The sequence below is a fragment of the Apium graveolens genome, chromosome 1, assembly GCF_009905375.1.
Source record: "Apium graveolens cultivar Ventura chromosome 1, ASM990537v1, whole genome shotgun sequence".
In the NCBI taxonomy this organism is placed as follows: Eukaryota; Viridiplantae; Streptophyta; class Magnoliopsida; order Apiales; family Apiaceae; genus Apium; species Apium graveolens.
In genome coordinates, this window is record NC_133647.1 from 143082976 (window position 1) to 143155064 (window position 72089).

The window sequence follows — 72089 nt, forward strand, 5'->3', positions numbered from 1 at the left end:
TTAAAGAGGGGATAATTATCCTCTTGGTTACAGGTTCAAATCCCACGGGAGGAGAATTTATGATTATGCCTCCTGTACCAGAGCATGTCGCTTTAGTGCGGTTTATCTTGGTTCACGTGGTTTGCAGGCTATTGTGTGAGCTCGTGTGGTTTAATAGTGCACACCCGAAGGGTAGCGGCTGCGGGTTCTCTACGATAATTTTTTTTATTTATCGAGATGTTATAAAATTTGTCTCTATTACGAGTATTATTATGTTAACGAGTCAGTTGATCTAATATCTATCCGAAATGAATCTAACTACGAGCCAGGTTGTAAAATACTTATATTCAAGATGTTATAATATAGGTTCAACACAAGAATTACGTTACCGGTTTACCAGTTCATTAACTTTTTATTTTAACAAACACATAACTTTTTGTATCTTATTTTCGTTTAGGGTTCGATATCCCATTTTTGTGATTAAAAACATTTATTCTCTAATTTTTTATTTTATTTAATTATTATCGGATGGTGTAGAATATTTATAGATAATTGATAACTAAACTCCAAAACCTACTATTTAAACTCTAATTGTCTTGTAAATGATAAAATTACTATGATGAACACAAATTCAATAAATTCCACTATTAAAAATCATGGGCGAATGTGTAATAATAATGACCAAAATTTAAATTTGAGCTCAAATAGTAGAATGAGGAGTTCTTATTGTCAATTCCCTACTAGTACTACTTTTTCAACACATACACATTTCCGATAGGTTTACCGATTTATTATTGGTGTATAGAAACACCCATTTTATTTAATACATGTTCCATTATTTTGCATATCATTTTCCCTTAGAGTTGAAATTAGATAATATTTTCTTCATAATAATCATTTAGATCAATGATATTTTTACGGCCAAAGATCGGCACTTGTGTTTCTAGAGACTTTTGGATATTAATTGTTGTTTGTTGGGTTTTAAAATGTGAATTTGAAAAAATAATAGGGCGAATTTTGAGAATATGAAAATGGAAATTAAAAATTTTGAGAATGTAAAAATTGGTATGGAGATTAAAATTTTGAGAATTAAAGTTTAGATTTTATGGGTTTAAAAACTAGGAATTTGGACGTGGATATGAAAACTGATGGTTTATATTTTTAAATTTGAATTTTGATTTGAAGATGATGAACTATTTGAATTCATTTTTTTCTAAGATTTTTTTTTGAAAGTAAGGAGTGTAAATAATAAATGTATAGAAATTGGTATTTATAGAAATAAAAATATCACCGTTTATAATCGTTATTATTCAAAACGTTAATATTCTAGACGTTGTTTTAAAGGTTAAAAGTTATGGATACATGCTCACAAACTCGCATAGTCAAATGTATGTCCGGTCTTAACAAAAAAGTAATATTAAAAAAATTAATTTATGGTCAAATGACCCCGGCTCGGGACAGTGGCTCTAGCCACTTCAAAATGTCTCCTCCAATGCGGATTTTTCCATTTTTCTAGCCACTTGGACACTTTGAATATCCCGATGCATGAAGTATCCTCGTGTCAGGGGTAGAGGTGGCCAGACGATCGGGCAGGCCGTGCCGTGCCGAATTTCCGGTGAGCCGATTCAGTTACCAAGTAACTCGTGAACGGCACGTAGAAGTGAACGAGCCGAGCCGAGCCGTGTCGGTTTGATAAAACGATAACCCGAGATCGGCTCGTGAATTAGGCGAGTTATCCGAATTAGGCGAATTCAGCGAATACGAGCCGGTTCGTTCGTTCAGACGAGTTAGCTGGTTAACCTTAAATTATGTAATGCTTTCAGAGTTACAGGCTGGACAGATGATATAAATATTGTATAAACAAATTGCAACTTTGCAAGTGGCAAGCAAAACAATGCTTTTGGTCCACTACTCTCCCACATGTTGTTTTTTTTTGTTTTTTATTATGAATGTACATGTCTGTGACTGTGAGTGTGAATACCAACTTGGTAGAAATTGAATTGTCAAGTCTGTTGTGAATTGTGATTCAGTCAGAAATTGATAAATATATGTTTATATTCATGTAAACTTGTACACCTAGAATCAAAATTAAATATTTAGATAATATTTAAATGGCTGAATATTTTGTCAGTTATAATAAAATTCTGATTCATAATAAAATAATATTTTTATTATGTTCGATTATTAACATTTTCATTTTTAACACATTTTAACATTTCAACATTTTTATTTAATCAAATAATAAAAACAAATTTGTTATTTTTAAAAACAAAGTTTGTTTTGCAAATAAGTGACTATAGTACTGAAGGTGCAGAAAGAAAGAAACTATTTTTTTTGTAACTTCAATTTTTCTTTTCAAAATTGTGTTTTTTTTGCATTTATAAAACTAACATGTTTATAAGGAAAAGAGGACGGTACCTCTATAAATTTTATTAATTAAAAAAAATGTTACAATTGATTTGAGAGGACTCCTCTCTAAAAAAATGAAACAAACCGTGTTTACATTTTAAATAAGATACAAAATATAACAAATTTTAAAAATACAAGGCAAACAAATATTATCAACTATTCAAATTCTTCTTCTTCTTGTGGATCGTTCGCTGACATACCCGATTCCGATGAAGTGTCCATCGTCATCCAAGTATCCTCTTCGCCGTCCGAATCATCTTTTTTCATCCCTTGTTGTCTCTTTGCCGCTTGATCCCAATCCTTTTTGCAAACACATATCTTGACCACATCCGGTGCAAGACTTGATCTTTTCTCGTCCAATACTCTTCTACCGACACTAAAAGCAGACTCGGAAGCAATGGTAGAGACGAGAATTACTAAAATGTCCCTTGTAATTTTAGCTAATACCAGAAATTGGTTCTCGTGATTCTTCCACCATGTTAGTATTGAAAAATCCTCATCGAACTCATAGTTATATGAAAAAAACTCTCTAAGCATTCTAAATGAAGTTTGAGGTGTAGATGCATTTTCGGAAACTTTACACTTTTGTTTTTTAGTTAGGATACCAAGCAATGTGGGATTAAACCTACTAGACTGACTAGTCTTAGGTGGTATAATATTTTGAGTTCTAGGAGTATATAGATCTATAAGACGGTGTAACAAGTCTAAACAATTTTTCACAAAAAGCACGTGATTATATGAAACTCCTAATACCGAGTAATAATGTTCTAACATATTTTCTAAACCTTCTTTTCTAACACCGGGATCAATAAGACATGCAACACCATAAATAAAAGGAAATTCGGTAAAATATTCTATCCACTTTTTTTCATATCAACAATAATTGCACCAAAACAATTATCTTTTTCATATGCTTTTAAAGTAGTAATAATATTAACACACTCAATAATAACAAGATGTACATTTAGCTCGTAAACGTAAGAATATATCTTAATACCACGTACATAACAATCAAGCAAATCACGTACCCTATTTTCCAAGTCCCAATCATTTTCGGTAACAAGTCTATCCTCCACTTGATTTCTTGGATCGGAATTATATAACTTGGTGATAACTATCTTATATTAATTGCCTCGCATAGTAATTTATAAGTCGAACTCCATCTCGTGGGACAATCAATTCCCCACTTTTTGGGCATTAATCCATTTTCTCTACACAATTTTTTATATTTTCTCTTTAATGTGTGTGCGATACGTAAATACTTAATTATTTTTCTAATAGGTGCTAAAAATTCGGTTATTTGTTGAATACCCTTTTGAGCCGATAAATTGACAATGTGTGCACAACATCTAACATGCAAAAAAATACCGTCTAAAGTAGTAGGAATATCTTGTCTCGAAAAATAATTCCAAACGTGCGAGGAATGTCTCGAAGAAGTACCAGAACTCCCTGCAAATTTTTAATATAAATAGATTAGCAAAGTATTTGAATTTTTAATAAAAATAAAAAAATATAAAATTCTGAAAATTCGAACATATAATTCTATGTTCAACTAATCGATTTTAAAAATTCATGTCTAAGTTCGTATAATCGATTTCAAAAATTATATTTTAAAAAATCACAAAATACATAAAAATCATAAAAATAGATAAAATACATAAAATCACATTCACAGGATCAAAATAACACATTTAATCGATTTTAATATTTTAAATAAACACAAATTTATAAATTTACGAAAATAAAACATAATATATAAATTGTACCGGCTTCTATATTAGGTCAAGGGGGTCGCATGGAATGTGCTTGACTCGAGCCTTGGGATGACTGGGTGCCCCTCCCTTCTTCCATTTACTTGAAATTATTGCCTGAAAACTGTAATGTTGCCTGAAAACTCGCCGAAAAATTAAGAAACCTCGTCAGAAATTAAGAAACCTCGCCGAAAAATATGTGACTGAGTGTGTGTGAATGACTATGTGTGAATGTGGAACTGAAGTGAGGAAATTAAGAATGAATTGAGTGTGTAAATGTGGCCTGTTAAAATTGAAGTGAGAGATCGAGAGAGAGTTTAAGAGTGCTAAAATTAAAGTGAGAGATCGAGAGAGAATTTAAAAGTGAAGAGAGATTGAGAGTGAGGAGAGAATTTATAGAGCTTCAAAGTTAAGCGGACCGTTAATAATTTAGCCGTTGGAAGCAGGTTCTGTGACTGTGACTCTGTGAGCAGGTGACCGTTATAGGCCTGTAGCAGCCTGTGACCGTTGGAATGACAAAGCGCGGGGCCAGGACTCGCGGGCCGAGCCGGTTAACCGCGATCCGAGCCGTGCCGATTCGCGCCTTCGAGTTCGTTGGCGATTACAGCGTGCCCGGCCGGTCCAGTTCCGGGCCGGTTACGGTTTTCAGATTGCTAACTCGTGCTCGGTTCATTTTAATTACCGGTTTGATCCGAATAGTGAATCGGCACGTCACGAGGTGAACTATACGAATTTCTGGTGAGCCGAATAGCGAGCGGGCCGATCCAAACCGTTCGTTTGGCCGGCTCTAGTCAGGGGTGCTCTTAGTGTTTTTTCCATCAATACATGCACAATTTGTTTGCGACTCAATATGAGTCGTCATGAAACAAGCAACTCCAAGGCAACTGCACAATAATACACACACATAAATGTAGTATAAATTAAATAGAATAAATAGTAATAAACCATATAATATACTGATTGTACATATAGAATTGTAAATAAAAAAGATGAATAGCTTGTACGAATGTGTGTGTAATTGAATACTTTAAAATAAAGATAGTCATTTATTGTTGTTTAAGATTTACCTAAATATATAAATATTGAGTATACAACAACGAAAGCAAAACCCAAAGCGAATAAACAAGAACAAAAAAATAAACGACAATCACACAAGACAAAGATTTACGTGGTTCAGAAATTCCTACTCCAGAAGCCGCACTAATTTTGTATTGATCTCTCACAATTTGTTGTGTTATGATTTTACAATTACATGAGTATTTATAAGAGAAGAAACTAGGCCTAAAACAAAATTACAGTCCAAATCTGAAAAGTAGACTAATCCATAAACTAATCTGAATCTAAATAGTCTATTTTCATGGGCTTAATTAATAGACTCCACAAAACCCAACAATCTCCCACTTGGAGTCTGACCAATCTTCACTTCACTCTTGTAAGTCTAGTAAAATCAATTCTTCAATCAATAACTCTAACTAGTGCAGCGCCTTCTCATCAATCAATTCTGAAGGCCAGTTGAAGCTAGGCAAAGCTTCAATTTTTCATTCGTAACCACCTTAGTCAGCATATCTGCAGGATTCTTTGAACCAAGGATTTTCTTCAAGGACAAAGTACCATTGCTTATCAACTCTCTTGTAAAGTGATATCTCAGCTGAATATGCTTCGTCCTAGCATGAAACACGGGATTCTTCACAAGATGAATAGCACTCTGACTGTCGCTATACAAAGCACTGTCCGCCTGTTTCTTCCCCAACTCCTCAAGAAAATTTTTCAACCAAATCATCTCCTTGCTAGCTTCAGAGATAGCCATATATTCTGATTCTGTGGTTGAAAGAGGAACACTCTTTTAAAGTCGAGACATCCAACTAACTGCGGTGCCACCCAAAGTGAAAATATAACCCATTATACTTTTTCTTGTGTCCAAACATCCACCCAAATCTGCATCAGAGAACCCTTCCAAGATAACATCTTTCTTACTGAAACATAGTGCAACCTTGGATGTGCCTTTCAAGTAGCGTAACAACCACTTGACTGCTTCCCAATGCTCTCTTCCTGGATTAGACATAAATCTGCTAACAACTCCCACTGCATAAGCAATGTCTGGCCTTGTACACACCATAGCATATATTAAACTGCCAACTGTAGATGCATAAGGAACTTTAGCCATATCTTTCTTGCCTTCATCCATTTTAGGTGATTGCTTCTTCGTGAGATTAAAGTGGCTCGCCAACGGTGTACTTCTGGTCTTTGCATCCCGGACACTGAATTTCTGTAACAATTTCTCAACATACTTCTCTTGAGATAATTTTAAAGTACCTTCAGTTCTATCCCTTATGATGCTCATACCAAGTATTTGTTTTGCTGCACCCATATCCTTCATCTCAAACTCCTCAGACATCTGTCTCTTTAACCTGTTGATTTCCCTCATATTTGATCCTGCTATCAACATGTCATCAACATACAACAACAATATGATATAAGATGAATCAAACTGTTTAAAGTAACAATAATGATCCATAACACTCCTCGTGTACCCATTCTTCATCATAAAGCTGTCAAACTTCAAGTACCATTGTCTCGGTGCTTGCTTTAAACCATACAAGCTTTTTATAAGCTTGCAAACAAGGTTTTCTTTCCCAGCTACCTGAAATCCCTCTGGCTGAATCATGTAGATATCTTCCTCAAGATCACCATGTAAGAACGCAGTCTTAACATCTAGTTGCTCTAGATGTAACTCCTCTGCAGCCACAATACTTAGCACAATTCTAACTGTAGTCATCTTAACAACGGGAGAAAATATATCGGTATAGTCAATACCCTTTTTTTGTTGATAACCCTTGAATACTAACCTTGCCTTGTATCTCTTGCTGCCATAATGTTCTTCTTTGATCCTGAACACCCACTTATTATATAAAGCCTTCTTTCCTGCTTGTAACTCTGTTAAAGACCAAGTCTCATTCTTCTCAAGAGAACTCATCTCCTAATCCATGGCTGATTTCCACTAAACTGAATCATTCACTTGTACTGTCTCTGAATAACACTGAGGCTCCCCGTCCTCGGTCAATAACATATAATATGCTGAAGGAGAATATCTTTGTGGTGACCTCACACTTCTGCTAGATTTTCTTACCTCAGTCCGTGGAGTTACTGGAACCCTGTCATCAACATATTCCGAACTCCCACTATTTTCTGCAAGATCTGTTTCTGTAATATCTTCAAGCACTGCTTCCTCTTTCTCAGGTTGTTCCTTTGTAAACTCAGAATCAACTACAAGCTTATCCTTATACACTGCATTCTCATTAAAAGTAACATCTCTACTTCTAACGACCTTCTTAGTCAGTTCATCCCAAAAACGGTAACCCATATCATCTGAGTCATAACCAATGAAGATACACTTCTTTGCTTTCGGATCAAGCTTGTCCCTGTCGGAATCTTTAACACGCACATAAGAAACACAACCAAAAACTCGCAAGTGTGAAAGATTTACCTCTTTTTCCTGCCACTCTTCTTCAGGAATCTTGAACCCCAAAGGACTTGAAGGTCCTCTATTTATGAGATACGCAGCTGTGCTAACTGCATCAGTCCAAAACATCTTTGGCAACCCTGCATATAATCTCATACTCTTGGCCCTCTAATTCAAGGTTCTATTCATGCACTCTGCAACACCATTCTGTTGTGGCGTCTCTGGAATAGTTTTAATCATTCTAATCCCAAATTCCGCGCAATAACTTTTAAACTCATCACTACTGTATTCACCTCCATTATCTGACATCAAACTCTTCACTTTTAAACGGTCTGATTTTCAACTTCAGTATTCCACTTCTTGAAAGTAGCAAACACATCTGATTTATTCTTCAAAAAATAAACCCATACCTTTCTAGTGGAATCATCAATGAAAGTGACATAGTAGTGAGATCCACCCAACGACGCAACTGTTGTTGGACCATATACATCTGTATGAACTAGCTCTAACTTCTTAGCTTTGGGGGTCCTCCCTGATTTTGCAAAAGTAACACGTTTCTGCTTTCCAAGAACACATGGCTCACAGAATCCAACTTCCATATTCTTCAACTCTGGAATCTTCCCCTTCGAAGTTAACAGCTTCATACCTTTTTCACTCATATGACCAAGCCTTTTGTGCCACAAAGTTGAAGACTCAATCTCATCAGCAACTGCATTTGCTTCATAGTTAGATTGTTCAACAATGTATAAAGTCCCCTTTTTCTCTCCACGAGCAATGACTAGATTCCCCTTTATAACCTTCCACTGTCCGTCTCCGAAAGTAACTCGATACCCTTCCTTATCTAACTGACCCACATATAACAACATCTTCTTCAGTCCAGGAATGTACCTTACATCTTTCAACATCCAGCTAGTTCCAAAAGAGGTTCTAATATTAATATCTCCCATGCCCGCAATATCCAAAGTCTCATCATCAGAAAGACGAACTTTACCAAAATTTCCAACTCTGAAATTTAACATTAAATCCTTGCAAGGGGTAGCATGGAATGATGCACCAGAATCCATAACCCATGATTCAACCGAACATTCAACATAACAAATCAAAGCATTGTCATCCTCCACTTCTTCAACTACGTTAGCTGAATTATCCTCTTTACTCTTTCCTTTTGGAGCCGCGGGAGCCGTGCACTGATTCCTGAAGTGACCTTTCTTCTGACAATTCCAATAAACAATATCCTTGCGATCTTTGGATTATCCTCTCTTCTGTGACTTCGATCTGCTACGCCCCTTATTCTGCCCCTTTTCGAACTTTCTACCTCTACTCTCAGCACTCAACAAGGAACCTGACGACTCTCCTGAGTTTCTCCTACGAATATCTTCTCCAAGAATCGAATCTCAAACTCCATCAAAAGTCATCTTACCGCTTCCAGATGAATTACTTATAGCAGTGACAAATCCCGACCAACTGTCTGGTAATGAGGATACCAACAACAAGGCTTGTACTTCATCATCGAATTTAATATCCACCGATGCCAATCTTGCTAGGATGGAATTAAATTCGTTCACATGATCAGCAACACAATCGCCTTCATTCAATCTAGTGGCAACTAACAAGTGAATCAAATACACCTTATTTGAAGCAGACGGCTTCTTATACATGTTTGACAAAGCCTTGATCAAACCATAAGTTGTCGTTTCCTTGACGATATTGTAAGCAACGTTCTTCGCCAAAGTCAACCTGACAACCCCCAGAGCCTGCCTGTCCAAAAGCTTCCAGTCTTCATCCTTCATTGCAGTTGGTTTCTTCTCTTCCAGCGGTTCATGTAGTTTTTTCTGATACAAATAATCCTCAATTTGTATCTTCCAAAACCCATAATCTTTGCCATCAAATTTGTCGATCTTTACCTTCCCGTCTTCTGCCATCGCTCCCACTCGCCTGAAAACCTAGGCTCTTGATACCAGTTGTTGAGTATACAACAATGAAAGCAAAACCCAAAGCGAATAAACAAGAACAAGAAAATAAACGATAATCACACAAGACAAAGATTTACGTGGTTCAGAAATTCCTACTCCACAAGCCGCACTAATTTTGTATTGATCTCTCACAATTTGTTGTGTTATGATTTTACAATTACATGAGTATTTATAAGAGAAGAAACTAGGACTAAATCAAAATTACAGTCCAAATCTGAAAAGTAGACTAATCCATAAACTAATCTGAATCTGAATAGTCTATTTTCATGGGCTTAATTAATAGATTCCACAAAATCCAACAAACTAATAGTCTATTTTCATGAGCTTAATTAATAGACTCCATAAACTAATCCACATCGTTTGTGGGAGGGGCAGTTTGCTAGAATATAAGCAGCCAGATAACTCCAATTAGTATGAGGCATTTTGGGAGGTGCCCAAAACCAAACCCGTGCGGGCTCGGCCCAAAGCGGACAATATCATACTAATGTGGAGTTAGGCCTGCTTAGCAAACCCAACAATAAATACTGGATATATAAAGATATTCATTTATTATTGTTTGAAAGAAGGAAAAAAGCAGAACTATGAAATCATGGATAACATAAAAAATTATTAAAAAAGCAAGAAAATGCCATCTTTATATTTCTAATATTTATATATGTAGATACATTTTAGTAATAAATGTTTATGATTTATAATTATTTAAAGAAAAAGTAAAATTTCAAGTAAAAACGGTTAACATAATTTCATTTTAAAGTGTTGTTCATAAGCAATCATAAAATTACAAAATTAAATAAATGGCTCCTAACCTCTTACCACTTTGGTTTCCTAGCAATTTTGAAATACATAAAATACTTATTACACAAAAGAGTAAAAAATACTTGCAGGGTACCGTACCACTGAAATGACAATATATGACCAATAGATAAAACTAATTATTAACCAAAAAATATAAGAAATTGAAAGTCAGGCCTTCTTCCCTCCCATTTTCCATGTAAAATGTTTAACCCTGCCGAACTCATCTCAAGTATAATAGTACGAACACATAAACCATCGATCCATCACTCTCCTCATCAAACTTTATCGGTTAGTAATCTAGATCTATTTCATCAGTGTTTTTAAATTTCATTTTTACATTTTTTAACTGTTTGTATGCTTGTTTCCCTTACTGTCAAATGTGTTGTTTTGCATGTGATGTTTTACAGCTTTGTTATTATGAAATGTAAATTTTGTATAAATGTATCTATTTTCTTCCTTTTGAGCATCATGTTTAAGGCTTCTATTTAATTATACACATATTATGAAAGAGTAGTTTAAAGTACTAAACCTTAATGACCTTTTGGCTTGTTGTACCCATAATCCCTAAATGATTGAACTCATATCTTTAACCTGGGCCTGCCTCCATCCCTAGAGGAGCCGTATGAGGCGGAAGCTCCACGTACGCTTTAAGGTACGAGTTGTCGTACCCATTGACCCTTAAGTAGCGACAAACAAAAAAACGGTATATATCGGACGATCCATCGCGGTTAAAAAATTAATTAAATATATATTTCTTTATCTTGGGTGAAAAAGTATAGGTGATATACTTTAAATTTAAATCGCATTGGCGTTGTACTTAGACACCATTTTTGTGACAAGAATACTGACCAATTAATGACTATGTAAGAGTATTTAAGGGCTTAGTTTCGTTAATGAAATATCAATCAAAGATGATAACTCTATTAAGAAGCGGTACAGTGCAAATCCTTAAAGAATAACTAATATTACAAGAACTTACAAACTACATAAACAAAGGTAATAACGAAGCACATACTAGCCCCAATTTCCAAACAATTGAATATATTCGAACATATGTTCAAGAAGAGAAGTTTCACCATAGATGATCATACTATTTTATAAGTATTATGGTCCGTCCACAAGATGATAAAACCTTGAGTTACAGATTGATGATAACGTGAATCTTAGGTAGCTAACAGATTGATTAATGACGAAGAAAGATGATTCATTGTTCAACAATAGTCAGGAATTCCTAAACGCTTACCCCTAAATAACTCAGTTCTAGTATAATAGTAAAAACAAACAAACCATCCGTCGATCATCACTCTCCTCATCAAACTTTAGCAGTTGGTAATCTAGATCTATATCATCAGCACTTGAAAATTTCATTTATACATGTTTTTTAATATTTGTATGCTTGTTTTCCTTAGTGTCAAATGCGTTATTTTTGTGTGATATTTCTGCTTTGTTAAGATGTAACGTAGATTATCTATAATTATATTTACTTTTTTTCCTTTTGAGAATCATGTTTAAGGCTTGTTTTTAATATTTAACACATATATGAAAGAGTCTTCTGATTATTATACTATATCTAGGTCATGATATGTGCTCATTATGAATTGGATATTCTATATTAGTAGTCTCACAGGAATCACGATCCATACTTTTTATTTTATTGTGATATTATACTAATATGTACTTTCTTTAGGTCATGAAATTTGCTCATTTAAAATTGGATATCCTATATTAGTATTGTCTCAAGAATCATGGTCCATATTCTTTGTTATACTATTTTCAGGAATCTGAAAATCGTTGAATTAGATTGATATCATATTTAAGAATAGGGAGCAAGAATCTCAGATGGTAGTAGCAATGATATTTCTTCGAGGTCGAGGTCCTCAAGGATGAACTGGTTTTGTTGTACATGTTGATCTATGTATTATTATGACCGTGGCTGAACGGGGTGGAAAAGACTTCGTGGAACTATTACCTGTAAACCTTTTGAGATTGTAGTACATCTTGTCTATAATCATGTCATGTCTGTGTTTGACCATAATGTGTAGCTTAATCCCGGATCTTCATCAGGGGCTCCTATAATAAATATGATGGGTGAAGTTATAGGAATGCAAGTGACTGAAATTTGCATGAATGAACATTAAATGTGCGTAAAAGAAGACACCACATACTCATCATTCATCAAGGAGGACACAATTTTTTTTTAAAAAATCAACATTAACACTCCCTCTATCCCATTAAATTTCCTTATATACTTTTTTCTCATACTTGACATACATTTTAAAGTTATTATAAGGTATAATTTTATAATTTATTTTTAGAGTTTTCTTTTTATGTAGAAAAGTTTAAACATCATATTTTTATTTAAATGAATAAAAATATTTAAAATTATTAAGGGAAACATGCTTTACAGGAATCTTAAAATGAGTGCCGATCCCCCGTCCCTGATGTTTGGATTTGTGAATTTTCAATTGAATTTGTGACTTATATGCTTGGTTAGTTGAATTTACAGCAAATATTTTTTAATTTTTTTTTAAAAAATTGTTGCTATTTTATTGAATTATATTGCTAAAAAGTTACAAAATCATTATAATAGGGTCAAAATCATTGCAATATCTTGCTTAAAATCATTGCCATTGTAGACCAATTGTTGCTTTAAAGCCATTTAAAAGATACGAATTTAAACTAATGCAATGCTATTTATGCTATTTAGGCGTTGGTGTAGACAACAATTTGTTGCTATATAGATCTATTACAATGGATTAATTTCGTTACTATAAGGTGCTATATTCGTTGCTAAATCGACCAACTGCAACGCACTCGGATGCAACGCTCAATTTTTGCATATTTATTGTCATAAACTCTATTACAACATAAATAACACTTAAAAAAATATTTTCTCGATATTGCTATAAGCAATCTATAGTATAGCGTTAATACGAACTTGAGAGTAAACATGTGAAAAAGGGATAAGAAATTGTTTCTTCAAGATGGAAATTTTAAATCCAAGAATATAAAATAAAAAGCAGCACATTAAAAAAAGCATATAATAGCCAAATGTTATACTTCTTTATTATTAAAATAGTTTAAAATTTAAAATTTCTTAGTTCTTGTTTTGTCGCTCGTAATTGGTTCCGACATCTTAAAATTAGGTATATACATGACTCACTATATTTCTTTTTTTCCCCTCCAAAATATAGAATTCTATAATGCAATAAAATCTGATTATGTTATCATAGATATGCACAAAAACAGATTTTACCTGAGCTTAAAAAAATCAGATTTTTTTTAAAAATGAATCAAACCTGGCCGAATTTCCCTTAAAATGAGACCCGTTTTAACGTGTTAACTGTGACCTACAACCCTTGTTCGCAACATTACTGCGGGTGCTACCCTGGTAAAATAACTTATGTCTTAAGGGTTAATAAAATCTTTAAAAATACTAAAAATGTTGTATATTTTAAAATTTAGATAAATTATGCCTTGACGGTATAATAAAATCTTTAAGAACTTATTAAAAATATTGTATTTTTTAAAATTTAGATAAAAATTCGGATTTTAATTTGAACTTTTTGAAAATTCCGGACTTTGATCCGGATCGAACCGGACTTTTATCTGAATTTTTATAAATTTAGATTTTTTAAAATCTGGACTTTTATATGGACTTTTCCGGTTTCGGATCCGGCCAAATTTTTAAGAAAAAGGTTGTAATATCCGGAAAATTATGTGAATATTATATGTTAAATAAATAAATATTGTGTGTTTTATAAATTTAAAGTAATTGTTGCTATGATATGAGATGTTATAACTGTTATGTATGTTTCTGTACGGGCCAGAAAATTTTTCGGTTGATTAAAATATGCTTAAACTGCAATTATATGAATCTATCTGCAATCGGGACGCGTAATTATCAGCATCTTCATTAGGATACCTGTTTTATTTGATTTTATACGTGTGATTGTATTTTACGTGTTTTCGGGATTTTCTGGTAATTTAGGGATCGTTTCCGTTTTTCAAAAATCAACGGACCGGGACCCCACCGGGACATCAAACCCCACAAAATCCGCGTTTTCATTTTTATAAAATTATTCGTATTTCAAATACCCATTATTTTTGTATTTTCGAATTATTCGCAATTTTTGGGAAATTTTGACATTAATTTTATATTTTATCAATTTTAAAATTATTCCCCGTAATTATTATTTTGGGGCTTAATTATTGTAATTTAGGTATAAAAACACCCTTAAATAATTTTGGGGATATAATTTGTTATAAGTATAAATAGCAGATTTATTGTATTTTATTTATTTTTATTTTAGAAATTATTAAAAATAAAACCAAAATTTAGGAAAAATCAAAATTGGGGATTTAGGGTTCTAGGGTTCGTTCTTGAGCCAAATCGACTGATTGACTACTGATTTCTGATCCGCTCGTTCCGATATTGATCCCATATCAAAGCCCTGAGTTTCCTCTTCAATTCGGTACCAGAATATCAACCTAAGGTTGGGTATTTTGCGATTTTCATTTTCGTCGATATGAACTCGAGTTGGGTACTTCATCTGTGATGATTTTCTGTTTGATTTGATAGTTTAAATAGATTCCTGAGATGATTTTGAACTTATTTGTATATATAAACGTATCAAACGATTACTTAGATTGGTAGTTCGAATTCAATTTGGGAAGTCGAATTTTCGATTAAATTTTCCGTTATTTTTATTGATGATTTGATGTTGGTGAATACATGAATGGATTACTGTGATTACAAGCTTCGTTTTTAGTTATATGATGTTGAGTTTGGTGGTTGCTGGGCAGCTCGCCGGAAAACCGACGAGTTCGCCGGATTTTTAACTGTTTAATGGCCGGGGAAGATGAACTGGGGAAGGGTTATGGTTGCTGGGTTGATAATCCTATTATAGAACGAATTAGGCTTGTTTGGCCTCGAAATCAGGGTGAACCAGAGTGTTCTTGGGCTGGCCGGAGTCCGGCAGAACCTACCGGATTCTGGGTTTAACCCCAGTTTCCGGCGGGTTTTGACCCGACCCGGTTAGGGTTCTTGCAGGACCCGAAAACCCAATACCCTGACCCGGTTTTGATCCTTATTTCCCAAAACCCAGCTTCAAAACTTGTTTGTGGGATTTTCTGTTTTATTTATTTTAAAAAAAATCATTTTCTATTTTTGAAAATCATTTATTTAATTTCAAAAATCATTTAATAATTATTTTAAATTCTAAAAATTATTTTCTTAATTATTTTAAATTCCTAAAATTATTTTCTTTTATTATTTTCAAAAATTTAATTTGATTTAATTATTTATAAATTATTTTAGTTAATTATTTATGAATTCAATTAATTGATTAAAAATCATTTAATCAGTTAATTTCATTTATAAATAGTTAAATAAATGTAAATTATTTATAATTAATTCGAATAATTTCTAAAAATTATTTTAAGGTTTTAAAAATTATATTTTGGTATTTAAAAATCAATTAATATTATTATTAATTGATTTAAATCTATTTATTTCTTATTTTATTCATAATAATTAAACCGTTCGTCCGTTTAATACGAAACGAACGCGTACAGACTCAGAAAAATATTGCGCTTCCAATAAAAATACTTTTGAGACCTAATTTCTTTTATATTGCAATCTCATTTGATTTGTGTATCAGCTTAAGTCGGTATTTGATCGGTAAATGCTAATATTGAACTGATTTTCATTCTGAACGCACTGAGACGTACCCCTTAATGATTTGACTTATGTGTTACATAAAATATGTGAGTACGTGTTATATAAATGCCATGATTACGTGTTACGTGATATACATGCTATCTGTTATAATTTTAAAATGCCATGCTAGTTATAAACGATCGGGTAGATGTCAAGACGTATAGTTACGTCGATTGAGTTTAGATCTGTCAATTAAGATAGTCCTTTTGTTTATAGAATCGAGTAGCAAGGAGCGCAGTCAAGTGTTAGACGGAGATAGTAGCCAGCAGATAGAAACAGAGTTAAAATAAGAGGTTATTGAGCATACCAGGCAAGTACCCTAACTTCACTTATTGTTCCAGTGACGTTTATTTTGAATCTTATTATGCAAATATTTATATGTTCACATACCATTCAAGTGTTATTGACTCTAAATTTATCCTTTTAATTTCCCTACTGTTCTAAGTTCAGAATAGTTAAATATTTTTACATTTTGCTATAACTTACTCTATACAGTGAAGCTTTGAATTGAGACTAGCGAATAACTAATTGTTCTGGTTATTTCGCCATTGGTTGTTGAGAAAACTCCGGACCATGAGAAATGGGGAGTTATGTGGTTAAGGATGTCATTTGATTCGACTCCTTTGACGGAAAATGGTTTTATGGGTTGGATGGTTGCGTAAGAGGCCGTGGCGGCGGTCCAGTGTGAGCTATGTGTTATACAGGATATAACACCTTGCTAGGCCGATATGTGCCTTGGGTACCTTTTGTTTAGTTGGATATGCTTCGGCATACCGGTGTTGCTCCGCGGCTGATCACCGGCGGCAACACACCGTCGTTAGAGGATTTCAATCCCAAAACATAATATATTGCAAATGTTGTTTATTATCAAATTTATATCAGTTTTGATACTGTTCAGTTATTGTAGTTGGTTTTGTTCATCAGATATACTGTTGTTATTCCAAATCATAAGCTATTTACTACTTGCTGAGCATTTCTTTCGCTCATACTTGTTTCTTATCTTGATTCTTTCAGCTAGGCCAGGGCAAGCTTAAGTTCCAGGTCTGACCAGAGGTTATGTGTTTGTAAATAGTTGGTGTGTTTCCAGGTAGACAGTTTGGGATACTTAATTAGTCTAGAGGTTTGTAATAAAATTTGAATAAGTTGTAAAACTAATTAGACTATGGTTTGTAATAACACTTGATTTGTAGTAGTGCCTGTTCCATACTATAACCTGTGATCGATCCAGTGCAGGTAAAGGGGTCGTATTTATTTTATTATTCCGCTGTGATTATTTTATTTTAGTTTATTGGCGAGTGACCCCCAAATCTAGACCCCGGGTTTGGAGGGCGTCACAGGTTGGTATCAGAGCTACATGTTATGGTCACTGAAACAGGCGTAGGATTGTCATAGATGAGTCATAGGAAGATCACATAAGATAGGCGCGTGTAATTTAGCTTTTATAGGATTAAATTTAGGATGTTGGGCTGGGTTATAGTTAAGTTGTTTAGGTTTCCTGTTTTGTGTTTAGCCTCAGGCCTTGTGTCATTGCCCTGTTATTTTGTTGGTTTAGTTGAGATTTTAAGTAAGGATTTATAAGGTTTGGATAATTCGGAGTAAATTTTCTTTATGTTATTATTCTCGAGATAATAAGCAGGATTATGTGATAATCATGTCGCTTGTGTTAATATGGTAGCAAGTTTATGATATTTTGGAGAAGAGATAGTGTTTGCGAATTTTAATATGTTAAAGAATTGCTACATATTTGACACAATGCTTGACAGATTATTATATATGTTGCTTGTTTCTTACCAGAATAATGGCACCAAAGAGAAGGAATAATTCAGGAGAGGGTAGTACCGAGAGCCGTACAGATCCAGCGATTATCCAGATATTGGGACTGATGCAGCAGCAGATGTTACATCTTACGCAGTAGCAACAGCAGCAGCGAGCAGCACCATCTGTAGTGACTTTTAAGCAGTTTCAAGCAGTGAAGCCACCTGAGTTCAAGGGAAGTGCTGATCCTGTGGAAGCCAATGCATGGCTCAAGGAAATGGAAAAGGCTTTTGAATTGGTCGGAGCAGGAGCTGAGCAGAAGACCAAGTTTGCAAGTTACTTTTTGAAGGGCGAGGCGAACTATTGGTGGGAATCCACGCGAGCATTGGAAGGAGGTGAGTTTATAACTTGGGAGAGATTCACAGAGTTGTTCCTGGAGAAATATTTCCCGAGGTATATGAAGAATCAAATGGAGATTAAGTTCTTGAACCTGACCCAGGGTGATCTTACTGTGGCTGAGTACGAGGCTAAGTTTACTGAGTTAGCAAGGTTCGTGCCAGACCAGGTTGATACAGATGAAAAGAAAGCCAGAAGATTTGAACAGGGATTGAAGTTTTGGATTCAGAACAGAGTGGCCATGTTTGAGTTGACTTCATATGTGGCAATGGTTCAGAAGGCAATGGTGATTGAGAGTAGGAGTGATATGTCTCAGAAAGGAAATGATGGGAAGAAAAGGAAAATGGAAACCTCAGAGGGAGGTCAGCAGTCAAGTAATTTTCAGGGCCGTTTCAACAAAAGGCCAGGATTTCAGGGTAATAGGAATGTGGGATTCAAGAGACCACAATCAGGAAATGGAGGACAAGGCAATCGTTTTCAGAATTCAAATCAGCAGAGACCCAATCGTCCACCTGTGTCAGAGTGCAAATTTTGTGGTAGAAGGCATTTTGGGATTTGTAAGGCTAATGTGTTGTGTTATAAGTGCAATCAGAAGGGACACTATGCTAATGAGTGTCGAAGTCAGACTACAGCTCAGAGATCAGGGACAGTATGCTTTAAATGTGGAAAGATGGGGCATATTTCCAGGGACTGCCAGACAATTGAACCAACTGCTAATGTGCCAAGGATTGAAGGACCACCAACGAAGGACCAGCCAAAGGCTAGGACATTCAATATGACTATGAAGGATGCTGTTCAGAGTTCAGACGTGGTGGCAGGTACGCTTCCAGTCAACTCCATAGATGCTAAAGTTTTATTTGATTCTGGAGCTACAAGATCATTTATTTCTCAAAGTTTTGTCGATAAACTGCATTGTGAAGTTAAGTTGTTAGAACAAGCATTAATGATAGAGTTAGCTAATAAGGATCAAGTTTCCGTCGACCGAGTGTGCCCGAAGTGCGATATTAAGATAGGAGGACATCATTTCTATGCCGACTTAATACCTTTTAAGTTGTGAGAATTTGATGTTATTTTAGGAATGGATTGGTTGTCAGAAAATAACGCCCAGATTGATTGTAAGAATAGGAAAGTGAGACTTCAGACCTTGGATAATAAGAAGAAGGTGATATTCCGAGGAAATAAGCAAGAGAAGAAGTTCTTAACGATCGCTCAAGTGAAGAAGTTATTGCGTCAGAATTGCGAAGCATATTTGGCCCATGTGATAGACACCAGTAAGGAAGTTCCAACACTAGAAGCGATTCCAATTGTCAACGAATTTTCAGATGTCTTTCCAGACGATCTACCAGGATTACCTCCCGACAGAGAAATTGAGTTTGCAATTGATCTAGCACCCGGAACAGAACCAGTTTCTAAAGCCCCGTACCGGATGGCACCAGTGGAAATGAAAGAATTGGCATCTCAGCTGCAAGATCTTTTGGAGAAAGGAGTTATAAGACCCAGTGTATCCCCATGGGGCGCACCAGTACTGTTTGTCAAAAAGAAGGATGGGAGTATGCGACTGTGTATCGACTATCGAGAACTGAATAAGCTAACTATTAAGAACAAGTATCCGTTACCAAGGATCGATGATTTGTTTGACCAATTGAGAGGCGCTGTATGGTTTTCTAAGATTGATTTAAGATCCGGATATCATCAATTAAAGATCAAGCCTGAAGACATTCCGAAGACCGCATTTAGAACCAGATATGGGCATTATGAGTTTCTAGTAATGGCATTTGGATTAACTAACGCACCAACAGCTTTCATGGATCTGATGAATCGAGTATTTAAAAAGTATTTGGATAAATTCGTGATCGTATTTATAGACGACATCTTGATCTATTCCAAAACAGAAGAGGAGCATGTAGAACATTTGAGGATAGTTCTGGAGATACTGCGACAGGAGAAGTTATACGCAAAGTTTTCCAAGTGTGAATTTTGGTTAAAAGAAGTACGATTTCTTGGGCACGTGATTAGCAATAAAGGAGTGGAAGTGGATCCAGCAAAGATTGAAGCCGTAATCAACTGGGAGAGGCCAAAAACACCAACGGAAGTAAGAAGTTTCATGGGATTGGCAGGTTACTACAGAAGATTTGTGCAAGATTTTGCAAAGATAGCTACGCCATTGACAAAGCTTACCAGGAAGAATCAGAAATTTGAATGGGATGAGAAGTGCGAAGAAAGTTTCCAGGAATTAAAGAATAGATTAGTATCTTCTCCAGTGCTAGTCTTGCCAGATGAACAAGGAAATTTTGTGATCTACAGTGACGCGTCGTACAAAGGATTAGGATGTGTTTTGATGCAGCATGACAAGGTAATAGCTTACGCTTCAAGACAGTTGAAACCACACGAAGAGAAGTATCCAACGCATGATCTGGAATTGGCAGCTATAGTATTTGCATTGAAGATTTGGAGGCATTATCTTTACGGGGAAAAGTGCGAGATCTACACGGACCACAAGAGTTTGAAATATATCTTTACCCAGAAGGAATTGAACATGAGGCAGAGGAGATGGCTAGAACTAATCAAGGATTACGACTGTACTATTAACTATCATCCAGGCAAAGCAAATGTGGTGGCCGACGCTCTGAGCAGAAAAGAAAGGTTAAACATGATAATTTCATCAGAGGAATTGATCAGGGAATTTGAGAAGCTAGAAATAGAGGTCAGCATTCCAAGTATGTCTACAGAGGTATTGTGTGTAATGTCTTTTCAACCAGAATTATTAGAGAAGATAAGAAGATGTCAAGAAGAAGTAATGAGCCATGAACGAGACAGTTTGACAGGAGAAGAAATAGGGAGTCAAAAGGATGATAAAGGGATATTAAGATTTTCTTCCAGAATATGGATACCCAACATAGCCGAGCTGAAAGATGAAATTCTTCGAGACGCTCACAACTCTAGATATTCAATTCATCCCGGGAGTACGAAGATGTACAGAGACTTAAGAGAAAACTTTTGGTGGCCAAGCATGAAGAAGGAAATTGCAGAATGGGTAAGTAAGTGTTACACTTGCCAGCGAGTCAAAGCGGAACATCAAAGGCCCAGTGGACTGATACAACCATTGGACATTCCAGAATGGAAATGGGAGCATATAGCGATGGATTTCGTAGTTGGATTACCGAGGACCAGGGCGAATCATGATGCTATTTGGGTTATTATCGACAGATTGACGAAGTCAGCGCATTTTCTTCCTATCAACGAGAGATTCTCAATGGATAAATTGGTACGGTTATATCTTAAAGAAATTGTGACAAGACACGGAGTTCCAGTATCCATAGTTTCAGACAGAGATCCTCGATTTAACTCAAGATTTTGGAGAAGTTTTCAAGATTGTCTCGGAACGAAGCTGAACATGAGTACCGCGTATCATCCGCAGACAGACGGTCAAAGTGAAAGAACGATTCAGACTATTGAAGATATGCTAAGGGTATGTACACTAGATTTTGAAGGTAGTTGGGACGAGCATTTGCCATTAGTTGAATTCTCCTACAACAACAGCTATCATGCCAGTATTGGAATGCCACCTTACGAAGCTTTGTACGGTAGAAGATGCAGATCTCCAATATGTTGGGAAGAAGTTGGTGAAAGAAAGATTTTGGGTCCAGAATTGATCCAACAGACGAAGGAGAAAATAGAACTCATTCGGAAAAGACTAACAGCAGCTCAAGATCGTCAACGCAAATATGCTGATCCTACCAGAAAAGATATGGAATTTGAAGTTGGTGAAGCAGTGCTATTAAAGGTCTCACCTTGGAAAGGTTTATCAAGATTTGGGAAGAAAGGAAAGCTGAGTCCGCGTTATGTTGGCCCTTTTGAGATTTTGAAGCGTGTGGGAAAGGTTGCTTACGAGTTAGCGTTACCCCCTCACATGCAGCATATTCACAACGTGTTCCACGTGTCAATGTTGAAGCGTTATTTGCCTGATTCGAATCATGTGATAGAATACGAGCCAATAGAGATCCAACCAGATTTGTCTTTTGTAGAGCAACCAGTGCAAATTTTAGATAAGAAAGAAAGAGTGCTTAGGAATAAATCTGTATCTTTAGTGCGAGTCTTGTGGAGGAATCCCAAGGTTGAAGAGTCGACCTGGGAGTTAGAAAGCGAAATGCGATTCAAGTATCCTCATTTGTTTTCCTAGGCTGATTCTGAGGACAGAATCCTGTTAAGGGGGGAAGGATGTAATATCCGGAAAATTATGTGAATATTATATGTTAAATAAATAAATATTGTGTGTTTTATAAATTTAAAGTAATTGTTGCTATGATATGAGATGTTATAACTGTTATGTATGTTTCTGTACGGGCCAGAAAATTTTTCGGTTGATTAAAATATGCTTAAACTGCAATTATATGAATCTATCTGCAATCGGGACGCGTAATTATCAGCATCTTCATTAGGATACCTGTTTTATTTGATTTTATACGTGTGATTGTATTTTACGTGTTTTCAGGATTTTCTGGTAATTTAGGGATCGTTTCCGTTTTTCAAAAATCAACGGACCGGGACCCCACCGGGACATCAAACCCCACAAAATCCGCGTTTTCATTTTTATAAAATTATTCGTATTTCAAATACCCATTATTTTTGTATTTTCGAATTATTCGCAATTTTTGGGAAATTTTGACATTAATTTTATATTTTATCAATTTTAAAATTATTCCCCGTAATTATTATTTTGGGGCTTAATTATTGTAATTTAGGTATAAAAACACCCTTAAATAATTTTGGGGATATAATTTGTTATAAGTATAAATAGCAGATTTATTGTATTTTATTTATTTTTATTTTAGAAATTATTAAAAATAAAAACCAAAATTTAGGAAAAATCAAAATTGGGGATTTAGGGTTCTAGGGTTCGTTCTTGAGCCAAATCGACTGATTGACTACTGATTTCTGATCCGTTCGTTCCGATATTGATCCCATATCAAAGCCCTGAGTTTCCTCTTCAATTCGGTACCAGAATATCAACCTAAGGTTGGGTATTTTGCGATTTTCATTTTCGTCGATATGAACTCGAGTTGGGTACTTCATCTGTGATGATTTTCTGTTTGATTTGATAGTTTAAATAGATTCCTGAGATGATTTTGAACTTATTTGTATATATAAACGTATCAAACGATTACTTAGATTGGTAGTTCGAATTCAATTTGGGAAGTCGAATTTTCGATTAAATTTTCCGTTATTTTTGTTGATGATTTGATGTTGGTGAATACATGAATGGATTACTGTGATTACAAGCTTCGTTTTTAGTTATATGATGTTGAGTTTGGTGGTTGCTGGGCAGCTCGCCGGAAAACCGACGAGTTCGCCGGATTTTTAACTGTTTAATAACCGGGGAAGATGAACTGGGGAAGGGTTATGGTTGCTGGGTTGATAATCCTATTATAGAACGAATTAGGCTTGTTTGGCCTCGAAATCAGGGTGAACCAGAGTGTTCTTGGGCTGGCCGGAGTCCGGCAGAACCTACCGGATTCTGGGTTTAACCCCAGTTTCCGGCGGGTTTTGACCCGACCCGGTTAGGGTTCTTGCAGGACCCGAAAACCCAATACCCTGACCCGGTTTTGATCCTTATTTCCCAAAACCCAGCTTCAAAACTTGTTTGTGGGATTTTCTGTTTTATTTATTTTAAAAAAATTCATTTTCTATTTTTGAAAATCATTTATTTAATTTCAAAAATCATTTAATAATTATTTTAAATTCTAAAAATTAGTTTCTTAATTATTTTAAATTCCTAAAATTATTTTCTTTTATTATTTTCAAAAATTTAATTTGATTTAATTATTTATAAATTATTTTAGTTAATTATTTATGAATTCAATTAATTGATTAAAAATCATTTAATCAGTTAATTTCATTTATAAATAGTTAAATAAATGTAAATTATTTATAATTAATTCGAATAATTTCTAAAAATTATTTTAAGGTTTTAAAAATTATATTTTGGTATTTAAAAATCAATTAATATTATTATTAATTGATTTAAATCTATTTATTTCTTATTTTATTCATAATAATTAAACCGTTCGTCCGTTTAATACGAAACGAACGCGTACAGACTCAGAAAAATATTGCGCTTCCAATAAAAATACTTTTGAGACCTAATTTCTTTTATATTGCAATCTCATTTGATTTGTGTATCAGCTTAAGTCGGTATTTGATCGGTAAATGCTAATATTGAACTGATTTTCATTCTGAACGCACTGAGACGTACCCCTTAATGATTTGACTTATGTGTTACAAAAAATATGTGAGTACGTGTTATATAAATGCCATGATTACGTGTTACGTGATATACATGCTATCTGTTATAATTTTAAAATGCCATGCTAGTTATAAACGATCGGGTAGATGTCAAGACGTATAGTTACGTCGATTGAGTTTAGATCTGTCAATTAAGATAGTCCTTTTGTTTATAGAATCGAGTAGCAAGGAGCGCAATCAAGTGTTAGACGGAGATAGTAGCCAGCAGATAGAAACAGAGTTAAAATAAGAGGTTATTGAGCATACCAGGCAAGTACCCTAACTTCACTTATTGTTCCAGTGACGTTTATTTTGAATCTTATTATGCAAATATTTATATGTTCACATACCATTCAAGTGTTATTGACTCTAAATTTATCCTTTTAATTTCCCTACTGTTCTAAGTTCAGAATAGTTAAATATTTTTACATTTTGCTATAACTTACTCTATACAGTGAAGCTTTGAATTGAGACTAGCGAATAACTAATTGTTCTGGTTATTTCGCCATTGGTTGTTGAGAAAACTCCGGACCATGAGAAATGGGGAGTTATGTGGTTAAGGATGTCATTTGATTCGACTCCTTTGACGGAAAATGGTTTTATGGGTTGGATGGTTGCGTAAGAGGCCGTGGCGGCGGTCCAGTGTGAGCTATGTGTTATACAGGATATAACACCTTGCTAGGCCGATATGTGTCTTGGGTACCTTTTGTTTAGTTGGATATGCTTCGGCATACCGGTGTTGCTCCGCGGCTGATCACCGGCGGCAACACACCGTCGTTAGAGGATTCCAATCCCAAAACATAATATATTGCAAATGTTGTTTATTATCAAATTTATATCAGTTTTGATACTGTTCAGTTATTGTAGTTGGTTTTGTTCATCAGATATACTGTTGTTATTCCAAATTATAAGCTATTTACTACTTGCTGAGCATTTCTTTCGCTCATACTTGTTTCTTATCTTGATTCTTTCAGCTAGGCCAGGGCAAGCTTAAGTTCCAGGTCTGACCAGAGGTTATGTGTTTGTAAATAGTTGGTGTGTTTCCAGGTAGACAGTTTGGGATACTTAATTAGTCTAGAGGTTTGTAATAAAATTTGAATAAGTTGTAAAACTAATTAGACTATGGTTTGTAATAACACTTGATTTGTAGTAGTGCCTGTTCCATACTATAACCTGTGATCGATCCAGTGCAGGTAAAGGGGTCGTATTTATTTTATTATTCCGCTGTGATTATTTTATTTTAGTTTATTGGCGAGTGACCCCCAAATCTAGACCCCGGGTTTGGAGGGCGTCACAAAGGTCACTCGTTTAAGGTCCGCAGACCGGGCCGAACCGGGCCGACCTTTTTGTTTAGACCATACTTTTTTTAAATCGAATTGCGAATTTCGGATCTTTTCTGACATCTCTAATGATGATAGAATAAAATAGGCAAATATAGAAAAACGTTCCAGACTGATTTTTTAGCAAAGACTAGTTTATAGCCCGTGATTTGCATACGGATTTCAAAAATTATTTAATAAAATAAATAAATAAATTTATAATTAAAATTAAATAATATAATTCTAAAAAATTAAGTTATTTATATAATACTTTCGTTACATAAGTTATTTTTATATTATATATTTTATGAGATTATTTCTATAAATAGATTTGTCAAAATTTAAAATTTACTTCAAATTTGTATTAAAAACTTAACATAAATAATACAATTCATATTTATAATTGTATTGCAAAGTTTTTATAATTAAAATGGGTCATAATAAATATATGGATGTTTTATAAACCTAATATGGATACCAAATCTAAAAATGGATAGTTCACTGGGTCAAATTAAAGTTAAAAATTATATTCGAGCCAAAATATTGATACCATACCTTAGGAAAGGATTATCCAGCAATTTATAATATATAGATTTCTCACATAATTTGGATATAATTTCTCATAGAATTTGGATATATAGAGTCCGACTTGTTAATGGAGTTGATATTTTGTAAATAAAATGCCGCTTATTGTACACATTGTTTTACACTTGGTTACATATGAATGAAAGTCATATTAACCGACTGGTAATTAATTAGAGCAGGCTTAGAAATCCTAAAACCAATATTATTCCAAGATTTTATGTGGTGATTAAAGCTAATCCGATCTATTCCCCGTAGGACTTCAAATAGGTATTCCTTATATATAACTAAACCAAACCCCAGACATTGTCCTATAACTATATTTCTTAGCACATCAACTTAGATATCGAAAATATGGCTTCCAGAGAGAAACAAGTTTTGTATACTTTTCTTGTTCTTTTAAGCCTATTCTCCATGGCACATGCAATACGTTCTCCTCCGTTAGCTTTGTTTCGAAACTGCAAGTTCGACAAGATTTTTCAATTCGGCGATTCTCTTTCCGACACTGGAAATCTTGTTCGTGAAAGACCATTCGATGTTTCTGGCAGACTGCCATACGGCCAGTCATTCTTTAATCGACCTACAGGACGGTATTCAAACGGTCTCATTATGATCGACTATATTGGTACGTGTATATATATACTTTTAAAACTTATTCTAGTTTATAGACTAATCTACCTTGCCAACTATGATGTTATCTTGTTCGTATTATGTTACAGCGTATCTGTTTGTTAAAGAAGGATTAATGTATACTATGATTTAATTGTTTAATTTGTTTATTTGAACAGCATCGGCAGCCGGTCTTCCTCTGTTAAATCCGTATGAGCAAGTAGGTGCAAACTTTAGGCATGGAATAAATTTTGCAGTAGCGGGTGCAACTGCCCTCCCTGTCAAAACCTTAGCTTCCAAAGATATACATGCCGTACCAACCCCAACCAGTAGTTCTCTTGATGTGCAACTGCGTAGGATGTCTGATTACCTTTCTTCTTACTGCAACACACAAACAGGTAATGAAAATTATAATTTATTTATAATTTATCGCCGCAATGCACTTTTTACTCACACATTCATTTGAATCTTAATGGACGTCGTTATAACAGATTGCAGGGACAAACTTAAAAATTCCTTGTTTATGATGGGAGAGGTAGGAGGTAATGATTATAACTATGCATTATTTGGAGGCAAAACTATCCAGGAGGTCAAGAATCTTGTTCCAGAAGTGGTACAGAGCATTGTGGATGCTACTAGAGTAAGTGTAATTTCAGCAAATATGGTTTTTACATAAGTGTGACTTGATGTAGCTTAGTTACTAACAAGTCTTTGTTTTATTAATGGATGCTAACAGGAAATCATCAAGCTTGGAGCGCGAAATATTGTAATTCCCGGAAACCTTCCCATAGGTTGTGTTCCATCTTACTTGACCACGTTCCAGGCCAACAACACTTTTGATCAGAACCATTGCTTGAAGGATTACAATGAATTTTCAGTTTATCATAACAAACAACTCATAAAAGCAATTGAGTTGTTGAAGAAAGAGAACCCTGGTGTTACTATTGTTTATGGGAACCTCTACAATGCCTTTCAGTGGCTTTTCTCACGTGCTGCATATTTAGGTTTGTAAATTTGAATTTGAGGTATAATTTTTGTTTTCTTTGTTTGGTACCCTTTGTATAATTCTTAATTTGGTGTGTTTATTTATATAGGTTTTGATCGGAATTCATTGCAAAAAGCTTGTTGTGGAAGTGGCGGCGAGTACAACTTTTCATTTAAAAAGATTTGCGGATTACCGGGAGTTGCAGTATGTTCAAATCCAAATCAACGCATAAGCTGGGATGGAATTCATTTAACGCAGCAGGCTAACAAGTATATGGCAGCTTGGCTCATCTCCAACATGTCGCCAATGCTACAGTGTCCAGCCTCTTGATTTCACTTACATTTTTTTTGTTACTTTGGTTGAAAATTGTTTAAGAGGTTTTCAAGTTGGTTACTTGAGCCAATTTGAGGCTTTTTTATTTGCAAACAATTCAATTTAGTACGTTTTGTAGTTTGTAAATCTGTATGGTTGAAATGATCAATTAAGATATTTCTGTTCGGAGATTCTCTTTCTGAAACAGGAAATTTTCTTATAGAAAATCCATTTAATATTACTGGCATACTGCCATAATGTATAACATACAACATATCAACATGCCGATTTCAGACGGTCTCCTTATTATAGACTATATCGGTATGAAAGTCAGAGAGACACAGAGACATCACTACAATACAAACTTCCTTACATGATCAGTGTTTTCATTGTATTATTTACTAATTTGGGTACAAGTTTGTAGAGCTTGGAGTTTAACATAATTCATAGCATAACTAAATCTTCTATATTTGGATTAGTGAAGAAAAACATACCCTGTACATATTGATGATATGATAACAGGGTATTATGTAAAAATTGATATTGTGTATTATTTGTTCACTTAACAGCATCTCCAGCCAATTTAACCAATATTTAATGAGAATGCAAGGAGTCTATTAACTAATATTATCAAATACATATCCCAAAATTTTATTTCTCACCGCATTACTGGCTGATTTTGGCCAATGACAAATAAAATGTGACGCCCTCAAACTCGGGGTTAGCAATGAGGACCCATGAAACCTTTATAATAACTAAGATCTCACGATATAAATAAAATAAATTCCGAAAAGCTAGAAGAATCTACACTTTAATAAAGTATGAGACAAGATTACAACTAACAACCAAGATAATAAATATTATACAATTCTTTTTCAAATTATTTAGAACACAATTCTGACTTGGAATCGCCAGATAACCCAAATGGATCTTATCACCACTATTACATTTCTCAAAAGTCGATCTACGATTCCTCACACCAACTTCTACCTGATCTGGCACATGGAATCTAACAGTACAAAACGGACCACTAGGGACACTCTTACGAGCAGTGCATCTAAATCTAATCATCTTCTTGCTTAACTGCCAAGGTTAGATCAAAATAAGAATATAAGCTAAAAGGATCAACAAGTAACTAATATAAACAGTCCTAGTTATCAAAATAATATGTGGCCGTAACTTATTAAAATTAGAAAGGATCTCCGTGGTAAGGGTTCAAGGTTAGAGTTCTGGACAACTCAGCTATAGGAGAAAATAACATGAGTCTTGAGTAGATTCTAACAACTCTGGAAAGCTTCAGTTAACATGTTTTCATTTTCAAAACAAATTACAGTACATAAATAGTTCTTAGAGCACAGTTAAACATTTTACTTTCTCTTTTATCAAACTTAAAACCCTCAATTGGAATATCCATCTTTTAAATATAATATGGTGATCAGCCCCTACTGACCTCCATCCGGTCATAAGGTATCTATGACATTATTTCAGCCTATAATACTGGACTAGCCCCACTAGTCACTTATGCGACTTGACTAACCCTGCTAGCCTCTTATCCAATCTTTAAAAATTCATTGAAAACTTTTATATTGGAAATTATAGTACTTTTAGAACTTAGCTCCATTTAAAATATTACCAGCCTTTGAAATCATTTAGACTCTTTCAAGTCAAAAATCATTCTTAGTTTCATTTCAATAATTTAGGTGGAATAACCAAAGGTATACGAAAGGAAACACAAGTTAGGGAACGATCAATGATGAACATATGTATTAACAACGTAAACTAAGCAAGGCTATTTCAAGGTAGGAATGTCCATAAAACATATGTACAATCAATATGGGGATCTTGGTCAACAAAGGTATTAATTGGGAAAAATGATTCATCAGAAAATATAGGGAATATAGATACTTTAAGGAGCAAAAATCAATGCAAAAAAGGTAAGCATATCTGAGAAGAATCAGGCTAATAATCAGGGTTTATCAGCAATACTAAACAACATGATCACCATAATCATTCTCTTTATCAATTTATAACATAAACAATTTCTATGATCAATTCACAAGAAAAAGTAGGTACTTGCCTCATAAAGCTTTCCTTTTTTTACAGGGGTTGACTTACTGCCCCTAGAACTTCTTTTCCTTTCCTAGATCGAACGCTTTCACTTTCCGAATCTACAATACAACAATAAACCCCAATTAGGGACCTCATCAAATTTCGATATTTCCAAGAACGTCTAACTTTTCTACTCCATTCACATAACACATAATTATATTCATTCGTATATACTTTATACTTTTATTCTACTTGTTCGAACTTGTAAGGTCATATTAAAAAATCATAAACATATTTATATTCACAGCACACGTAATCAAATCCGAGAATTACATCAATTTCCTTTATACAATATTTAATTATACGATCATCTCCTATTCGCAATTAACATACAATCGACATAATACCACCTATTACAACATCTGAGATTGACCCTTAATAATTTTGTCAAAACTTTGACATGACCTATTTGTTAATATACTATCCCCTTACTCAACCCAATCAACAATGTTCAATTACCATATGCTACAAATGCATAAATATATCTCAATCATTATCGAGTAATACACAATCATTTACGCACAAATAGCACTCCAAATTCTTTAAACCGAAACTAATTTTTAGGAAAATGATTTTATAAAATCTGAAAATTTACTAATGTTAACATATTCCAAGAAAATAAGTAATTAATAGAACTATTATACATCATATATATACATATATCACGAACCAAAATTATCTAAAAACTGAATTAAAATACAATAATTTGATTTTGAAAAATCTGAAAAATCATAATTTTAACATAGACATATAATCGACTAATTACATATCGATCCCACACTCATTCAAACCAAAATTCATAAATTAAAATCCATAAAATCTTGAATCGAGCTAACAATTTGACATGGAAGTAAATAAACGAATTTTAATTGCTCGTTAGGGCTCAATATCGATATTATAGCCCACCACCGGCTCACCGGAGATCACGGACAGTGGCGGCAAGGTTTCGGGGCTGCTCAACTCGGCCTCCACCCAAAAACCCCCACTGATTTTTCACTATCAGACACAATATCGATAGCATTGCATCAAACATGAATAACCACTTCAAATTCGAGTCCAAACTTGAGTTTAACTCAAAAATCCGAAGTGAGTTTTATACCACTCAACAAATACACACAACAATATATGCATGCATCCACAGATTCATGACAATAAAGCGAAGAGGAGCATTAATCAAGTTTTAGACTGAATTTCATCCAAGAAACAAGTAGAAGCCGAGAGAGAGAAAAGAGATACCGAGAGAAAATGAGAGAGAGAGAGAGAGGTCGAGACTGCGCATGAGAAGAAATGGAGGCATAGAGGGGATATAAGGGGGTTGTTTTCCACGGGTATTTCGGTAATTTTGGTAATTTCACCAAAAATCTGATTTTCGTTTTATCATTTTTTATGCACACTACACCATACATGGCCTCTACCAACACTTTTTTTGGTGTTACAAGCAAAAATGTTACCTTAGATCACTAATATTTGATATGAGTTAACATTATTATTTAACATTGCAGTAGAGGTTAACCAATGTTATCACATGCATAAGCAAATTGCTCTTGTAACATAAAAAAAGGTGTTAGCATTGATATTGAAATAAGTGTTACCATAGAAGTGAAAATTTAGGCGCCAAAGTAAAAACTAAATAGGAGGCTAAATTTTGACATATTTGGGCGGCCCAAGATCAAATAACAACCCACTCAATTATTTTGTCCAAAAGTAAAACTAAAAATTAAACCCGCTCAATACTCTCTCTATCAAAATTCTCTCTCTCTCCTAAAGTGCTCTCTCTCTATTTCTCTCTCTCTCTCTCGCTCTCTCTCTCGTCAAAAACACACACAAGACATGCCGCCGGTTTAAGAGCTCGGATTTTATGGTTCAGTGCTTGGAGTCTTCTCAGTTGGGTTTGAGCAAATTAGGTTTTAGTAGTTAAGGGATTGGAGCGAATTAGAGTTTTAGGGTTCGAAAAATTGGGGTTTCTTCTCAATCGGGTTTAGCCCTTGTAATTATGGCCTTCTATCAATCGAGCTTAAAGTTTGGGGCTTTATTCAATATTTCTTCAGGTATGCCTTCTTTTCTTATCTACTTTTAGTTCATGTTTAAGGGTTTGTCTGCTTTAGTTCATGTTTAAGGGTTTCTATTATTTTTAATTTAGTTTGTGGTTTGATATGTTTGTGATTTTGGTTTGTACTCTTTTATTTAATTCATTTAATACTTGCATATATATATATATATATATCAGCAATTATATCTCTTTTTAGCTTCTTGAAACCCTAATTGTAATATTGAACAAGTTCGTGTTTTTTTATAGTTTTTCCCGTTTATTATCATTGAATTTGATGATTCTTGATTTTGTTTATATGTACTTATTATGATGAACCTAGACCTAATCAAGTTCTTTTTTGGCACTTTTAACTGAAAATAAACTAAGCTAAACACCCCCAAAAGTTTGGATCTCTCTGATGAACTTTTGTGTAAATTATTAGGATTGCAGGGGGGAGTTTAGTGGCTGACAAAGCTTTAGTAGTCACACAAGTCCCTCTGATTTATATAATATTCATCCAATTTAAATTTACCCGGTATCCAATTCTGTTTCCTACTATTTTGCATTACATCATTAAGGCTCAATATTTTTGAAGAAAAGATCAAGCCTTCTGATGTTGGGCTTGAACAGGAGGCACAATTTGGTTCGAGGATTGAAAGACTTACTGAATGAACCAAGAAAGTGGGATGGCTCACTGCAACCAATACAATATATACATATATACGAGTGTGACAACTTTGGCTTAAGTGTAGCACTTATGACATACATATATGTGAGCATACTCTGGATACTTGAATATTGTCTGAGATGCACTCTCCTGAAACTAATGACAGCTGAGAATATTTTGCATGCCACCTTCCTCTGTCATCCCACTCCATAATCATCCTGGAATCACTGTGCTAATCAAGCTATTATATGGTTCATTACATGTTAAATCATATGATTGTCTTGACTTGCCTGGAATTTCTGATCAATCACGAGGTGTATTTTTGCACCTTATGATACTTAAAAATTTAGTTGACATTCTTTTTTCTAATAATGATGGTGTAATATTTATAGCAAAGAAACCTGCGAAGCTTATCAAAGACTGTCAAATGATTGCACCTTGTAGAATAACAGTTCTTTATCTAACTGCTGGTAACATACATTGCTTCAAAGTGTTAAGTCCTTGCGCTATCTTTGACATTCAGTTTCCACCTTACTCATCCAATGATGGTCGAAATTGCACTTATTTTCCATCAACTATATTTGCATATAATCAAACTAGTAGTGAAAAGACATACACAATAAGAGAGGTCATATGCCAGAGTTTGACAAAGCTGTGACTTGTACCATGGGAAATTTTGAGGTAAAACCCTCGTTTGTTTAAAATATGTGACTTGTAAGATAACTTTTGAAGAATATTTAAGTTGGATATTTAAGTTGAAGAAGTGATCACTGACCAAAATAAAGCATCATATATTGATCTAATGATATTAATTTCCGTGTCAGGGAAGGACAAGTTTGTGAGACTATGGACTATGGAGTATTCAGGATCACATCTCCCCCTTGGCTACAGAGTACAGACCCATGATCTACTAAATCTTCTAGGGCAGGGGGTATCAAGACCTCCAAGGCTGATGGAAGTGATGACTCTCCAGCATCTAGCCCTTATATACAAGCTCGTGGGACTTTCCAAGGGCATGACAATATTGTTGAAGATGTATAGTTTTTCCCCTCAAGGTAGCTGGGGAATGCTCCCTTTACGATGCACCAGTTCTATTTTTTTTCACTGAATATACTGCTTATTTTATATATTATAGAAGATTGTATATTTTAGTAGTATGATTTGTTTTCTTACGGTGATCAAAAGTAAAAATAGTTGTATATTAGTGTAGCAAGGGCCATTGTGAAGGTAATATAACATGTTGCTTTGTCTATACTCTCTGTAGCAGTAAACCTTCCATTAAGCTATCTTCCTTGTGCTTTCTTACTCACATTCAATTCTTTTCATAGTGAAGTGCGCATGAGTTTTGCAGTGTAGGGGATGATTCCAACCTTTATATTGTGGGATGCCAAAAGTGGTTTTACTCCAATCATCAAGGTTAAGTTCGTCTTACTGTTTTATTCTGTTGACTGTTGAGGACCATAAGTTTTGTGTAAATCAAACTATTCTAGCTGTCTAATTTAAGGTAACAGTCATATTTTTTTGTTTATTTTTTTTGATGTGTGATAGGAATTAGTTTCACCCCTAAACTGAAAAAGTTGTTGTAGGTTTGTAGCATCTATTATTGATTTGGACGATTAAGCTATTGGCGTGAATATGTTGCTTTTGTTAAAAACACTCCATCCGTGTGATTAGCTAAATAACACTCCGTCTGTAACAACCCCAGTTTTCGGAAATTTTTGAAACCCTGATGAATAGTTACTTTTTGCTGATTGTGCTGATTAAGGAAAATTGTCAGACCACACTATGTAGGAGTTCTTTTATTGATATTTTGAGATCTTATTAGTACTATATACAGTATATGAGTGTATGTAAAGATCGTCAGAATTCGAATTTGAACACTTTGATTTTTTCCCGAAAATCAACAAGATACCGAAAGAATTGAGTATAAGGTAACATGATTAAAAGAATTTAAATTCAAGAATTATAAGAAAGGATCATTAAAGGTCTATAAAATATTAAGAGAGGGTTAGGGAAGCCCAAGTAATAAGATCCTGGATATCATCCCTCAAATGATCAACGAGAACAAGAGTTAAGCGAACCGTAATATAAATAAAAGACCTAGGGGCAAGCACATGCAAGTAGCATGAGAAGGAAGCTTCCAAGATAAGCTAAAACATGTGGTTAAAAGCAAGGTCACATCATCACACCACAAGAATGAGACATGTGGTAAAGTGGTGATGCAAGCAATGACATAAGCAAGTGAAAACAAGATATTTAACCAACAATTAACCACAACCATGCATTATTTGCACAAAGATCAAGAAAAGACAATCAAGCAAAAGCTCTCCCCCATTTCTTTCTTCTTCCATTCGACCTTTTCAAGAAATGCAGAAATAGATTTTCAAAACTCAAGCTCTAAGCCATGGAAAATTACAAGGTTTGTTTGCTTAGATCCTATATTTCATAACTTAGTTATACCATGAGTTTAAGATCAAGATTCTATGGTTTGCTTAGCTAATCCACTCATCAAAGATGATGATGAATAGTAGTGAATAGTAACTTACTTTGATTTTCTTGATTTTCATGAAAGCTTAAGGTTGATTAAGCATAGATCAAGGTTCCTATAGGCTTGTTAGTGACTACCCACTCTCCCAGGAAGGTATAAACTCTTGAACCCTTAGTTTTAAGTTTGGTTTGTTTGGATGATAATGGTGCTTATATGAATGGGTTTAGTTTGATGTTGTTGAATGTTGGATTGTTGTTGAATTGGTGATGATTTGGTGTAGTTTAAACTTTGGAAATCGTTAGGTTATAGCCGTCGTAATGCCCGATTTTCTTTAAACTGTTTTGTGCTTAACTGTTGTAATGGAACACCCACTTCTATGAACTAACCACTTCCATGATTAGATAGTTTATGTTTCAAGCTTCGTTTTGAGATGTCGTACGCTTAGATCCGATTTATGGTTCAGGAGAAACGACCATTTCAAGTAACGACATTTCGTGAACGAACCCAAACCCCTCGAGTAACTTTGAGACCTTATTTAAGGACCTTAAAAGACTAACTGGAATATGAAACAATTATGTAAAGTGTATTAGACAGTTGGTAAATCCCTCATGAAAGAGTCGCCTTAAATTGTTTAAAGATTAATTTTATAAAAATGGTGGAGCCGAGGGTACTCGAGCGACTCATGTAAATCCTTAAGCGTTGAAGCGAGCATTAAGATATAAGTAGATAAAGTCTAGTTTCTTAAGCGACCGTGGCTTAATTTCGTATTATGTTGTTGTTCATAGGTTACCAGACCCAATTTAAGCTTAAGTCTACCCCGGAACACTCAGGCAAGTTTTCTACCTGTTATACTGTTGTTGTGCTATAAATATATTGATGCATTATCTTGAGATAAGTGCATGGTTTTTATTAGCAAATATTGCGATATATTGGAACATGTTGATATGGTATATATATGCATGTTGTGAAATCTTGATATTTTATTATCAATTCAAATGCTTATAAACTGCATAATACCTATGCTAGAGATAAGCAATAGTTGCGTATACCCTTAGTATAAGGGACCCAAAGGTAAACATATTTCTAAACCGGGAGTCGATGTTCCCCAGTATAATATATGTATATATTTATATAGTTTTCATAACTATTAATCAGATAAGGTATATTCGATAGTTTTGAATAATAATTAAACATTATTTTCGATTATTGAAATAAAGATTTTACTTCCGTATAAGTATATCTTTCGATAATTATTATTCGTTTCAAGTATTATTTTCAAAAACTTTTACTGGATTAATTTTGATAAAAGCTATTCTTTATTAAAATATTATTTAAAGAATAATATTCAGATATTCTTCGATTATTTTGTAGCTGATTTATTCTATTATATCATCTTTACTCCAAACATTTTCAAAAATGGTTTTGAGTCTTCAAAATGATTTTATAAGTTAGAGCGGATCCCAAATCTTGATTTTAATTTAAGATCTTACTTTTGAAGGGGATTTAAGTACTCGCTCAAAACCTAAGGGATCCGGCTCCGTGGTGTATTTTCGGTGCAACGAAGTTGCTAATTAGATAAAAGAATTTGATTACTTGCCCAACATTCGGGAAGTAAGCCCAATCAAAATGCGTCGGCATAGGCAACATGGGCTCAGTGGGAGTCCATCAAAGTGTAAGTGGCACAGTGGGAGTCCATCAAGGCATTAGTGGCTGAGTGGCAGTCCAACATAAGGTCCTAATGTGGCCAGGGTGATGACCAGTGGGGAATTCATCCCTCTACTAGTAGAAAATGTGGCTTAATTGGTATCTTTGCCTAATCAGCAATATATCAGGTTTAAGCCAAGGCTTTCTTCTTTCCAAATTCATTGGGTATTACAACTCTGTTTATACTTTTCATAACAGAGGTTTTCAAGGAAAGTATGAGATATATATATAGGTGTATATATATATCGAGACTTAATGAAGTATCTCGTAACTTCGTTTCTTTTAAATGATATTTCAAAGATTGATTATATTCAAGTCTTATCTTGTAGTCTCATCTATGTGGTGAACTTTTGAAACTGATTATACCTTGAACGAAGGTAGTTCAAGTAGTATTCGTAAAGATATAAGTATATTGGAGTATCTTGTACCTTCATCTTTTCAACTTATATCTAGTAAATGATTATCTTATGTATGATAAAGATTTTTAGAATAACGCTGAGACAAGGTTAGATATTTGAGAGCACCTTACAACGATATTTTTATACAATTATAAACTGGAACTCTGTGTATATTATGCATGGAAGAGGATTTCAAAGATTTTCAAAAGTATATATACATATATACATATTATTTTACGACTTGGTTGCGTTAAGATATCAAACTTGGTTCATTTTTTGCTTGACCAAGACTTTCATGAGTACTATGAGAAGGCTCATATATTGTTAATTACTATACATGTTATTTTGGTGGGCTTGTTGCTCACCCTTACTTTATTCTTTCATCACACAACAACAGTTAGACAAGATGAACAGGACCAAGCTCCCAATTTGCGAGCGGATAGGAAATGTTCTGCAGTTTCCTGTAGGCGTTGATGTCGCTGAAGCTGAGGTAGGAACTACCAATATGCTAGGTTTTCAACTTTTGATGTACCAGACTTATGTATATTTATGAATTATAATAATGGCAAAGAAAATGTAAATTTATTCAGAAACCCTTTTGAGGTGTAATGGCTTATAATTGTGGAATAAAATGACTTGTGTTATTTTTGGTATTCATCTCTGAGACTATAACTTGTGGTGTGTGTGTGTATTGTGGGGTCACAGTACGTAGTAGTTGGTTGTTTATTAAGATTAAGTGTTATTAAGGGAAATGAAACTCGTGACAACCTAGATCCCCGACCCCGGATTTGGGGGTGTTACAGAAATGGTATCAGAGCTAAGCATTATAAACCTCAGAGATGATGCGATGTTAAAATGATAAGTTCACTAAGATAATAAGAACTCTTGCCTAGTTCATAGTCGGACTACCTAATGTAGTAGTGACAGTTAAAACCCATACGGGAACCCTTATAAACATCATGATTGTAACATAGATCGTTATCGTATAAGGTAGTGGGGAACCGAACCTTAAAGTTCAAGAGCAATAACACGATGATATTTTACTACATATTGGGGATCGGATTGTGGATCCAATGGAGCACCCTAACGAGGGAACATATGATCTTCATATTAAGGATGTAGCGGCTGAGGATGTTATCCCATAAGGGATTGTTGCTGAAGAGGATTTTGTGGAGGATCCTGACAAGAATGAAGAAAGGACCACTAAGGAATTGATGACCGTAGTCAGGGCGACTACCAGAGGTAGGATTGGTCGGTTACTACCGTAGTTTCATTCAAGTTTACAAAGATCGCAACCCATATAACGTGGCTTACTCGTAAGACTGAGAAGTTTGAATGGACAGAGAAATGCGAGAACAGTTTCCAAGAACTGAAGCAAAGATTGGTGACGGCCCCTATGTTGGCATTACCGGATGGAAAAGGAGATTTTGTGATTTGTAGTGACGCTTCGCACAAGGAATTTGGGTGCGTGCTTAGACAGCACACCAAGGTATTCACGTACGCATCAATACAATTAAGGGAATATGAAATTCGATATCCCACCCATGATCTTGGGCTCACGACAATAGTTTTGCCCTAAAGATTGGAGGCACTACTTTTATGGAGAGAAGTGCGTGATTTACACAAATCATAAGAGCTCTAGTACATTTTCACGTAGAAAGAGATCAAGATGCGCCAGAGAAGGTGGTTAGAGCTAATCAAGGATTATGATTTTGAGATTCTTCATCATCCAGGAAAAGCCAATGTGGTGGCTGACGCCCTTAATAGAAAGGAGAGACTCAAGATGATAATGTCTTCGGAAGAATTGAAAGAGATTTCAAGAAAATGGAAATAAAAGTGAAGGTAACCGGAGCCGGTACTGAAAAGCTGCTTGAAATTGCAAGGCAGCCCGAATTATTGGAAAAGATCATATTATTCCAAGAAAAAGTGATGAATGGAGGCAGAGAACCAATGACTGGAGAAGAGATTAATACCTAGAAAGATGATATGGGAGTAATGAGGTATTCCTACAGGATTTGGGTTCCAAACTTTCAAGAGCTAAATGACAGGATCTTAGATGAAAGCCACAATTCGAGGAAAAAGGTTTAGGGCAAACCCTGAATGTGATAGTCAGAGAGGTCGCCATCAAGAAAGAAGGAACCCATAACATAATGAAGTGGAAAACAAATATTTTAACGTATAAGATAACCCCGATTATGGGAGAAGGATGAAACATTTCATATTGAGAAAAAAAAGTCGAGCAAGATAGGGAGAACCAGGACGGTACTCCTATGGGGCAATTCATGGACCCGCCTAAACAAAACTTATGCTTTTATCCCCGACCACCATCCTGAGGAAACAATACGGTGGGAAATTCTTTTAGGACCTTTAAGTTGCTAAGCTCTCAGAGTTCCAAGGAACAAGCTGACCTAGTCGTGGCAAGAGCCTGACTAAAGGAAATAGAGGAATCATTTGAGATTCTAAATGATTGACAAAGCGTAAAAGACTGTTTTGCCACTTACCTTCCTAAGAGAGAGGCCACCCGCTGGTGGAAGGCTAAGAAAGATAGAGAGATAGTGTAGAAGTTTTAAAACTAGACCAGGGGCGGAAAAGTATGATGAATCATGAATCTAGGTTGTGAAAGTCGTCAAGATTCGTCTAAAGGACACGAATCCAGAATGACGGGATGTTTGAAATCAATTCTTATGTTGTGTTGGTTCATGAAATGGCTGTAATAGAATCGAAAATAAAAGACTGAAAAGGGAAGGGGTATAAAGGGTTATAAATAATAGAGTTGAGAAGCGATAATGGAGTTAGGTATGTGAAACCCTAAGAAACCCTAGCAATAAATATAGAGAAGTGTGTCATTATCGGCGCGATGGTGACTGATAATGAGATAAAGTCAAGGTTTGAAGGCGTAAACGATACATATAATTAATCCCTTTCAAGTTGGGAGTATTCGATGAAACTCTGAGATAGATCGATGGATTAATAAGGGAACACAGATAGAATGAGGAGACATGAAAGCAAGAAATTAAGAAATTGGATGAAGGAAGTAACCTTAAAAAATGTGAAGTGTATGTAACACCTGTGACTTGATGCCCAAAAGGGAGACACCAAGTTTAGGAGATATCCCAACATTGAGATGACTGTTGAGATAAACAACAAAAGTAAATGAGGATTTAGTAACAAGAAGTTCATGTTGAACACGACCAATATCTTCCAAAACATCCATGTTATCATTACCAAATCAGGCAAGAAAAGCGGATAACCGTTGTTATCTTTTGGAGGCCATATGGATTGACCTCAGTTTGAATAAGGATGCTATTGTGAAACTAGGTATAGACTATCGAGGTGGGAATGATTGAATAAGATACCCTTATCAGGGATATATAACTTGATTTATCCATGGAAGGATGCAAGTACCTTTTTTAAAGGTGGAATTAAAGATAGACCCTCGATAACTTGAGATGAACCATGGGGGAATGCATAAATGATGGCATTTTACCCTTAATAGGGACATTATGAGTTTGGGTAGTACGGAATAAAGGACTAAGGCAACAAAAACCTTTAAAGATTAATAGATAAAGTTTTCAGAACTATATTGACAATGGTCCTAGTTTTGGTAAATGATATCTTGATATGTCCTGTACCTAGGGTGTACATGATGAAGGATTTAAGGATAACCTTAGAGGTTTTACAAGGAGAAAGTTAATATTCAAAGTTCTCAAGAATAGAAATTTTGATAAAGGAAATATGATGTAATTATAATAATGCCAGGTGGGGCATGTGTTGAACCATAAGAAAGTATAGATCGACCAAATGAGGGCCGAGATTGGTGAAAATAAGAAGGACCCAAGATAAGAGACGTCCTAAGTATGATCGAGAGTCAGTCGTGACAATGTTTACATTTAAAGACCGAGGAAATAACTTATGGAAAAATGGTGATTTTTTTTCCTTTCCAAAGCTTAGGGAAGAGCATTTTCACACAAGCAGTGATTGGAAATGTGGTAAAAAATTTAGCCGGAGATCGTTCAAAAGACATTGGTTGTAAGGAACTATTACTATCAGGAAAGGCCAATGAGGTGGCCGACACTCTAAGTGTAAGAGAGCAATTATAGGCGCTCGTGCCAGAGAAATACAGTAATGATGGTTAAAGTCATGGAGGTTGTATTATGGTGTGAAAGATTGACATTCCTTCTGATGATTGTGCGATACTTAACCGTAATAGTAGTTAGTAAAGATTTAATTCATGTTATCGCCGTGAGCGGGCTACCTATCTTAGAAGGTCCTATCTTGAGATAAGCCAGGACCATGTTACGAAAGGACTAAATGAACCTTTGAGCTTCATATCTTCTAATAAAGACATATGGTTAATAATGGTGTTAACCTACTATCGTTGCTTTGATTGAAACTCTTCTGCAATTTTATCAGCTTCATGTCATATGTACGTCAAGTTCAAGAGTGTTCTTCATGAATCATGAATGGTGATCATGTTGCCTCCTTAGAAGAATTCGATAGGACAAGTATGGACTCCGTATGGTTAGCTATTAAGATTTCAAGGAAAACGAACGACTACCGTAGGTCCGCGGTGGACTATAGAAACGCAACAACGATTCTTTGAATAATGAGACGATAACAACCGTGAAAGTTATATTGTAATGGGTGTTGAGATTGAGTACCACTAATCGGGCTGTGGTGATGTATAAGTTATCACTGATAGACTAACTAAGTCAATTATCTACCTATTGAATATTTATTCCTTCTTATCGACAAAGAGTCGTATTACTATACGAGGAAGGTTGTGGTGCAAGCGTAGAATTCTAGTAATGACGATGTCTAGAATGAAATCCCATATTCAAATTTCAATGTCGAGGGAGTTTCAAAGGTGATTGTTTATAAGCTCGAGCAAGAGCATGGGTCCATAGAATGATGGACAAAATAGTAAATATTCAGGAACATGAATTTCGATGCGATAATACTTGATGTTGATATATATACATATATGTTTCATTCTCCTGTGATAAACCTCTATAGTTCAGAGGTAGATTCCAAAACAGATATTTTGTGACCATTATTTTTCTTAAAATTGTTCTTTTCTCTCCTTTTCATTTCGTGTAAACTGAGAAGAACAACCCTTCCAGAAGGGGAGGTAATGCCGAGTGACTATCTATCTGTGTGATAGAAGCCTAGTAGGATGCCACATGTTGTTTAATTGCTTGTCAAGTACTAAAGGCTGGCCACCTTCTGTACTAACTATACAATAGAACAAGTGTTCATGATCATAGTGATCTCTCAGTAAATTCTTTTACTCTATATGATTGATCAGACTTTCGAAGATGGAAGCAAGTAAAAAAGAAGTAGTATGAGTACGGTGGTATTTGGAATAGAAACGCGTTCGTGATACTAAGATTGACGTGTTTATTAAAAGGTTATAGAACACTAACGAGTAAAAGTATAATCAGTATAGTATTAGGTATTGAAGATAGTAACGATTACGAACTGGAAAAGAATGAGTATTGAGAAGAGAAAGCTGTAGCGTTAGAAGATATGTTGAGGGTTTGGGCAACAGACTTGAAAGGAATTTGGAATGATCACTTCGCATGGATTGAGTTTTCTTATGACAATAGGTTTTATGTCAGTATCAGGATGATGCCTTATGAGACCCTTTAGGAAAGAAGATGTTGATCTCCCTTGTATCGGGATGAAGTTGAAGAACGCAAGATGCTTGGGCCGAAGTGGTCCAAAGAACCAAGGGTAGAGTAAATTTAATCAAAGGACGACTGGTAGCAGCCCAAGATCGACATAAAAAGTATGACGGTTTGGCCCAAAAGGGGCAAATAATATGAACTAGGGAACCTAATACTGTTAAAGGTATCCCCTTGGAAAGGATTGATGAGGTTCGAAAGAAAGGAAAGCTAAGCCCAAGATACATTGGACCAATCGAGCATTTAAGACATAATGGGAATTTATCAAATGAACTAGCCCTACCCCCGAACCTGCAGTAAGTTCATAACGTGTTCCACGTATCAATATTAAGGAAGTGTAATCCGGATGCCAGACAAATAGGGGCATATGAGCGCATACACATGCAACCAGACGTAACCTATATGGAGCAACCAGGAAGGGTTATACATCGAAAAGGAACAAGTGCTTAGGAGAAGGGTTATCCAATTAGTCAGAGTTTGGTGGTAGAACCATAATGTGAGAAAATTGACTTGAGAGTTAGAAAGTGCAATGCTAAGAAAGTATCCCCATTCATTTTCTATCTGATTTCGGGATGGAATACTTTTAAGGAGGGGAGACTGTAACAACTCTAGTTTTTAGAAATTTTTGAAGCCCTGATGAATAGTAACTTTTTGCTGATTGTGATGATTAAGGACAATTGTCAGACCACACTATGTAGGAGTTCTTTTATTGATATTTTGAGATCTTATTAGTACTCTATACGGTATATGAGTGTATGTAAAGATCGTCAGAATTTAAATTCGAACACTTTCATTTTTTCCCGAAAATCCATAAGATACCGAAAGAATTGAGTATAAGGTAACATGATTAAAAGGATTTAAATTCAAGGGTTATAAGAAAGGATCATTAAAGGACTATAAAATATTAAGAGAGGGTTAGGGAAGCCCAAGTAATAAGATCCTGGATATCATCCCTCAAACGATCAACGAAAACAAGAGTTAAGCCAACCGTAATACAAATAAACGACCTATGGGCAAGCACATGCAAGTATCATGAGAAGGAAGCTTCCAAGATAAGCTAAAACATGTGGTTAAAAGCAAGGTCACATCATCACACCACAAGAATGAGACATGCGGTAAAGTGTTGATGCAAGCAATGACATAAGCAAGTGAAAATAAGATATTTAGCCAACAATTAACCACAACCATGAATTTTTTGCACAAAGATCAAGAAAAGACAATCAAGCAAAAGCTATCCCCAATTTATTTCTTCTTCCATTCGACCTTTTCAAGAAATGGAGAAATAGATTTTCAAAACTCAAGCTCTAAGCCATGGAAAATTACAAGGTTTGTTTCCTTGGATCCTATATTTCATAACTTAGTTATACCATGAGTTTAAGATCAAGATTCCATTGTTTGCTTAGCTAATCCACTCATCAAATATGATGATGAATAGTAGTGATTAGTAACTTACTTTGATTTTCTTGATTTTCATGAAAGCTTAAGGTTGATTAAGCATAGATCAAGGTTCCTATAGGCTTATTAGTGACTACCCACTCTCCAAGGAAGGTATAAACTCTTGAACCCTTAGTTTTAAGTTTGGTTTTTTGGATGATAATGGTGCTTAGATGAATGGGTTTAGTTTGATGTTGATGGATGTTGGATTGTTGTTAAATTGGTGATGATTTGGTGTAGTTTAAACTTTGGAAATCGTTAGGTTATAGCCGTTGTAATGCCCGATTTTCTTTAAACTGTTTTGTGCTTAACTGTTGGACCTGAACACCCACTTCTATGAACTAACCACTTCCATGCTTAGATAGTTTATGTTTCAAGCTTCGTTTTGAGATGTCGTTCGCTTAGATCTGATTTACGGTTTAGGAGAAATGACCATTTCAAGTAACGACATTTCGTGAACGAATCCAAACCCCTTGAGTAACTTTGAGACCTTGTTTAAGGACCTTAAAAGACTAACTGGAATCTGAAACAATTATGTAAAGTGTATTAGACAGTTGGTAAATCCTTCACGAAAGAGTCTCCTTAAAATGTTTAAAGGTTAATTTAATAAAAATGGTGGAGCCGAGGGTACTCGAGCGACTCATGTAAATCCTTAAGCGTTGAAGCGAGCATTAGGATATAAGTAGATAAAGTCTAGTTTCTTAAGCGACCGTGGTTTAATTACGGATTATTTTGTTGTTCATACGTTATCAGACCCACTCTAAGCTTAAGTCTACCCCGGAACACTCAGGCAAAGTTTTCTACCCGTTATACTGTTGTTGTGATGTAAATATATTGATGAATTATCTTGAGATAAGTGCATTGTTGTTATTAGCAAATCTTGCGATATATTGGAGTATGTTGACATGGTATATATATGCATGTTGTGAAATCTTGATATTTTATTATCAATTCAAATGCTTATAAACTGCATAATACCTATGCTAGAGATAAGTAGTAGTTGCGTATACCCTTAGTATAGGGGACCCAAAGGTGAACATATTTCTAAACCGGGAGTCGATGTTCCCGAGTATAATATATATATATATATATAGTTTTCATAACTATTAATCAGATAAGGTATATTCGATAGTTTTGAATAATAATCAAACTTTATTTTTGATTATTCAAATAAAGATTTTACTTTCGTATAAGTATATATTTCGATAATTATTATTCTTTTCAAGTATTATTTCCAAAAACTTTTACTGGATTTATTTTGATAAAAGCTATTCTTTATTAGAATATTATTTAAAGAATAATATTCAGATATTCTTCGATTATTTTGTAACTGATTTATTCTAATATATCATCCTTACTCCAAACATTTTCAAAAATAGTTTTGAGTCTTTAAAATGATTTTAAAAGTTAGAGTGAATCCCATATCTTGATTTTAATTTAAGATCTACCTTTCGAAGGGGATTTAAATACTAGCTCAAAACCTAAGGGATCCGGCCCCGTGGTGTATTTTCGGCACAACGAAGTTGCTAATTTAAAAAAGAATTTGATTACTTTCCCAATATTCGGGAAGTAAGCCCAATCAAAATGCATCGACATAGGCAACATGGGTTCAGTGGGAGTCCATCAAAGTGTAAGTGGCTCAGTGGGAGTCCATCAAAGCATAAGTGGCTGAGTGGCAGTCCAGCAGGGTGATGACCAGTGGGGAATTCATCCCTCTACTAGTAGAAAAGGTGGCTTAATTGGTATCTTTGCCTGATCAACAATATATCAGGTTTATGTCAAGGTTTTCTTCTTTCCAAATTCAATGGGTATTACAACTCTTTTTATATTTTTCATAACAGAGGTTTTCAAGGAAAGTATGAGATATCTATAGGTGTATATATATATCGAGACTTAATGAAGTATCTCGTAACTTTAGTTCTTTTGAATGATATTTCAAAGATTGATTATATTCAAGTCTTATCTTGTAGTCTCATCTATGTGGTGAACTTTTGAAACTGATTATACCTTGAACGAAGGTAGTTCAAGTAGTATTCGTAAAGATATAAGTATATTGTAGTATCTTGTACCTTCATCTTTTCAACTTATATCTAGTAAACGATTATCTTATGCATGACAAATATTTTTAGAAAAACGTTGGGACAAGGTTAGATATATGAGATCACCTTGCAACAATATTATTATACAGTTATAAACTGGAACTCTATGTATATTATGCATGGAAGAGGATTTCAAAGTTTTTGAAAAGTATATACATATATACCGATTATTTTGCAACTTGGTCACGTTAAGATATCAAACTTGGTTCATTTTTTGCTTGACCAAGACTTTCATGAGTACTATGAGAAGGCTCATATATTGTTAATTACTATACATGTTATTTTGGTGGGCTTGTTGCTCACCCTTACTTTATTCTTTCATCACACAACAACAGTTAGACAAGATGAACAGGACCAAGCTCCCAATTTACGAGCGGATAGGAAATGTTCTGCAGTTTCCTGTAGGCGTTGATGCCGCTGAAGCTGAGGTAGGAACTACCAATAGGCTAGGTTTTCAAATTTTGATGTACCAGACTTATGTATATTTATGAATTATAATAATGGCAAAGAAAATGTAAATTTATTCAGAAACCCTTTTAAGGTGTAATGGCTTATAATTGTGGAATAAAATGACTTGTGTAATTTTTGGTATTCATCTCTAAGACTATAACTTGTGGTGTGTGTGTATATTATGGGGTCACAGTATGCAGTATTTGGTTGTTTATTAAGATTAAGTGTTATTAAGGGAAATGGAACTCTTGACAACCCAGATCCCCGACCCCGGATTTGGGGGTGTTACACCGTCCATCCTCCTGATTCATGCACTTAAACTTATCATGATTACAATGAATTCAAACAGTAGTTTAATTTAAATAGTATAACATGTTCACATAATTAGCATACTGCAATATTACATAACACAGGGCATCTGAACTATTTTATCAAGTTAGAAGGTCTAGATTATTTTACAATAATTTTATATGCTTATAATATTTGTTATTCTATTTAAATGAGAGAATTCCCAAGCAATATATTTAGTGAAATATTTAGATTAAGAGCTGATTATGCATAAATGTTTTTTGCGTGTTGGGTACTATAAATGATTATATGAAGGGATGATCAAGATTAAGAGCTGTTTATTTAAAACATGTTAAGGCACATGTATGCAGAAATGTAGCTTTTTTTTATTTTCTTTACCGTTTCTTTTTGTGAAAAAATGCAGCAGCTACCATGAACTTGCATATATTTAAACCGTTCCAAGATACCTAGTCCCACATATGGTGTAGTGTTAGAGACAAAAATATTGGTTAAACATTATCAATTATTTCTCCTTAAGCAACTTAATGTTTCAGGGTGTTGCATTCAGAGGTCTTTTCGTTATTGACAAGGAATGGGTCATTCAACACTCCACCATTAACAATCTTGCTATTGTGAGAAGTGTTGATGAGACTATAAGATTCCAAGTTATGTATACCAAGGCACAATTTCTTCACAATTTAATAGCATCTTAATCTGGTATCAATGCTCTTTGGCCTGCAGGCTTTGCAGTTTGTGCAAGAGAACCCAATTCATAAATTAAAGTTGCTGTTGAATCTGCTGGTTGGCAATTGCCTATTACTTATCTCTAACGAATCAAGGAAGAATTTACCAAGAGATATGCTGGTGGTAAAGCTGCAACAGCTGTTGCAGATAGTCTCAACAAAGAATTTGGGTAATTAACTATGCTTTCTGAATGTTTATCTTTATCTTTTTACAAGTAGTTGTCTATTACATATTATTTCTTTATGAATATAGGGCACAACAGAAACAACAAATGCAGTATTGTGTGGATCATCCAGAGGAGATCAATAAGCTTGCAAAGGTGAAAGCCCAAGTTTTAGAGGTGAAAGAGTTTCTAATCTGCACGTGAAATTGGTATTAATTAGAACTAGTACATTGGTGACTTTTGGATGGAATTAATTAGAACTTTGGTTATTTTGGTTGCTTGAACTTTGTATTTATTGGGATGAACTTGTTCATTTATCAACGGTTCCCAAGTTCAAATATGTATTCAGGTCTTAATGTTTTGATGTTGCAAGTTGATTCAGATTTTATTACATTTCAGAAACTAACAAGTGCAACCAAATGATATTATAATATTGGAAAAAATAGGGAAAATTGTAACAATAAATGAAAGAGTGTTACAGTAGATACAAGAGTTTTTTTAAAAAAAGTGTTACAATAAGCTACAAACATGTTACCAAAATAATTTAATTTTTGTAGAATATTGTGTTACAATAGCAAAAAAGGTGTTGCAAAAGAGTTTATTGTAACACGTTTTGTAGTGTTACTAAAGGTTTATGTATGTTGCAGTAGATCTGTGGTTACACCTTTATTTTGAAACCATAGATACTGAAAGTGTAACCATAGGGGTTCTATTGTTACATTTACAGCTATATTACCAAAGGGTCAAAAAATGTTACCATAGACCCCTATTATAGCACGATCAAATCCAACAACATGAAATTTTCAAAAAATGTAACCATAGCCCATTTTTTTGCTATAAGTAACACTTTTTGGCCATTTTTACACTTTTTTGGGTGTTGCTAGAGGCCAAATATGGGGTAGTGGCACCAAAATGCTAAAAAATAAATTAAATAATATAAAATTGTTTTATAAAATTTGATAATATATTTCTATTTTTAAAATATAGAATATGAATTTAACTCTCTCCTCATATTTTTAAAATAATTTTTGAGCGAATAGTTTATTTTCTACGAATTGTACAAGTTAATTACCAGTAATCAAAATAGCTCTTGAAAAATCATTTTAAAATACCAATACCGCAATAAAATGGTCTAGCGGAAAGAAAAATAGAGTTATGAAGGATATGCTAAGTTCCATGCTTATGAGTTTTCCCTGATAATAATGTGGGTTAACTGGTCAGGTTGTAATATTCTTAACAAAGTTTCGCACAAAAAGCTAGATAAAACCCCCTATGAATTATGGAATGGTTTTGCTATAATACCCTCCAAATCCGGGGTATAGATTTGGGGTATTATTAATAACAACTACCAACTAAACCTGCACAAGCGGAATATAAATAAAATAATTACCCCAAACTACTACTACTCGGGATCTTTTAAGGTTAAGAGTTGAAAACAAGAACGACACACTAACTTTATTACAACCCCAAATAAAAATAATCTGTCTCAAGAACTCTCTTTGTTACAAAACTTTATTCTAACTAAAATCTCATCACACAACTTTTATTCAAACCAACATTATTACTTATCCTGTTACACCTGATCTGGTAGCTCAAAGCTCTCTTCAAGGATAGGGATGAACACTCTTGGTATAAAAGGGTCTCGCTGCTTGACTCGCTTCTTGACTACGCGGGTTCTGATGGGTTTCATTCTCTACCTTAACTGTAAAACAATAGGAATAACAATAAAAGGGGATGAGCCAAAATTACTCAACAAGCCTGCAACAATATATATAGTATAAAGAGAGAAGAATAGATGAACCGATAATCTGTTGGTTTGAACAACCATCCATATTCGTATAAGATAATAATTTGCCAACACTGGCGAGTGCCAAATGAACAAGAATGGAAACAAAAACCAACATATGCACTATAACCTGCTGATCAGTCAGGATACAGTGCGGATCTATACCCAACTGCATAGACCCAACCAACATAAGGAGTACTCAGGCTACTATGGCATATTAATTAAAGGTCTGAGTAAAACCCAACCCGTATCGTAACCATCCATTCCAAGATTTAGCATCCGAAATAATTGGAGTGCTTTTGATGTATCCCAACATCAGGATATATCCGTGTATATGTAACAAGGGTAAACGTATAGGAATATGGATAAAAAATTCAATAATTTGGGAGAATTCAAGAATCAAAATGAAATAGAAACAAGATTCAATAATTGTGTAATAGTGTATATGAACAAGAATTATCAAAGTGTAACTGATATGGAAAATAGGGTATAATTCACTATTCTGAATTTAGAATAGGGGAAAAACTTGCCTTGCGCGTACTTAACCTGGTTCAACTCACCGCCTTCGGTCTCTAGCTTGATCTGCCTTGCTGACACTGAACCAATCATAGAAAGATAGTCGTTTAGATATCTTACTACATACGCGTATCTCGAATTGATACTATGCAACCCTATCAATCTACCCATGCGTTTCTATCTGACTCGCATCTATACATATATAATTACATAGGACATAAGGTTCACATAACCACGTAAAACACATAGCACATAAGGCACATAATTGATTTTTAGACTTATAAATATTTTTTTTAGAATCGATACTAGACTCATACCTGTATTAACTAACCCTATTTGATTTTATTATAATTTTTCGGGATTTATTTGACTCAAATCTACCCTTATTAGGGCATATAAACCATTTACTAACACAATAAAACTCCATTTTGGAAGAAATTATGACTTACAATTATTTTTATTGGATTCGTTTCATTTTTCTGAGTCTAGGGGTCTTCGTTTTACTCAAATCAGACTAACGGTTTAATTATTATGAATTAAACAAGATTTAATTAATTAATAATTAATTATAAATAGTTATTATAATTAAATAACCCTTAATTATATTTTTAAATAGTTAATTAATAATTATTGTATTTTAAAATAATTAATCCCTAATTATTACACTTATTTACAAATTATTAATACTTACTCGATCAGATCGATTATTTACAAATAATCAATCGATACAATTAACTGATACGTTATTTATCGAATCAATAATTATTACTCGAATCATAATCTAACTCAAGATCAATTACTTGTATAAATACGAGTTACTCACGATCCTCGCATAACTATCGAACCATTATTATTATTGCTTATGCGATTAATTAATTAATTAACTATCGGTATTTAATTATTCAATACGAATAATTATTAAAACACTCTTCGAATTTCTGTATTAAAGTAATTAAGTAAAATTACATAAACAGGTTTTAGGATTCTGTATTGAAGTTTAGAAGATCAAAAGCGGGTCAACAATTTCAGGAAAAAGGGTTGGAACCCGGGTTTTCGGGTCAGGATGAACAGCCCCACCGGCAACGACGCCGGTGGGTTTTCCGGCGAAACAATTCGGCCACCACAGCGATACAACGACGAGATTAGCTGAGGGTTTTCATTCCCCAGCTTTCCAGGAACCTCATCCCACCGTCCTCTTCCATCCCTGTCGTACAGATCGCCATCTCCGGCCAAAAACAGAGTAAACTCCGACGAGCTGCTGCAGATTCCGACGAGCTTGATTTCCAGGCAAAACGGACACCGTTTGATTCGTTTCTTGGTGGGGTTTCACTCCAAATTACTCCAGGAACACAATCATATCAATATCATCGTCCAATAACCCCAGAAACGATTTCTCCGATCAACCCAAGAAATTTTCCGGCCAAACTCCGTTTTGCTTCGTCCGTACACAGAAAATTAGAATCTATAGCTTAAAATAAAGCTTAGAGTATACACAATCAAACCTCTATAACCAAAATATCCTCAGATTCATACAAAATTAAAAATGAACTAAAATAAAATTGTATAAACTTGAAACTAAGAACTAACACTTAGAACAATCGTTTGTTCAAATAAATAGCATAAATCGATTGTAAATAAGTATATACAACTATACCAAGTCCAAGAACCCTAAAATACGAATTGAAAATCTAAACATCAAAACATGAAATTGATGGTATGAATAGAAAGTAGAGATCAAGAGTTTTATTTTGATTACTCGCATGATCGATTTGGATAACAGAATCACTCTCAAATCTGCAGTTGAATTCCCTAGTTGTTCTTCACCCCCACAATTAATTTCTTAATTTTCTGATTTTTAATTATAATTAACTGAATAATTAATAACAAATCAGTTATTTATATTTATGAAAATAATACCCCTAAATAAAATTAAGGGTCTAATTACACATCTAATAAAAATATTTGGCCCCAATTTTTATAATTTTTGGGTATTAATAATGAATTTTTAAATATCCAATAAATACAAAATAAATGCCAAAAATTCCCAAAAATTGTGAATATTACAAAAATGCAAAGAAAAATAAGGTATGATAATTTCATGATCATATAAAAATAAAAATGTGATTTTTGTGGGATTTTTGGTACCCGAAGGGGTCCGGAAAAGTCGTTTTTCGCGAAAAAGATAAATTTGTAAAACGTCTAGGGGTTCAGAATAGCGATATGGTATAGTTCATTTTTGTCAAAATAGGGCCAATGATTTGGTTTGAAATACGGGCTTTTAAAACACTGTTTGAGCTGTATGGGTTTTGATATAAACATATATAACTTGCGATAAAATACTCAATAAATACCCAAAACACGTTCAGATCAAAATAGACAACACGTAGCACATAGAAATTAGGGTTAACAACTTAACACAGTTAATCACATAATAATACACATAATTTATCTTTATTATAATATATATAAAATTTCTCGGTCGTTACATTTGCTCTAAATCTGAAAAAATCAAAAAATGTAGGGATGTCTTGCTAAGATTTGCTTGCCTCCTCCCAAAAGGGCTAGCACATGACCTAACATATGATGCATTTTTTTGACATACACAAAATCCAATTGTTTATAGATTTATGTCCATGAAAGATCTTTCTATTTTTGAAACACGAGATGTTGAATTTTTTGAAAATGTATTTCGATTTCTTAGAATTGTGACGAGAAGTGGTTATGTTCCCTCAAATGATGTAAATATAACCCCGTCTTTGTATGGTTCTTTTTCTATTCATCATGATCACGTTGTTGGTCAAGAACCAAGGAGAATTAAAAGAAAAAGTATCGAAAAGAGTTTCAGATCTGATTGTATAACTGTTTTCTTGACAGATTTCGAAGAGAACTACGATAAAATAAATGAAAATGTTTTTTCTTCTTTCTTCTTTGGTGAAGACCCATCATATATACAAAGAGACAGTAACTTCTTTCGATGCAATACTACGCCATAGATGGCTTTCAGCAACACGCCAGTAGTGTAGCTACAAGTAAAAAAATATTACTATAGGGCCAAAATTAGCTACGACAACATTTCCTGCATGTTGCTTTTTTTGAAGTCGTTTTTGCTCCGAAAGACAACATTTTTCTGAACTATAGCAACAAGCAAGAAAATGTTGGCCTAGACTAAGGAAACATCTTGGAATGCCTACAACAATATAAAAATTTTGTTGCATAAAGGAACTCATTTCAAAAAATAAATGTGGGCCCCACTAGTAATTATATAAATAACGCATTTCCTATTTAACAAATACGGATTGGTAATTAAAAATCTATACTTTAATTAGACTGACATTGTCACAATACTATTACAAAATTCATAATTTTTAACAAATCTAAAGCAAAACAAGAACATTAAAGACAAGTTTGCAAGTTTTACAAATGATCCTTACGAAATACAAAATATACATATACATGTACCAAATTTTCAATCAATCTATGTCAAAATCTCCTACAGTTCTTGTTACTTATTAGCCTTGTATCCGCTTCATCCCGGACCTTCACTTCATCAATATTATAAATCAATATGTACTAATCACGTATAATTGTGTATTAGTATACATTCTCTTTTAAAGTTGATGAAGACTGCCCTACAACCATATAAAACCAAAAGATGTATTAAGTTAAAAAATGTTGTATCTTGCATAAATAAAGGAAGGTATAACACCTTCCAAATTCGGGGTATAGATTTGGGACATTATTAATAACAACTACAAACTAAACCTGCACAAGTGGAATATAAATATAATAATTACCCCGAACTACTGCTACTCAGGATCTTTTAAGGTTAAGAGTTGAAAACAAGAACGACACACTAACTTTATTACAAACCCAAATAAAATCAATCTGTCTCAAGAACTCTCTTTGTTACAAAACTTTATTCTATCTACATTCTCACCACACAACTTTTATTCAAACCAATACTATTACTTATCCTGTTACACCTGATCTGGTAGCTCAAAGCTCTCTTCGGGGATAAGGATGAACACTCTCGGTATAAGAGGGTGTTAGGTCACACACACTGTAGAAAGGGGTTAAATACAGTGTATAGCACAATCAAATCGATTATAAGAACTCAAGTAACAGAAAACATATTTTATTCAACACAATAAATTCTGTTACAATATGGAACTGTCCTCTCTCAGTGATGAACAAATTATCACGAGAGCTGCTAGAGTTACAAAGAATAATAACTTCGATAATCGTAACACTTATAGTGTAAACTCTATGCCTGTGTTTATATACTACACAGTTACAAGTTAATCTTCTAATTGATATGGACTATAATTCTGCTTCCTAAAATATATCAACTAGTTATCTTTTCTTCCAAGTATTCTATTCTTCATAGAATTCCTTCTTCATGCACAATTCTTTCTGTCTTAGTCTAGATCTTCTTTCCTTTCAATCAGCCGCCTGCCTTATCTGAAAGTCATCTTAAGTCCTGATATTATCTCCTGATAAATATCTTCTGACCACTTAAGTTCTGATAACTTAAGTTCTGATATCTTAAGTTCTGTCTTTAGTATAAGTGCTGATTTCCAGTTAAGTATTGATTTATCCTGTTAGGTAAGATCTGAAAACTAAACACAAATCATATTACACATGACATTATCAAATATATCTAACAATCTCCCCCAACTTGTAAATTAGCATAATATACAAGTTCAACAGATATTTGATGATGTCAAAAACATTAAGTACAAATGCATGAGAATTTGACTAGATAACTACAACTTACAGTCCTTTCAGCTTTACCATCTTTAACTTCTGATAAGATCTTTGACTTGGCTTCACTTTCAATTTCTGATCTCTTTGATATCAGGAGTTGTCCTGAGATAGTTCTTCAATAAACATCTCTCTGCAGATTCAAGTTCATTGACCATCCTCCTTTTAGCATTTATCAATTCAGCTGTATCTTCTCCAGTTTGAAAAATAGCTACTCTGAGATCATTTATCTTAGCTTTTCTTATCTCCTGATCTAGTCTTATCAGATATGCCTTGTCAGACTCTAGATTGAATTCCACGGCCTTATAACCCAGAAAAGTAGTTATAATCCTAGCAGAGTTAGGCTTCATATCGACAATATCACCCTTGTGATCTCTGTACTTGGGACAGTATGTGCTGTCAGACTTTACAGAATAAAGCTTCTTCTGTCTTTGAATTTGAGACTTTAAATACCTTGCATCACTATCTGTTAATCTGTCTTTCACTTGAAGTAGGAATAGAACATGTTCCAGTTCTTCAAAATACTTCAGTGGTATAGCATTCTGCTTAATCTGGTATACCTTTCCATCTGTCAATAAAATACAACAAGATATGCTCTATCAAGAAAGTATGGTAAACCATTTGTACAGATTCAAGTCGATTCAATCTTTCAGGAGTTGCTCTAACACCTGGTTCACTTAAGGAAGTTGGATCATTGGTAGTGTTATGTACTCTTCTTTCATCAGAACTACCCAACCCAGATTTATCTCTTGCTTCCTTTCCTGTAACAACTCTTGCTTCAAAACCACTTGTTGCAGTCTTCAAAGGTTGAGCCTGTTTAGCTTTGGTGAATCATGGTAGGAGTATCTTTGAAGGTTTAACATGAGCAATATCAGAGGTTTCCTTTTCTTTATCTTCTGATATCAAGCCAACTTGAGCTAAGTCAGAGGTTGTTTGCTTCACTGTCATATCAGAACTTACTACATCTTGACTCTGAACAACATGAGTAATGTCAGAGGTTGTTTGAGAAATCTTCTTTGAAATCAGAGTAAGACTAGTATCTTCTTCATCATCAGTTATTTCTTCATCCATGACTGGCATATAAACCTTTACAGGTTCATCAACTTTTTCTTTGCCCTTGGACCTTGGATCAATTTCCATTTGTGATTTGGCCTTGGTTGCCTCAGAACTTGTTCTTTCCTTTATCACAATACCCTTAGGCTTCAGAAATTTCTTTTCAACAACAGAAGCTTTAGATTTTGTCTTGACACCTTCTGCTTTGAGTCTAGCTGCTTCTTCCTTTAGACTCTCAAAGTCCATTCCTGGATTTTCTTTAAGAAATAACTGTTTTGAAATTTCTTCATCAAGTTCCAAATGTTCACCAGAACTTATCCTTTTACCAGTATCAGAACTTATTCTTCTCCCAGTATCAGAACTTGTTCCTTGACTTGTAATTCTAGCTTTACTTGATGAAAATCCTTTGCCTTGACCTTGACCTCTACCCTTATCAGAGGTTCCCTGGTCATCATTTCCATCATCCTTTCCTTTCAGTGTCTGAATAGATTTGTATTTGGACTTAATCACTTTCTCCCCCTTTTTGGCATCAGCAGGTAAAAGAAGATAGACAAGCAATTCCATCGAGGATTGGATCTCATTGAGTTGACTTTGGTGAAAAGCTTGATTCTGCAGAATTTTGTCAATTTGAGTTTGTTGCTTCTCCTGAGTGTTCTCAATGTAGGCAATTCTGTCAAAGGCTGGCTTGAAAAATCTGTTCTTTTCAAGTTTCACATTCATATCGTGCTGGATCAGAGCTTCCTGAATTTTGTTCACCTTGTCATGAGTTATTGAGTGTTGACCTTGAAGGTGCCTTGTACTCAATGCAGTAACTCTCAGCTGTGCCTTGAAATCATCATTTATCAGCATTTCATCAGCTTTTGCAAGATGCTCAGCAAGAATCTTTTCAGAAGGAACAAAACTAACTGAGTTCCATTCTTTAGTCCACTCTTTTCCTCTAGGAGTTTCACTCCAAGGTACTGGTGCTTCCCCTATAATAAACTTCTTGACTAAATCAGCTTTATGAACAATTTGTTGAGGTGCATGTCCTGATTGACCAGCTGCATCAGCATCTAAATTGGCAGCAGCTTCACCAGTAATTTCTTCATTAGCAGCATCAGAACTTGTAGATCCTACAGTATCAGCATCCTCTGATAAAATAGCAGTATGTGAGGCTATAGAGGCTTCAACATTATCCTCTAAATTCTGATATGCAGCCAGGTTCTGATCAACATCCAAGATTGATGTTGTTGGTGGAGTGAGTTGATTTGGTGGAGCTTCCAAGTACAAAACCTCAGGTACAGTCAAGTTATGAATATCAATTTCAGCACTTGTACCTGGTTATTCAGTATGTACTGGATCAACTATAGGTGACATAGGAGGTGTAGGTATTTTAGCTTGAGCAGTTTCTGGTTGTGCAGAAGGAAGTAATTCAATAACAATAGGTGCTGTTGAGATCAGAGATTCCTGATCCCCTTCCTTAGCTGCTTCCATTACATCCTCTGAATCTGACTCAACTATGTCCCTGTGAGCTCTCTGTTTCTTTAACTTTTTCAAAGGTGGAGATACTGTAGGAGCTTTATCATCAGAATTTAACTTTCTAAGCCTTTTGAGGGGCCTAGAACTCCCAGTTACAGTATCTTTCTGAGAAGAAACCTTCTCAGCTTCTACAACAACAGGTTCAGATATGGAAACCTGTTCCTCAGCATCTGATTCATCTCGCAGAATAAATTTCCTTCTCTTCTGTTGAGTCTGAGGTACTTTCTTAGTCCTCTTGGGTTTGGAAGATGAAGGCTGCATTGTAGGATCTGAAGGTTGAGGTTGAGAAGTTTGAGGTGTTTGTGTAGAGGTGGTTGGTGCTGATGGATGAGGTTCGGATGGTTGAACATCAGGATATAGTTCAGTATATTTAACCAGATCATAGGTTATTAAGGCTTGTTTAACAGATAAAGGAACTAGGAGGGGTCATAACACAACCTTCTTATTATCAGTAGATAATAAGTCATTAAAAGCTCTTTTAGCTACTCTGAATGGTGAAATTAACTCACTAGCAGATTGGGGCTTATCATCACAACAAAAACTATAGATAAGCTGACATAATCTAGCAAAATAAACAGTATTTCTGTCTTCTGTCATTCTATCCCCAATAAAACCTAAGACAGCACTTGAATAATCAAAATCAGTTTGATTAATGAGAGCATACCCGATTTGTTGGCTGAATATGGGGATTACATCGAAATTAGAACATTTCGTTTGCAAAAGCCTTGGTTATGCAGTCAAAGAAGAAACTTTATTGCTTCCTTATGTAGGATCTCTTCAATTGACCCAGCTTAGCCAATGACCTCTCATACCCCAGACCGGCCATTATGTTTTGAAGAACTGGCTCTTCAACAGTAGAATAAACACAGATCTCAGGCAGCTGCAGTGCTTGTCGAACCGTAGCCAATGTCACGACATACTCATCCTCTCCTGATGAAAAAATAATACTTGGAGACCCTTGAGCACCACCATCATGATATACTCCGCTTCGCCAGAACTCCAGCACTTGAGTACCAGAGCTACATCAGGTGCGGTCAGAGCGTACCCAATATCAGAACTAGCAAGAATGTCCTGAATGAAATGAAGTTCTGATGGGGCTTCTAACTTGCTAAGAATAGCGGAGAAGTTATTAGGAATAAACTTAGCTCCATCAAAAATTACATCTTTTGGTGCCATCTCTGTAAGAAATTAAGTGAATAAGAGAATGTTTGCAAAGTGTTTGTAAAGAGTCCTGAGAGAAAAATAACTTCAGAAAATAAAAAAGAGAGAGAGAGAGAAAGAAAAAGAGATTTAGAATAGAAAAGTAAGTAAAAGATTAAAATATCTTTTATCTCTCATATATATACTCTCTCCACTCAACAGTCATATTTTTGAAGCATGGGATACATTTTACACCTGGCACCATTTGAACAGTCAGTAAACGGTTAGAATAAGAGTTAATAGGCACGTAAAATAAGCAATAATTACCGTGCATATGCAATTTTTTAGGACATACACGTTAACCACTAACCCATAATGATTATGACTATTTTATCTCACATTAACCAATATTCTGTAAAAATATTATCATTCAAGTAATGACCAAAAATAAACCAAGTAAATTAATACTGCCACGTAAGCATCAAAACTTGATTATTATCAGGATTTAAAAGTCATCAGAATATGGCTCCTTAACTTGAAAAGTGAATGTGTATTCCTGTAATTCTTCACACAAATACTGATATGGTTTCATCAGAACTTAATCATCAGAACTTCCATCAGAACTTGTCCTCAGAATTTATGCAATCTGACACATAGACTGTTCATCTAAAACAAAATTGATCACCACAGTAATTTTCATCATTCATATGGAGTGTAAGTGTGTGCATTAATCTAAATATCAGACAAATAGTAAAGTCTGATTCACTTCAGTACATCTTAGAAATAAGGCATAACTAAGAATTTTACTCAAAATCTGTCTTTATTCTGAAGTCTACTTTAGAATGAGTTCATGCATGAGTCCACCTCAACTGTTTTGTGCTCATTTTATGCATCTTTTGAAATTCTATTTTACAGTGGCTTCTCAGTGTAAGTGAGTCACGACTGCTTATCAGAATTTATGCTATTATCAGAGTATTTCTCCAGTAATCATAAAGCGTGAAAAGTCACCAAAAAAATTTTATTTTGCTTTTCTAATGCATATTACTTAATACCAGCAATGCACTTGGGTCTTCCCTTCCACATTTTTACTTTAGATCTCAAAGGAGTACCTGATTTTTATTTTTTTCTTTTCTTTTTCTTTTGATAAGTGAGGCTTATCAGCACTTAGTACATCCACCAGATTTACTAACATCAGAACTTAATAGATAAGAAGCACTATTCTAGTTTTTGACTTAGTAATAAGATACACAAAGTAAACTTAACTAAGCTCAATATCAGAATTTGCTTGTGTTAAAATATTTCCACATAAACAATTACTTCAAACATGGGATCTTTAGTATATTAAAGATTACTAGGTCATCATCTAGCACAGTTATCCTCATTGGATTGAATAGTCACAGAAACATTCATATCACTATCAGAGTTTATAAATTCACATCAGGCAACAATCAGCACTTAACCAATTTTTCAATTTAAGCACAGAATACACAAAGATAGTAATATCTGTAAATACTGATCATAAAGTCTGATGTAGCAGAACATAAACTAAGAAGATTTAGAGAGAGAACCTGAAATCATTCCAAGTTCATTTACCAATCTTGTAAAAGTAGCTTCACATAGTGGTTTTGTGAAGATATCTGCTAGTTATTGATCTGTGGGAACAAAATGCAATTCCACTGTACCTTCATCCATATGTTCCCTTATGAAGTGGTACCTAATGCTGATGTGCTTTATCATTGAGTGTTGAACTGGATTACCTGTCATAGCAATAGCACTTTGATTATCACAGTAAATAGGGATTTTAGAAAATTCTAACCCATAATCCAGTAACTGATTCTTCATCCAAAGAATCTGTGCACAATAGCTTCCCGCAGCAATGTATTCTGCTTCTGCAGTTGATGTGGAAATTGACTTCTGTTTCTTGCTAAACCAAGAAACTAATCTGCCTCCAAAAAATTGGCAGCTTCCACTTGTGCTTTTCCTGTCAATTTTGCATCCTGCAAAATTTGCATCTGATTAATCTATTAGCTTAAAGTCTGATTCTCTAGGATACCACAATCCCAGATCAGCTGTACCCTTAAGGTACTTGAAAATTCTTTTCACAGCTGTTAAGTGAGGTTCTCTTGGATCTGCTTAAAATCTTGCACAAAGACAGGTAGCATACATGATATCAGGTCTACTTATAGTTAGATAGAGTAGTGAGCCAATCATACCTCTGTAATCAGTAATATCTACTAATTTATCGGTATCTTTATCCAATTTTGTTGCAGTAGCCATATGAGTGGATGCACTTGAACAATCTTGCATTCCAAATTTCTTCAACAAATTTCTGGTGTACTTATATTGACAAATAAAAGTTCATTTTTCATTCTTCTTGACTTGAAGGCCCAGAAAATAGTTAAGTTCTCCCATCATACTCATTTGATATCTTGACTGCATCAGCTTGGCAAACTTCTTACAAAGTCTGTCATTTGTAGAACTAAAAATGATATCATCAACATATATTTGCACCAAAAGTAAGTCCTTTCCATGGTTGAGGTAGAACAATGTTTTGTCAATAGTCCCTCTGTTAAATACACTTTCCAGAAGAAACTGAGCTAATGTCTCATACCATGCTCTTGGAGCTTGCTTAAGGCCATAAAGTGCTTTATCAAGCCTGTAGACATGATTGGGAAATTTGGGATCTACAAAGCCTGGAGGTTGTTCAACATATACCTTTTCTTCCAATTCTCCATTGAGAAAAGCACTTTTCACATCCATTTGAAAGACTTTAAACTTCTTGTGAGCAACATAAGCCAAAAATATCCTTATGGCTTCCAATCTAGCAACTGGTGCAAATGTTTCATCATAATCAATTCCCTCATGTTGAGAGTATCCTTTTGTAACCAGCCTTGCTTTGTTCCTTGTAATTATGCCATCACTGTCAGTTTTGTTTCTGAACACCCATTTTGTACCAACAACTGATCTGTTCCTTGGTCTTAGCACTAGGGTCCAGACTTTATTTCTTTCAAATTCACTTAAATCTTCTTGCATTGCTTGCACCCAATCAGCATCTTAAAGAGCTTCTTCCACTTTCTTTGGTTCAGTCTGAGAAAGAAAAGAATGATAAAGACATTCATTTGATGTAGCTGTTCTAGTTCTGACACCTGCATCAGGATTTCCAATAATTAAGTCAGGTGTATGTGCTTTAGTCCACTTCCTTGCAGATGGAAGGTTTTCTCTAGAACTGGATGCTCCCCCATGATCCATGTTGTCTCCATCAACATTTTCTGATGCTCCCCCTGAAATTATGCTCTCTGAGTTGGATCCTTCATTATTTGAGTTTCCAAAAATATCAGTACATGAGTTTCCAGAATTATCAGAACTTGGCCCATCAGAACTTGAAGAGCCTGTTGTAAGTTCTGATGCTTCTTGAGATGTGGTTGGATCTTCAGTATGCTCCCCCGTGATAGGTGCATTTTCCTTAGGCGTAGTCACCACAGTTTCAATAACATCAGAGTTTAATTCATCAGAGTTTGCAGTATCAGGATTTAGAGAATCAGAATTTAAAACTTCGTTTTCGAATCTCAGTTGATCATGATCATTGAAATCTTCAAGTCCAGTAATCTTCTTATCATCAAAAGAGACATTGATAGATTCCATGACAACCCTTGTTCTTAAATTGTAGACTCTGAAGGCTTTTGTAGAAAGTGGATATCCAAAAAAAATTCCTTTATCAGCTTTTAGATTAAATTAGATAGCTGTTCGGGATGAGTCTTAAGAACAAAACACTTGCATCCAAATACATGAAAATACTTCAGATTTGGCTTCTTTTTCTTCACCATCTCATATGGTGTTTTTCCATGCTTGTTGATAAGTGTTGAATTATGAGTAAAACAAGCAGTCTGCACAGCTTTAGCCCAAAAGTAGGTTGGCAACTTTGCTTCATCAAGCATAGTTCGTGCAGCTTCAATAAGAGTTCTATTGTTTCTTTCAACAACTCCATTTTGCTGAGGAGTTCCAGTAACAGAAAATTTCTGCTTGATTCCTTGGTCTTTGCAGAACTCTTCCATGATCAAATTCTTGAACTTAGTGCCATTATCACTTCTTATGATCTTCACAGAATCTTTGACTAATTTATCCAGTTGCTTGACATGATCAATCAAGATAGATGGAATTTCATTTTTTGTGTGCAAGAAATACACCCATGTGTATCTGGTGAACTCATCCACTATGACCATAACATATTTCTTCTTTGCAATAGACATGACATTAACTGGACCAAATAGATCAACATGTAGTAGGTGATAAGGCTCAAGAATTGATGATTCAGTCTTGCTCTTGAATGAAGATTTTCTTTGTTTTTCCTTCTGACATGAATCACAAAGGCCATCAGGAGCAAATACTGATTTTAGAAGTCCTCTCACAAGATCTTTCTTGACTAGTTCATTTATATTGTTAAAATTTAAATGAGAGAGTTTCTTATGCCAATCCCAGCTTTCTTCAATTGATGCTCTACTTAACAGACAGATTGCAGAACCATCAGTACTTGTTGAAAGCTTGGCTTCATAAATGTTACCATGCCTGTACTTTCAGAACAACTTTTCCTGTAGATTTTCTTAGAACTTCACAGTTTTCTTCAAAGAAATCCACATGATAACCTCTGTCACATATTTGAATCACACTCAGCAGATTGTGTTTAAGTCCTGAGACCAGAGCTACTTTTTCAATGATGACATTCCCAACATTGATATTGCCATTTCCCAGAGTTTTTCCAATATTTCCATCTCTATAAGAAACACCTGGGCCAGCTTTCTCCACAAAGTCTGATAGCAGGGCTTTATTTCTAGTCATATGTCCTGAACATCCATTGTCCAGAACTAGGATGTTCTTCCTGTTGCCCTGCATTCATAAAGACCACTAATGATTAGTTTTAAGGACCCAAACTTGCTTGGATCCTTTGGCCTTTTTAAGTTTGTTAACATTTGCAGTGGATTTAGCAGCAGAGTTTATGTTAACAGTTTTCTTATCAGAATTTGCAATATCAGACTTTGCATCAGAATTTATACTAGAAGGAATAATGCTAACTTTCTTTACAGAAGGTTTTATTTGATAATATTCATAGTACAAACTATGATATTCCTTACAAGTATAAATGGAATGCCATAAACTATCACAATGAAAACAAGGATTTTGTGGCTTATATCTAATAGACTGACTCTTAACTCCTGATTTTGAAGGTAAGGAGTTTATATTCATATTCTTCCTGCAAAAAGAAGCGAGATGGTTAGAATTTGCACATTTATGACATGTTTTTCTAGGAGCATTAGGAACAGGCTTATAATTGTTACTTTTATTCACACCTTCCTTTCCATTCCTATTTTTCCTAGGTGGCTTTACCTTGTTTATATTCTTAACATCTTTCAGCTTATGCTTAAGCTGTTTCTTAGTCATTAAGCCTATATTAACTTCAATTGGCTTATCCTGTTTAGGTTTGTCAGAAGTTACTTTCTCCTTGACTTCTGATTTATCAATATCAGAATTTACAGTTACAAACTTAACAGGATTTACCTTTGGTTAACAACTATAGGCTTAGTTTCTACAGTTCCCTTACTGTTCTTATCTTCTCCATAACCTAAGCCCTCTTTCCAGTTTCCACTACTAAGAATATCCTGATTTGCTTTACCAGATTTAGTCCAAGTCCTGATAATCTCTCTTTCCTTTTCTAACTCAGTTTTTAGAGATTCATTCATTTTTAACACTTCATCCCTAACATAAAAGGCATTATCTCTATCTTTCTGAGTTTGATGGAACATGACTAACTCTTTTTCTAAATAATCATTCCTCTTTTTATAAGCAAGATTTTCAGAAGTTAATCTTTCACATGTTAAAGTTTGATCTTTATAACTAATAAACATGGTTTTAATATATCTTCTCAACTCAGTAATATCAACAGTATGAAAGGCATAAGTAGTTTGAGGTACCTTTAAGTCAACAGTATCAGAACTACTATCAGCATTTGCCATCAAGGCATAGTTTTCCTCATCCTCAGAATCTGAAGCATCTGACCAACTTTTCTTCTTTGTGACAAGAGCCTTGCCTTTGTCACTTTTCCCTTTTCTGCAATCTGGAGATATGTGGCATTTCTCACCACAGTTGTAGCATTTAACATTTGAGTAATCTCCTCTGTCAGACGTTCCTCCTTTGCCTTCAGATTTTCTGAAACCTTTCTTATCAGAACTTGCACCTTTCCCGGAAAACTTCTTTCCTCTCCTGAATTTTCTGTATGCAATCGTTGTGATCCTTTTCACCATAAGAGCACACAGCTTCATCATCTCCTCATCATGGTCCATCTCAGGTATACTTTCAATTTCTAAGTCATCATCACTATCAGAACTTGATGACTCAGTATCAGACTTTGTGATGAGAGCCTTTTCCTTGCTTTTTCTTGAGGCAGCTACTTTGGGACTTTCCTCCTCAGCCACAAAGGCAATTGTTCTTGACTTTCTTCCATTCCTATTGCTTCTTTGTTCCATCTCAAGTTCATGAGTCTTGAGCATCCCATAAATTTCATCAAGAGTTGTTTCCTCAAGAGCATAGTTGTCTCTTATTAATGTGGCCTTCAAATCCCATCTTTCAGGAAGAGCTAACATGAACTTAATATTTGAATATTCAGTATCATACTCTTTGTCAACTAGTGACAAATCATTCAAGAGTTTGACAAATCTATCATATAAATCAGTTAATGACTCATCAGGCTTTGAGTCAAAGTGCTCATACTCTTGAGTGAGTATCGTCTTCCAGTTCTTCTTGATTAAATCAGTTTCCTGACACCTTGTTTCCAAAGCATCCCATATCTCTTTTGCAGTTTTGCAGTTAATTACCCTGTTTGACTTGACATTATCAATGGCACTATGCAGCAAGTGTCTTACCTTTGCATCCTTCGCAATCGATGAGATATCTTCAGCAGTGTAATCACTTTTCTCCTTTGGTACAGACTTTGCTGGCTGACCTGCAACTTCCACAGAGAGTTTGGTTGACATATGTGGTCCTTCATAAATCCTGTCGAGATATTCTGGATCTGTAGCTTCCAGAAATATAGTCATCTTCACTTTCCATATGGAATACATAGAAGGTTTCAACATGGGAACTCTTATAGTCTCATATCGACTATGAGTTATGGTTTTTGGAGGTTCTTCAGTTTTGGTGGGCTTGGTTGGATTTTCTTCTTCGGACATAATTGTTTTTGGATCTTAAACTGTTTGTGTGTTAACAGATAGCTCTGATACCACTTGTTAGGTCACACACACTGTAGAAGGGGGTTGAATACAGTGTATAGCACAATCAAATTGATTATAAGAACTCAAGTAACAGAAAACAGATTTTATTCAACACAATAAATTATTTTACAATATGGAACTGTCCTCTCTCAGTGATGAATAAATTATCACGTGAGCTGCTAGAGTTACAAAGAATAATAACTTCGATAATCATAACACTTATAGTGTAAACTCTATGCCTGTGTTTATATACTACAGAGTTACAAGATAATCTTCTAATTGATATGGAATATAATTCTGCTTCTTAAAATATAACAACTAGTTATCTTTTCTTCCAAGTATTCTATTCTTCATAGAATCCCTTTATCATGCACAATTCTTTCTGTCTTAGTCTTGATATTCTTTCCTTTCAATCAACCGCCTGCCTCATCTAAAAGTCATCTTAAGTCCTGATATTATCTCCTGATAAATATCTTCTGATCACTTAAGTTTTGATAACTTAAGTTCTGATATCTTAAGTTCTGTCTTCAGTATAAGTGCTGATTTCCAGTTAAGTATTGATTTGTCCTGTTAGGTAAGATCTGAAAACTAAACACAAATCATATTACACATTACATTATCAAATATATCTAATAGAGGGTCCCGCGGCTTTACTCGCTTCTTGACTATGCGGGTCCTGATGGGTTTCATTCTCTACCTTAACTGTAAAATAATAGGAATAACAATAAAAAGGGGATGAGCCAAAATTGCTCAACAAGCCTGCAATAATATATATAGTATAAAGAGAAAAAAATAAATGAACTGATAATCTGTTGGTTTGAACAACCATCTGTTCCCGTAAAGAATAATAATTTGCCATTACTGGCGAGTGCCAAATGAATAAGACTAGAAACAAGAACCAACATATGCACTATAACCTGCTGATCAGTCAGGATACAGTGCGAATCTATACCCAACTGCATAGACCCAACAACCATAAGGAGTACTCAGGCAACTATGGCCTATTAATTAAAGGTCTGGGTAAAACCCAGCCCGTATCATAACCATCTAGTCCAAGGTTTAGCATCCGGAACAATCAGAATGCTTTTGATGTATCCCAACATCAGGATATATTAGAGTATATGTAACAAGGGTAAAAGTATTGGGATATGAATAGGGATTCAACAAATTGAGAGAAATCAAGAATCAAAATGAAATAGAAACAAGAATCAATAATTGGGTAACAGTGTATATGAACAAGAATTATCAAAGTATAATTGATATAGAAAATGGGGTATAATTCACTATTCTGAATTTAGAATAGGGGAAAAATTTGCCTTGCGCGTACTTAACCTGGTTCAACTCACCGCCTTCGGTCTCTAGCTTGATCTGCCTTACTGATACTGAATCAATCATAGAAAGATAGTCATTTAGATAACTTACTACATACGCGTATCTCGAATTGATACTACGCAACCCTATCAATCTACCCATGCATTTCTATCTGACTCGCATATATTCACATATAATTATATAGCACGTAAGGTTCACATAATCACGTAAAGCACGTAGCACATAAAGCACATAATTAATTTTTAGACTTATAAGTATTTTTAGAATTGATACTAGACTTATACCTGTATTAACTAACCCTATTTGATTTTATTTTAATTTTTCAGAATTTATTTGACTCAATTCTACCCCTAATAGGACTTATAAACAATTATCTAACACAAGACCACTCTCTTTCGGAAGAAATTATGATTTACAATTATATTTATTGGATTCGTTTCATTTTTCTGAGTCTAGGGGTCTTCGTTTCACTCAAATCGGACTAACGGTCTAATTATTATGAATTAAACAAGATTTAATTAATTAATAATTAATTATAAATAATTAATTATAATTATATAATCCTTAATTATATTTTTAAATAATTAATTAAAAATTATTATATTTTAAAATAATTAATCCCTAATTATTAGGATTAATTACAATTTATTATAATTATTTACAAATTATTATTACTTACTCGATTAGATCGATTATTTATAAATAAATAATCGATACAACTACTTGATACACTATTTATCGAATAGATAATTATTACTCGAATCATAATCTAACTTAACGAGCAACTACTCATACAAATACGAGCTACCCGCGATTCTCGCATAATTATCGAACTTATACGATTAATTAATTAATGATCTGCATTTAGTTATTCGATACGAATAATCATTACGATACTCTTCGAATAAATAAATTATCGCTCGAATAAGAATTTTAACTTGACGAATTACTATTCAAATAGGTACGAGTTACTCGCGAATTATAATTCATATTAATCAATTATTTTTAATCCTTATTTATTGATTAATTACCTAATTATTAATTAATTAAATAACTAATAAATAATTAGATAAATAATTAAATAATTAAATAAATAACTAATTTCGAATTTCTAAATTAATAAAATAATTTCTAAATTATTAATAATATTTCTCAGAATTTAAATCTAATTTTTATTAGATTTTTAGAATTATTAAAATCTTATTTTTGATTTTATGAAATATAATTAAATAAATTAAGAATTCAGAAACAAGAAACAAAACTGGAAATCAGGTTTTGAAGATCAAAACCGGGTCAAAACTTTCGGGTCATCGGGTCGACAGTCGGGTCCCCAAGACCATGGGTCGACCCGCCTGAATCTGGAATAAACTCCGGCCACCTGCAGGATTTTCCGGCGAGCAATTCCCAGCTTCCAGGCCATCGTTTCTGCAAGGTTCTTGTCCCGTTCGATTCCACGTGACTGCAGTAACACAACCCCGTTGTCCTCTTTCGTCTCCGTCGCACAGGTCGTCTTCTCCGGCCAGGAATAGAGCAACGGCCGACGAACTGCAGCAGAATCCGACGAACTCGATTCCCAGGAAAAACAGACACCGTTTGATTCATTTCTTGAGGGGTTTTCACTCCAAATCACTTCAGGAACACAACCATATCAATAACATCGTCTAACAACTCCGGGAACCATTTCTCCGGCCAAATCAAAGAAATTTCCGGCCAAATACTAAACTAACAGATTCGTACATGAAAAATTACAAATAATATATCAAAATAAAGCTTATTAGTTCTACAATCAAACCCCTATAATCAAAACAATCTCAGATTCATACAAAATAAAAAACGAACTAAAATAAAATTGTATAAACTTGAAACTAAGAACTAATACCTAGAACAATCATTTGTTCAAATAAATAGCATAAATCGACTGTAAACAAGTATATGAAACTATAACAAGCATCAAATTCAACCCAGAACCCCACAATAAAAAACCCCCAATTTCAGTCCAAGAACCCTAAAATATGAATTGAAAATCTAAGCAACAAAACATAAAATCGATGGTATGAACAGAAAGTAGAGATCAAGAGCTTTGTTTTGGTTACTCACATGATCGATTCGGATAACAGAATCACTCTAAAATCTGCAGTTGAATTCTCTGGTTGTTCTTCACCCACACTATTTTTTGCTTAATTTTCTGATTTTTAACTATAATTAACTAATTAATTAGTGATAATTCAGGTATTTATATTTATTAAAATAATACCCCTAAATAAAATTAAGGGTCTAATTACACATCCAATAAAAATATCCAATAAATACAAAATAAATGTCAAAAATTCCCAAAAATTGTGAATATTACAAAGATGCAAAGAAAAATAAGGTATGATAATTTCATGGTCATATAAAAATAAAAATGTGATTTTTGTGGGGTTTTTGGTACCCGAAGGGATTTTTGTGGGGTTTGTGGCGTTTTTCGCGAAAAAGATAAATTTGTAAAACGTCTAGGGGTTCAGAATAACGATATGGTATAGGTCATTTTTGGCAAAATAGGGCCAATGATTTTGTTTGAAATACGGGCTTTTACAACATTGTTTGAGCTGTACGGGTTTTGATATAAAATATATAACTTACGGTAAAACATTCAATAAATATCCAAAACACGTTCGGATCAAACAGACAATATGTAGCACATAACAATTAGGGTTTATTGACTCAACACATTTAATCACATAATAATACACATAATTTATCTTTATTATAATATAATACAAGCGTAATTTCTCGATCGTTACATTCTTCCCCCTTAACAGGATTCTGTCCTCAGAATCACACTATGTAAATAACTGAGGATACTTTTCTAACATTTCACTCTCGAGCTCCCAGGTTAATTCTTCAACCACAGGGTTTCTCCACAAAACTCTCACTAATGGTATAGACTTATTCCTTAATACCCTTTCTTGACGATCTAGAATTCTTATCGGCTGCTCTACATATGACAAATCTGCTTGAAGTTCTATTGGCTCATATTCTATTACATGCCTTGTATCAGGATTGTACTTCTTAAGCATGGACACGTGAAATACGTTATGAATATGCTGCATATGGGGTGGTAAAACTAACTCGTACGCAACCTTTCCGACTTTCTTCAAAATTTCAAATGGTCCAACGTAGCGAGGTTTCAATTTGCCTTTGTTGCCAAACCTAGTTAATCCCTTCCATGGTGATACCTTTAGTAGTACATGTTCCCCTTCCTGATAGTCCATATCTTTTCTGGATTGATCTGCATATTTATGCTGTCGATTTTGCGCTGCTTCAAGTCACTTGCGGATAAGTTCTACTTTTCCCTTGGTCTGCTGAATTAGTTCTGGACCTAGAATCTTGTGTTTTCCAACTTCATCCCTATATGTAGGTGATATGCATTTTCTCCCATATAAGGCTTCATAAGGTGGCATCCCGATACTTGCTTGATAGCTGTTATTGTAAGAAAATTCTACTAGCGGTAGATGTTCGTCACAATTGCCTTCAAAGTCTATTGTACACACTCGTAACATATCTTCAATTATTTGGATTGTCCTTTCACTTTGCCCATCCGTTTGTGGATGATAAACAGTACTCATGTTCAACTTGGTTCCTAGACATTCTTGGAATTGTCTCCAAAATCTCAAATTGAAACGGGGATCTCGATCCGATACAATCGATACGGGTACTCCATGACGCATTACAATTTCCTTGAGATATAAGTGCACTAACTTGTCCAGTGAAAACCTTTCGTTGATCGGAAAAAAATGTGCTGACTTCGTTAATCGATCAATGATAACCCAAATTGCATCGTGATTTGCTTTCGTCCTTGGAAGTCACACTACAAAATCCATGGCTAAGTGCTCCCATTTCCATTCTGGAATATCTAGTGGTTGTAATAGTCCGCTCGGGCGTTGATGTTCAGCTTTCACTCTTTGGCACGCATAACACTTGCTGACCCATTCCGCTATTTCTTTCTTCATATTTGGCCACCAAAAGTTTTCCTTCAGGTCTCTGTACATCTTTGTGCTTCCGGGATGAATCGAATATCTTGAATTATGAGCGTCTTGCAAAATTTCCGCTTTTAATTCCGGTACGTTAGGTATCCAGATCCTCGAAGCAA

General features: G+C 34.5%; 1 protein-coding gene and 1 pseudogene across 1 annotated transcript; both read left to right on the forward strand.

Annotated features, from left to right (window-relative positions):
- The first annotated feature begins 26748 nt into the window (after window positions 1-26748).
- On the forward strand, window positions 26749-28441 carry LOC141721032 (acetylajmalan esterase-like). The gene is made up of 5 exons (XM_074523767.1): window positions 26749-27048; window positions 27212-27430; window positions 27524-27672; window positions 27769-28036; window positions 28127-28441. The coding sequence occupies exons 1-5, from the start codon at window positions 26778-26780 to the stop codon at window positions 28345-28347; spliced, it is 1128 nt and encodes a 375-aa protein (XP_074379868.1). The 5' UTR covers window positions 26749-26777; the 3' UTR covers window positions 28348-28441.
- Window positions 28442-32431: 3990 nt separating this feature from the next.
- On the forward strand, window positions 32432-48793 carry LOC141707722 (plant cysteine oxidase 4-like; annotated as a pseudogene).
- The last annotated feature ends 23296 nt before the right edge of the window (window positions 48794-72089 follow it).

Excerpts from the sequence above, each read along its gene's own strand:
- LOC141721032 (XM_074523767.1), top strand. The coding sequence starts at position 26,778 with ATGGCTTCCAGAGAGAAACAAGTTTTGTATACTTTTCTTGTTCTTTTA. Across the intron at positions 27,431-27,523 it reads TTACTGCAACACACAAACAG|ATTGCAGGGACAAACTTAAA; the intron begins GTAATGAAAATT and ends TCGTTATAACAG. Across the intron at positions 28,037-28,126 it reads CTCACGTGCTGCATATTTAG|GTTTTGATCGGAATTCATTG; the intron begins GTTTGTAAATTT and ends TTATTTATATAG.